The sequence below is a fragment of the Archocentrus centrarchus genome, chromosome 2 (genome assembly GCF_007364275.1).
Source record: "Archocentrus centrarchus isolate MPI-CPG fArcCen1 chromosome 2, fArcCen1, whole genome shotgun sequence".
Classification (NCBI taxonomy): Eukaryota; Metazoa; Chordata; class Actinopteri; order Cichliformes; family Cichlidae; genus Archocentrus; species Archocentrus centrarchus.
Genome location: NC_044347.1, coordinates 4,761,091 through 4,811,913, shown reverse-complemented (window position 1 = coordinate 4,811,913; position 50,823 = coordinate 4,761,091). Strand labels below are relative to the sequence as shown.

The 50,823-nt window shown below is 41.8% G+C and overlaps 2 protein-coding genes, 1 long non-coding RNA gene and 1 pseudogene across 3 annotated transcripts; 1 reads left to right on the top strand and 3 right to left on the bottom strand.

Moving 5' to 3' along the window:
- The first annotated feature begins 1,012 nt into the window (after positions 1-1,012).
- LOC115796196 (NLR family CARD domain-containing protein 3-like) lies at positions 1,013-12,148 on the top strand (annotated as a pseudogene).
- Positions 7,908-9,246, bottom strand: LOC115796841 (uncharacterized). Its single transcript, XR_004021346.1, has 3 exons — positions 9,059-9,246; positions 8,911-8,979; positions 7,908-8,274 (listed from the first exon to the last, which is right to left on the bottom strand). It is a non-coding gene; the product is annotated as an uncharacterized LOC115796841 (long non-coding RNA).
- A 17,467-nt stretch (positions 12,149-29,615) lies between the features above and the next one.
- On the bottom strand, positions 29,616-33,715 carry LOC115796610 (protein NLRC5-like). Its single transcript, XM_030752979.1, has 7 exons — positions 33,340-33,715; positions 33,008-33,256; positions 32,660-32,917; positions 31,036-31,335; positions 30,673-30,942; positions 30,471-30,554; positions 29,616-30,328 (listed from the first exon to the last, which is right to left on the bottom strand). The coding sequence occupies exons 1-7, from the start codon at positions 33,687-33,689 to the stop codon at positions 30,262-30,264; spliced, it is 1,578 nt and encodes a 525-aa protein (XP_030608839.1). The 5' UTR covers positions 33,690-33,715; the 3' UTR covers positions 29,616-30,261.
- Positions 33,716-36,518: 2,803 nt separating this feature from the next.
- Positions 36,519-50,024, bottom strand: LOC115798350 (nucleotide-binding oligomerization domain-containing protein 1-like). Its single transcript, XM_030755180.1, has 5 exons — positions 49,640-50,024; positions 47,918-49,538; positions 38,601-38,864; positions 38,027-38,455; positions 36,519-36,942 (listed from the first exon to the last, which is right to left on the bottom strand). Exons 1-5 carry the CDS (start codon positions 50,022-50,024, stop codon positions 36,519-36,521), a joined length of 3,123 nt encoding a protein of 1,040 aa, XP_030611040.1.
- Positions 50,025-50,823: the final 799 nt, after the last annotated feature.

Here is a 50,823-nt window from a genome sequence, read left to right as displayed (position 1 = left end):
ATAGCACAGGTGCAGGCATGGAGAACCTCCCCAAGTGAGACAGGGTTCTGTTTTCTGTACTTGCCTCTTTCTCCAAACCACTAAGACTTGTTTGCCCCATCTGCTGCATATAACGTGTCTAACTGTGTGATCTGTGTCACTTCTGCCCAGTAACAGTGTAGCATGATGCAGCAGGATCCTGCATAAGTAAGTGTCCTTTGTTCTGGTGAATTCCCTTCTCTCAAGAACAAAACACGTTCCTAATGTGGGGCTCACATTTGAATCAGGTGGGCAGGCTGTAGAGCAGGATGGTCCTGGTCAGTACATGTAGTGTTCAGCTTCTGAGCTCTATATTTTGCAGTTATGTACTAATTTTGTAGTTCACTGTATTTAACGGTAACATAAAATCAGAAATCCTTTGAGCTCTTCGGTCAGATGGCTGCATCTCTGGACTGTCTGCAGTGTCTGTGTTTGCTTTGGCTTGTTGACATGTTTCATCAGCTCTCGTTTAGCTGGGAGCTCCGTGACAGCCCTCGCAGTGATCTGATCCTAAATGATGTTTCTGTTATGATTCAGAGATTTCCTGCAGTAAATAGCTATTCTTGGCAACAGGTTCCTGTTACCTCACTTCTTGTGTCACTAACAGAGAGTTAAGTGCAGCCAAAGGAAGTGAAACTACTTCCTCTGGTAACGTGTAGATGCTTCTGCTTCTGCAGACACAGCAAACATGATCTGTACAACATGTTCGGGCAAAAGATATTATAGGTACCTGTTACTTAATACAACACACATGAAACTGTTTCAAAACACACCTTCAATTCATGAAGAAACGTTCAAAACTCATAAAGCAGGTACTAGTAATGAGCACACATTCAAACAATAAAATATAGGAACTCTCCCTCTCTGTGTATCCTGTTTGAATAATAAGCCACATTAGTCACATGATGCTTCAGTTGATGTGAGCATCAATGATGTGTGTTTCCTCTGCAGGTGAAGGTAGAAAGTGTGTGTGAGCTGATGTGAATTCAGCAGCATGGATCAGTGTGAGGACAGAGAGGAGGGAGTCCCTCCCTCTAAAACCACTCTGTGTGGGGAACATGAGAGCCAGACCAAAGCTCAGAGGTGAGATGACCATCTCTAACTGTCCATGACTCTTCTCCATGTCACAGCTCAGCACTCACATCACTGCTGCATCATTATTCACAGGAACCAACCTGAACCTGAACCCAGCTGTGTGTTCTTAAAGAGCAACTGGTCAATGGGGATTGGTGCTGACTTTAAAAATGGACTTTCATGTGACAAAGAGTGAGTGGTTTCTTTTTTTTTTTCTTGGTTATGGTTTGGATGATGAATTGTTCTCATTAAGATTTTTAGATAATTTATTAGTTCTAATTTGGTGCGTCATGCCTGTAAATTATTATTTTCAGTTTTTCCTTTCTGCTTCATAAAACCATCAGATTTCCAAAATGAACACGTTTTTCTTTTAGGATTCATCAGAGACCAGAATCTGCTGGACCTGGACCCAGCTGTGTGTCCTTAAAGAGTAACCAGTCAATGAGCATTTATGATAATTTTAAAGATGGAGCTTCTCCTCCTGCAGAGAGGTAATCTGTGTCTAAATGTTGTTTCTGAATAAGGGAAGCATGTATAATGTAAACAGAAGTGGTCCTAACACAGAACCCTGTGGAACTCCATAATTAACCTTAGTGTGTGAAGAAGACTCCCCATTTACATGAACAAATTGGAGTCTAATAGATAAATATGATTCAAACCACTGCAGTGCAGTACCTTTAATACCTATAGTATGCTCTAATCTCTGTAATAAAACGTTATGGTCAACAGCATTAAATGCTGCACTGGAGGGAAAGTTTGGTGTAGGGGGGTGAGAGCTATTGGGACTAAACCAAACTTAGTAAGACTTTATTTATATATAGCACTTCAAGACAGCTGCCACAAAGTGCTTTACAATAAGACAGTAGAAAGTATCATTTTAAAATGAAGGAATTTTAATTATTTTGGTTTTGGATGTCTTTCCTCATTTTTTAAACACATATTGAATATTACCATTCATGGAAACTTATGTTAAAAAAACAAAAAAATGAAACAGATAATGTACTGACATTTTACATTTATTTTAAAATTTTAATCAGCGGGAATATTACACCTTTACCACCAGAGGAAGACGGCGGATCCACTGTTCACATCCAAACATGACTTCATGGATCTTTAGCTTGTGCTTGTCTACACAAACACAATGAGATCTAATTCTTCATTATGCCTCCACAGAGTGGACCAGAAGAGGCCAGAAGTTGCCAGTGATCAGTCTACCAAACAACATCAGATACACCTGGACTCCATATTTACGGTCTGTACATGTGCAACAACTATTTTTACATCTACAGTGACTTGCAAAAGTATTCACACCCCTTGAACTTTTCCATATTTTGTCACATTACAACCACAAACAAATATATTTCACTGGAATTTAATGTGAAAGACCAACACAAAGTGGTATACAACTGTGAAGTAGAAAGAAAATTATACATGATTCAAAACATTTTTTACAAATAAAAAACTGAAAAGTGTGGTGTGCAAAAGCAGTGGTGGCCAAAGTACTGACATTCTGTACTTAAGTAGAAGTACTAGTACTTGTGTTAAAACTACTCTGGTAAAGTTAAAGTACTGGTTTAACGTCTGTACTCAAGTAAAAGTAAAAAAGTACAGGCTCTGAAATCTACTCAAAGTAAGAAAGTAAAAGTAGCTCCTTGGAGGACGTTTCTTCCTCTTTCTTACATCTTTCTCCATCTGAGTGAAGTTATCGCTCATTCTTTGCTCTCCCTTAAAATACAGAAGCTGTTCTTTTAGCTCGCAGACACACTGTGTGACAAACTGCACACACTTTTTTGTCCTTTACATTTTCTGTCACTCATTTTACTCACCGTTCCGGCGTGCAGCCTCTATGTAAAGCGCAACTTCCTCTGGCTCTTTCCGGTCTCCGAGCGAGCGCTGCAGGAGCCTCTCCCTCTACCGTGTGGGGTGTCTGCCCCCCCACCTCCCGCCCTGTTGTTGTGACTCCCAAGAAAAAACCGCTCGCAGTCAAAAGCCGGCTGCCGCACTGACCGGAAATGCAAATGTTTCTCAGACGCATTAAACCTTAAGTAACGAGCTTGTTTTGAAAATGTAAGAAGTAGAAAGTACAGATACTTCTGTAAAAATGTAGGGAGTAAAAGTAAAAAGTTGTCAGAAAAATAAATACTCAAGTAAAGTACAGATACCTGAAAAATCTACTTAAGCACAGTATTACTGTCCACCACTGTGCAAAAGTATTGAGCCCCCCTGAGTCAATACTTTGTGGAACCACCTTTTGCTGCAGTTACAGCTGCAGGTCTTTTAGGGTGTGTCTCCACCAGCTTTGCACATCTAGTGACTGAAATTTTTGCCCATTCTTCTTTGCAAAACAGCTCAAGCTCAGTCAGATTAGATGGAGAGCGTTTGTGAACAGCAGTTTTCAGATCTCGATTGGGTTTAGATCTGGACTTTGACTGGGCCGTTCTAACACATGAATGTGTTTTGTTTTAAACCGTTCCATTGTAGCCCTGGCTTTATGTTTAGGGTCGTTGTCCTGCTGGAAGGTGAACCTCCGCCCCAGTCTCAAGTCTTTTGCAGACTCCAACAGGTTTCCCTCCAAGATTGTCCTGTATTTGGCTCCATCCATCTTCCCATCAACTCTGACCAACTTCACTGTCCCTGCTGAAGAGAAGCAGCCCCAGAGCATGATGCTGCCACCACCATATTTGACAGTGGGGATGGTGTGTTCAGAGCGATGTGCAGTGTTAATTCTCTGCCACGCATAGCATTTTGCATTTTGGCCAAAAAGTTCAATTTTGGTCTCATCTGACCAAAGCACCTTGTTCCACATGTTTACTGTGTCCCCAACATGGCTTCTGGCAAACTGCAAACGAGACTTGTTATGGTTTTCTTTTAACAATGGCTTTCTTCTTGCCACATTTGTGCAGTGCACCAGTAATAGTTGTCCTGTGGACAGATTCCCCCACCTGAACTGTGGATCTCTGCATTTGGTCCAGAGTCACCATGGGCCTCTTGGCTGCATCTCTGATCAGTGCTCTCCTTGTTGGGCCTGTAAGTTAGGTGGATGGCCTTGTCTTGGTAGGATTACAGTTGTGCCGTACTCTTTCCATTTCTGGATAATGGATTGAACAGTGCTCCGTGAGATGTTCAAAGCTTGGGAATCTTTTATAGCCTAAGCCTGCTTTAAACTTCTCCACAACCTTATTCCTGACCTGTCTGCTGTGTTCGTGGTACTTCATGATGCTGTTTACTCCCCAATATTCTCTTAACCAACCTCTGAGGCCATCACGGAGCAGATGTATTAGTACTGAGATTAGATTACACACAGGTGGACTCTTTTTAGTCATTAGCAGTCATCAGGCAACTTCTGAATGCAGTTGGTTGCACTCACAGAAAAGGGGGCTGAAAACTTTTGCACACCACACTTTTCAATTTTTTATTTGTAAAAAATGTTTTGAATCATGTATAATTTTCTTTCCACTTCACAATTGTATACCACTTTGTGTTGGTCTTTCACATTAAATTCCAGTGAAATATATTTATGTTTGTGGTTGTAATGTGACAAATTATGGAAAAGTTCAAGGGGTATGAATACTTTTGCAAGCCACTGTATTCAGTTTAGTCATCTCCATGCTGCACTTTCTAGACCAATAGATTGTCAGCGTGCCCATCAAGGATTGGATGTTTGGCTCCATGGTTTCAATTTATTGAACCATTCATATGGTATTCCATTCCAGATGGTGGAGGACAACATTGTTACGTTTGTCAAGGAACAGCTGAAGGAGATCCAGAAGGTTCTGCATGCAGATTATCCAGAATACTTAGAAAGTCAGAGCAAGGATGAGGAAGTGTTGAAGTGTGAGCTTAAAGAGCAGAATAGGAGCACCAGAAAGGCTTTTGCGAAGATCACACTGTACTTCTTGAGGAGAATGGATCATGAGGAACTGGCTGATTGTCTGCAGAACAGTAAGAAGATGTTTTTAAAGATTGCAGCTGCTGGATAAATGGACTATTTACTTATGTCTGGAGACATAGACACATAAACTCGTTCTTTAGGGGGGTTGTTGAGATATTGACTGTATAAAAATGCATGCATTTAGTCTAATTATTGTGTGTTTTCAGAAATATTTGCTCAACATTATCAACATGAACTTAAATCTGCTCTGAAGAAGAAGTTCCAGTGTGTGTTTGAGGGGATCGCTAAAGCAGGAAACTCAACCCTTCTGAATCAGATCTACACAGAGCTCTACATCACAGAGGGAGGGACTGCAGAGGTCAATGATGAACATGAGGTCAGACAGATTGAAACAGCATCCAGGAAACCAGACAGACCAGAAACAACAATCAGACAAGAAGACATCTTTAAAGGCTCACCTGGAAGAGATGAACCAATCAGAACAGTGCTGACAAAGGGAGTGGCTGGCATTGGGAAAACAGTCTTAACACAGAAGTTCACTCTGGACTGGGCTGAAGACAAAGCCAACCAGGACATCCAGTTCATGTTTCCATTCACTTTCAGAGAGCTGAATGTGCTGAAAGAGAAAAAGTTCAGCTTGGTGGAACTTGTTCATCACTTCTTTCCTGAAACCAAAGAAGCAGGAATCTGCAGCTTTGAAGACTTCCAGGTTGTGTTCATCTTTGATGGTCTGGATGAGTGTCGACTTCCTCTGGACTTCCACAACACTGAGATCCTGGCTGATGTTACAGAGTCCACCTCAGTGGATGTGCTGCTGACAAACCTCATCAGGGGGAACCTGCTTCCCTCTGCTCGCCTCTGGATAACCACACGACCTGCAGCAGCCAATCTGATCCCTGCTCAGTGTGTTGACATGGTGACAGAGATCAGAGGGTTTCACTGACCCACAGAAGGAGGAGTACTTCAGGAAGAGATTCAGAGATGAGGAACAGGCCAGCAGGATCATCTCCCACATGAAGACATCACGAAGCCTCCACATCATGTGCCACATCCCAGTCTTCTGCTGGATCACTGCTACAGTTCTGGAGGATGTGCTGAAAACCAGAGAGAGAGGAGAGCTGCCCAAGACCCTGACTGAGATGTACATCCACTTTCTGGTGGTTCAGGCCAAAGTGAAGAAGGTCAAGTATGATGGAGGAGCTGAGACAGATCCACACTGGAGTCCAGAGAGCAGGACGATGATTGAGTCTCTGGGAAAACTGGCTTTTGATCAGTTGCAGAAAGGAAACCTGATCTTCTATGAATCAGACCTGACAGAGTGTGGCATCGATATCAGAGCAGCCTCAGTGTGCTCAGGAGTGTTCACACAGATCTTTAAAGAGGAGAGAGGGCTGTACCAGGACAAGGTGTTCTGCTTCATCCATCTGAGTGTTCAGGAGTTTCTGGCTGCTCTTCATGTCCATCTGACCGTCATCAACTCTGGAGTCAATCTGCTGGAAGAACAACCAACAACCTCCCAGACAGAGCAACACCTCTACCAGAGTGCTGTGAACAAGGCCTTACAGAGTCCAAATGGACACCTGGACTTGTTCCTCCGCTTCCTCCTGGGTCTTTCACTGCAGACCAATCAGACTCTCCTTCAAGGTCTGGTGAAGCAAACAGGAAGTAGCTCACAGACCAATCAGGAAACAGTCCAGTACATCAAGAAGAAGCTCAATGAGAATCTGTCTGCAGAGAAAAGCATCAACCTGTTCCACTGTCTGAATGAACTGAATGATCGTTCTCTAGTGGAGAAGATCCAACAGTCCCTGAGTTCAGGAAGTCTCTCCACAGATAAACTGTCTCCTGCTCAGTGGTCAGCTCTGGTCTTCATCTTACTGTCATCAGAAGAAGATCTGGATGTGTTTGACCTGAAGAAATATTCTGCTTCAGAGGAGGCTCTGCTGAGGCTGCTGCCAGTGGCCAAAGCTTCTCAAAAAGCTCTGTAAATTATTATAATTTTAAGCTATTTAAACATACCTCTGTTTAACAGGAATGAAAATCACATCCATCAATTCTTGATTTCATATCAATATATCTTTAGGCTGAGTAGCTGTAACCTGTCAGAAAGAAGCTGTGAAGCTCTCTCCTCCTTTCATAAAATGGGCAACTGTGAGTTGAGAGCTGTAGATCTGAGTAACAACAACCTGCAGGACTCAGGAGTGAAGCTGCTCTCAACTGGATTGAAGCATCCACACTTTACACTGGAAACCATCAGGTCAGATCAAGACTTTTTCAATTTGAGATGCCAATTAGTAGAAAAAAAAATACTCACCATAGGAATGTGTTTTTTTATATTAATGTGGCAGTCTGGCCAAATCAAGCAACTGATAAGGATCAAACAAGAATTAGTATTTTACAAGATCTGCACTTTACAGTTATGGGCACCAAAGATCAACTGCTTAACAGTGTTACCTCAAATAAAAATAACAAATTTTATTCAAACCCCAACATCCTAAATACATGTGCATGGATACACACATGCAAAAGACAAAAAAAAAAACACTAGCCAAAGAATGTTAGGTAGCTACAATGAGGCTTCCATCTGAGCTGGGTGATGCCAGTCTCTCTCACAATGGCTCTGGCACAACAATCACTCTGTAAAGGGAAGGGAAGAACAGCATTTCCTGCTGGGGTTCCCCAGAACAACTTCTGGCAAAGGCTCCACATTAAACTGCTCAAACCAAGCAACATTGCCACTCAGATCATTCAGTGACAAAGCAACAAAAAGGCTAGATATTTACTGACAGAACCAAATCTATTTGTAACCCCTGACTTATTAAGTACCTCAGAACAACTCAATTATCTTAGACCAGATGCTAGGTTCGGCAGGAGTACAATGGAATCAAGGTGAGTGCGAAATGAATTGGCTGGAGGCAGCAAATGAGCAAAAGACAGTTATTATTTTGAGCAAAAATGAAATAACAACACAACGTAATCAGAACAATAATAATAACAACAAGCCGGCATATCAAAATCAAAACACAGTCTTACTGAGCTCAGTATTTCAGCTTTGTCCTTTTGGTCGTTAGTCAAGTCAAAATATGTTTGTCTTTCAAGTTCAGCTCCTTTTTTCAGTCAGTGGTTTGTATTGTTACCACGTAGATGTTAACACAGAAGAGAAGAAGGGGACTCCTCGACCAATGTTCAGTTCTGCTCTGGGCATAGGCTCGCCATCTCCGTCCGGAGAGAATCCAAGGATGCGATCCAGCAATCCAATCCAACTTCTTAATCAGCAAATCAAACCTAGCCTACACACAATAATGATATTATTGCATACAGCTAAATAAAACCCAATTTCCTATCTTATTCTTACAGCTATAGCTTAGTCTTTTTTCTTCATTTCCCTTATTACCACAGTAATATTTTACATGCATGTTCTTCTTCAAAATCTTTGTAGTCATGAAATTATCTCCAACAACGCAAACAATAAATGAAATTATTTTTTAATCAATTAAATGATTGATTCTTAAATCATTTTTAAGCTTTTGCAAACATGAAATGCAACTAATTTCTCACTCCTTGAATGAGCATGTAGTATACCTAACTCCAATATTCTCCTTAAGTCATCCTCTGTATCAGTTAAACCCTCTCTGGGCTACTGGGTTCATCATTACAAATGTTCTGCAACTTTTTCCTTATAACTCATAAAAAGATACATTTGCAATTAACAAACATTATATCCAACTGAAGAAATAAGTGCAAATAAAAGAAAAGAAAACTTAAAGTGCGTATTGTAAACTCAAACCATACTTGGTAAAACCATATCTTAACAGAAACAACATTTCCAGGGCTCTTAAGTAGAAAGGAATCTACCCGCGACTTAGCGTTAGCACAATGCTAATTTTAGCATGACGCTAGCTCCAACAACACAGGGTCTCACTCACCAAGATGAGGTATCAATAAGGACACGGCGACGGTCAGCCACACGGCCTCTCTAGCTCGTGTTCCATCAACTTAACATAACAGATATTTCAGATTAGCTTCTGTAAATGCAATTACTTGTTGAGAATACTTTTCTCCATTAAAACTCACCAAGATGACTGATAAAGTTCAGCACAGCGGGTCTACGGCCTGCCACCTTCAGTTCAAAGTGCCGCATATAGCGAGACCGGAAGTAAGGTTAAGACGAGGGAATCACACTTCCTCTTTTCAAAATAAAGGTTTTTCAAAATAAAACAGTACAAGTGTATTGATATAAATAAAAGAAGAGAAAAGGGGACGCTTTCTCTACTGGGTTACATATTGGAATACCTTAGGTTTTTCTTTTTTATCACTTCATTTATTCAGCTGAAACCAGTAAGGACTTTTACATTAACCATGTATGGTGAAACGCTCAGACTAGATATTGTATTGCACTGTAAGATGGTGTTTGTTTACTGGTGTATCATTGTCTCCTCAGACTGAGTGGCTGTAATCTATCAAAGGGGAGCTGTGAAATTCTATCCTCAGTTCTCAGCTCCCAGTCCTGCAGCGTGAAAGAGCTGGACCTGAGTAACAACGACCTGAAGGACTCAGGAGTAGAAGTCTTGTTTTCTGGACTAGAAAGTCTTCACTGTAAACTAAAAACACTCAGGTCAGGATTCTTCAAATGTTTCACTCATAAATACTTTTATAATTTCTTTGTTTTTTCTTTACTTTTTGTGATTGTTAACCACAGAGGGTTTAAGGGTTTCCCATAAATTTTCCCCTGATTCATACATTTGCACCACAATGTATCTCATCAGAAATGATTCCAAAATTTATTTGAATTCAGCAAAAGAAGCAAAATAATATTTAAAAAACCCCAAAGAAAAATATACACAGAAGGTTTCTACCTTGGTTAAGTATTGTATAATTCGGTTTGTTTTTTAACAAATTCTTCCACATATTAAAATATTTCTAGCCTCATCAACAGTAAAGTTCAGTGTGAGGATTTTTATTTCCTTCCCACTTTGATTCAAACTGTTCAAAATATTTAAAGAAAGACTATATGAGTATTTAAAAAAAAAAGATGTTAATGTTTCCCTCTCAGTGAATTATAATAACTTAAATGATCATCTCTGTTTTGATTTAGTGTTATCTTCTGGCCAACATTATAATTTGCCCATTTCATAATATCTTGGTTACTGCTAACTTCCAGTTTGAGACATTTATTTTTTATTAATCTATCTCTTCATTTTTTAAAAATAATTTTAATTTATTCATGTATCAGCTGCTCTCTGAGATTATCTGTCATGCTTGGTGTCTGCAGATTGTCAGGCTGTCTGATTACAGAGAAAGGCTGTGATTTTCTGGTCTCAGCTCTGAGCTCGAACCCCTCTCATCTGAGAGAGCTGGACCTGAGCTACAATCATCCAGGACAGGAACATGTGAAGCAACTGTCTGCTAGACTGAAGGATCCATACTGGGGACTTCACACTCTCAGGTACAGAGAAGCCTGTACTCTTAGAGACTGGTCAAGGCCCATTCAGGTTGCACAGTTAGCCAAGCTCATCTAGGATGGCATTTATATACATAGTTTGCTGTGTCTCCCAGCTAGGCCTTCAACACTCGAATAAAGTTATGATCAAGCTGCAATACAAATTCACACAGTGTTTCTTGGTGGATTATGCAGTGTAGGAAAATTACCTCCTGCTCAGGGTGGTCCTCTTTCACCCTCTCCTGGATTCTTTTAATGGTTTTTCCTGTCAAATTTGGCTTCAATCTGTGGTTGGGAAGCATACTCCAAGGTAGCTTGTGCCTCTTGATGACCCCAACACACCGTGATACAAATATTCAAGTGGTTCTCTATTCACTGTGATGGTCAAATGAGTTGTGACCCTAATTATTGTAGGGTCTTTACAATATAATGAGCTTTGAGGTGACGGTTAGTTTAAATTGAAACTGAATGACTTGGCAAATATGCACATCACTTTAGTTTTTGAGGTGCTGACATTTAGACCTGTTTACGTGGTGAAGGTGCTGAGCTGTCAGTTTTCTTTTGCATATGTTGTGTTTTGTAGGGAAGAGCAGTGAAGTCAGAATTCAATTTTTTAACTATTAAAAAACTTAAAAGACTTCCAGAAAGAGGATTAGAGAAATAGTGCACAGCGGAAAGTGATCATCAGTCATGTGAGACCGTCAGCAGGAGATCTTTTTGAAAACAATAAGTCCAAATGTTGGACTGTTCCTTTATCAGTGTCTAACAGTGTGTGTCTGAGAGCGATGTAACATCCATGTGTGCATGCTGACAGAGACTGTGCTGCTCTGACCCCCCTCCTCCTTTCAGGGTGGAGCCTGCTGGAGTCCGATGGCTGATCCCAGGTCTGAGGAAGTGTAAGTGTGTTTTTAATGTGATTGATGAAAACAAAGCAGCACACATTCAACCATCTTCAAACTGTCACATCACTCATTCACATCTCTGATGTCAGGAGTCATCATCAAAGTGTCAATCAATGAACAGATGATGGATCAATAACTGCAGCTGGATTGTGTTTGTTCTCTCCATCAGATTCCTGTCAACTCACAATCGACACAAACACAGTGCACAGAAAACTAAATGTGTTTGACAACAGCAGCAAAGTTACCTATGTTTGGGAGGAGCAGCCATATCCTGATGATCCAAAGAGATTTGATTGCCTCTGTCCTCAGCTGCTGTGTAGAGATGGTCTGAGTGGTCGCTGTTACTGGGAGGTCGAGTGGAGAGGAGGGGTTTATATATCAGTGAGTTACAGAAGAATCAGAAGGAAAGGAAGATGTTTGTTTGGACATAATAATCAGTCCTGGAGTCTCAGCTGTTCCTCTTATTACGGTTACTCTGTCTGGCACAATAAGACAAAAATATCCATCTCCTCCTCCTCCTCCTCCTCTGTCTCTAACAGAGTAGCAGTGTATGTGGACTGTCCTGCTGGCACTCTGTCCTTCTACAGAGTCTCCTCTGACACTCTGATCCACCTCCACACCTTCAACACCACATTCACTGAACCTCTTTATCCTGGATTTACAGTCTCATGTGATTCCTTGGTGAGTCTGTGCTGAGTTGAGTGTAAAGAGTGTCCTCCTGTCAGAGAAACTCTGACTGTTGAACAGATTTTATTTTATTCTAACTTATTGTGTATTTTAATATTGTTTTTGTTTATGTATAGTGTATCTATGTCTTTTTAAATGGAAGCTGCAATGGAAATTTCGCTGAACATTCAGCGACAAAAAAGCAATCTAATCTAAGATAGTTCAGTCTGTACATGTCTGTCTCTTTCACTCACAAACACGTTTTCAGATTCATGGATTCAATCAGTTGATGTTTGAAACTGTTCTCAATGATTCCTTGTAAACTTCTTCCTCTTCAGTCCTTTAAAGATGGAAGCTGCCATTATTCCAGGATCCACATGTTGTTTTTCTGTCTTTTTCCACTCAAAGCTTCACAGTGAATATCAGGATGTTGTGTTTCTCTGAAGCTCACTTCAGCTGATAATTGTTTGTATACAGTACCTCCTCATGGAATCTAACTTTTTAATTGTTTTGTGTTTGGTCATGTCTCATTATGTAATGTGTGCATTTCAAAGTCATTAACTTTCAACACGGACAGTCATGTAGCTCAGTGTACGGGTTTATACACTACTAAAAAAAAAGGAAACACTTTTGAATCAGTATAACATGAAGTCAGTTAAACCTCTGGGATACTGATGTGGGCAGTTCAGTAGCAGAGGGTGTTGTTAATCAGTTTCAGCTGCTTTAGTGTTAATTAAATTAACAACAGGTGCACTAGAGGGGCAACAATGAGACAACCCCCAGGACAGGAATGGTTTTACAGCTGGAGGACACAGACTTTTTTACACCTCATCTTTCCTGACAGTTTTTCCACTAGTTTGGTAGCACGAGGCCACACCCGGACCCTACAGAGGTCGCACAGGTAGTTCAACTCCTCCAGTATGGCACATCAATATGTGCCATTTCCAGAAGGTTTGCTGTGTCTCCCAGCACAGTCTCAAGCAAATCGAGGAGATTCCAGGAGACAGTTACTCTAGGAGAGCTGGACAGGGCCGTAGAAGGTCCTTAACCCATGAGCAGGACCGGTATCTGCTCCTCTGAGCAAGGAGGAACAGGATGAGCAATAAAATGATGTCCAGCAGACACTGGTGTGAACATCTCTGACTAAACAATCAGAAACAGACTTCATGAGGGGGGCCTGAGGGCCTGACAGTCCTGTGCTCACTCTCCGGCACCGGGGGGCCAGACTGTCATTTGCCATAGAATACCAGAAGCACTGGTGCCCTGTGCTTTACACAGTTGAGACCAGGTTCACCCTGAGCACATGGGACAGATGTGAAAGGGTCTTGAGAAGCTGTGGAGAACATTAAGCTGCCTGTAACCTGTTTCTGCATGACCTGGTTTGGTGGTGGGTCAGTGATGGTTTGGGCATATCTATGAGGGACTCACAGACCTCTACAGGCTCGGATAGGCAACGCCACCCTGCCTGCCATCAGGGATTGATTTCCCCCCACACTCATCTGAACTACACCCAGTAGAACTCCTCTGAGACATTATGATTCAGGTTGCACTTCAGACTGTCCAGGAGCTCAGTGATACCCTGGTCCAGATCTGGGAGGAGATTGTATACCATCACATGGGGCCAATGCAAAGTACCATTTTCAGTTGTTGCATTTAAATTGTGGCAAAATGGACTAGCCTGCTGCATCATTGTTGGTTTTTCACTTTGATTTTCAGCTATCTTTGAATTCAACCTTCTGTAGGCTGATCGTTTTTATTTTCAACAGTGTGACTTCCTTTCATTCCCTACACATCACCCAGTTCAGATATCCAGTATGATTTTTTATTTATTTATTTTTGAGCAGTGTATGTTTGTTGTTGTCAAACTGAAAAAACAATCTTGGGAATTAATCAATAAATATTTTATTTACATGTAATTTTGATCCATGCCATCAGCGTGTCATTCAGTACACTGGAAAAAAAAAAGACTGAACTTCAGCATTTATCCAAACTACACCTCTGCTCCCTTTGGTTATGGTAATATAACCTGATAAATAAAAGAACCTTTCATTCTTGCTGACAGTTAAGTTTGAAAATGTCTTTTAGTTTTATAGAAAAGTACAGATTTAGTAGACTGAAGGCAGCAGAAGGACCACAGAGGTACACTATACAAAGCAAGTTCAACATAGCCAGGCTTTCTTTGTGTTAGCTGGCTTAACAAAATCTAAAATCACAACAGTGGCTGTTTGTTAACTCTAACGTCTGTGCGTGCTCCACTCTTCTTCCATACAAAATGTAACTGATTGATTTATTGATTTATCAGAGGGACGGCTGACAGCGATCTATAAAGAACATACTTTACAGTAAGATGCAAGCTTACTTTCACTGCTAATCAGACAGGAGTGTTGCTCATTTAACACATGATTTGATGATCACAAAAGCACGCAGCAGGAGGAGACATCTGTTAGCTTGACTTAATGTAATCCTTCTGCTGCTGTTTATTTTAAACATGACAGCTGCACATCAGAGCGCTGAAACCTTTCACTCTGTGCACCTAAAGGTTCCTCTGTTCAGCTCTTACACTCTCCCATAGCATAATAAAGGAAACTGGAACTTGCCTGTGACAGTGAAATTAAGTGTTCATAAATATTCCTGGTGAAATACAGTCTGATCAGCTGTCTAATCTGTGTTATAGTAGCTGTAATTCCAGCAGTGTTACAAAGGACTTTGCAGCAGATTAGGACCCAACATCATCAACTGAATGCATGTAAATTCCAGTGACAATGCCACACACAGTTTGTGCTGCTGTAACTTTGCATCTGGGCTTCAACTGGTTGTCTCAGTAAGGTACAGTTTAACAGGTTTCATATATGCAGTGATGCCAGTAACACGTTACTCTAATCCAACTACTTTTTCTCAGTAACAGTAATCTAACACGTTACTATTTGCAGTCCAGTAATCAGATTAAAGTAATTTATCCAAGTCACTGTGCGTTACTATTTTTGTCATCTTCCTCAGTACAAAGATATATATTTTGCTTTCTTCTTGCATCTCGGGGAGTGACGTCTGGCAGATGCAACAATTGCGTCCCGTTTTCATCATGAGGACAATAACAGCACAGCAACACAAACCTAAACAATGGAGGGAGGAGAGAGATGTGCGTCTTCTAGCTGAAATACAGGCACTATTGTGAGTCTGTGTCAGCTAAAGATGACAACATCAAGGTTAGTTGTGCACTCTGTGCTGGTGACAAAGTGCTATCTAGCTTCAAAAACACTACGTCAGATTTGAAGAAACATCTGGAGTGACAGCACCATCAAACCTACAGAGGAGTCCCACCAGGTGGTGAAGCAGAGCTGCGGCTAATGCAGGAGCCCCCCCGCACCCAAACAACAAAAGCTGGACTTCGGTACAAACCAGTAAGGAGGGGGGGGAGCTGGAGAAGTTGATCAGACAGTATGTAGGAGAGGAAATGCTGCCCTTAAACACGGCTGACTCGCCCTCGTTTCGCGGTTGTCAGCGGGGGGGTGCTGCCAGTGTTGTGCCAAAAAGCGATTTTCTGTGTTTGCCAAAAAATGATCTCCTGTATTTAAACGGCTGTATTTAAATGACTTGTTGACCTATAATCTGTGAAGCATATATCAAACATATCTCTCATGAATGATATCAGGTCATTCAAAGAAACAGCATTTCTATCACAAGGTAAGATAAGATAGTGTTTATTTGTCACATGCACAGTTATACACAGTACAATGCACAGTGAAGAAGCTGCACTCAGTTTTTGGCAAAGTGACTTTTAACAAGGGAAAAACTGACATTAAAAATGTCTTTTTTAAACAGAAATCTGGCTCAGAAAGCTGCAGAAATCACAAAAAATATAACATCACAGATCTATAAAGATAGTTGAAGTGGCCAAAAAGCTCTGGATTGATTATAATGTAGGTACAATAACACAGACTCCTAAAGATTGTTGAAAAACAGGTTATTTCTTCATTTTATATATAAGCCCTTCATAAATCATGCAGACTGCACTCTGTTTACCAACATAAGCAAAGATATTACACATAAACACACACAAACATCAGAGTCACTTTATGGCAGACGATCACTTTTTGACACAACACCGGCAGCTGTTGAAAGTAACTAATAAAGTAACTTGTAATCTAACTTAGTTACTTCTAAAATTAAGTAATCAGTAAAGTAACTAAGTTACTTTTTAAAGGTGTAGTCAGTAATCGGATTTCTTTTTTCAAGGTAACTATAGCATCACCATATGAAACATATTCCTCCAGCAGAGAATCTATATCACATCTAAAGCAGAGTGTAAAGAAAAAAATCAGTGAGAGCGTGGTGCATCCAGCTGATTATAGACTATAACTAAATATAACCAGCTCAGCATAAGTTACCAAAGTGATTTAGCCATTTTAAAGAGAGCCGCTTTCATGACACTGAAAACTCTGCTTGTAGACTCAGTACACCTCACTAACCCATTAGTCTTACTTTGTAGCACATCCTTCAGGGTAACAGACAGGCTTAGAGTATCATCAGTATCTCAAACATCAGTCTGTCGCTCTGACATTTGCAGGACAAGAAGCTGCAACAAGATCTCTGGTTTTTCATATAATAAAAATATAAATATACTTTAATAGCTGCAGGTGGAAGGACATACTGTCAGTCAGACGTCAGAGTGTTGGGGGGAGGTGCTGTATGTTACACAGTGTCATACATTTGTTGTGCGTATTGAGCTTAAATTTTTATTAGTTTTCCTTAAATTTCTTGCCTCACTGCTTTGTGCAGATCATGAAATCATAACAGGAGCAGGGATTTAAATCTCTGTGTTCAATGGCAGTTTCTTTTCCATATCTGAATACACAATTAAAAGCCAGTGAGAACATATTTATATTTATATAATTTCAAAAATATGTTTTGTTTTTAACAAAAAAAATGCAAAAGCAAAAACAGCTAGATGCGAGCACCTGCAACACATATACCACAACTTTGATATCATTAAAATGATGATTTTGAATCTATAAATAAATAAGGCTTCAGTGTGCATTAACTAGAAACCATTCAAACATTAGCCCTGCTACCTCTTTCTTTCTGCTGTAGCAAACTAAGCTAACATTTTTGGGTTAGTGGTGTGGATGTCATATCTTGTGACATGGCCGTGATGTTTTATTCAGTCTGAGGCTTTGAACCTGCAGCCTTTCTCCTGCTGTTTATGACATTTAATAATAAACTGTGCAGTTTAAACTGGACTGTTTATTGCCACTATACTGCTGCTTACCTCTGCTCACTGTAAATACCAGATCCTTATTTATCTTATTTGTATTTCTTATTTCTATCTTGTATTTATTATTTCGGCACCTGGAGGATGGCTGCAACAATATGTCACTGTATTTTGCGATGACAATAAAAATATCTTAAAAAAGAAGAAAACTAATTTGCCATGGAGGTGTACATCATCACCTTCATCGCCATCAGTACTGCACAGCTACATAATTCATCATCTTCATCAGTCAAGTTGTAGTACAATCTCATTGTACATCCTGTATAATGATAATAAAGGCATTCTATTCTATTCTATTCTAAATTTCGTTGTGTGCATCATCGCATAATAACACTAAATCTAAGTGTTAAGAAATTGATCGCCTGGATGTTTTTTGTTCCTCGTTGTTGAATTCGTTTACAGTAGCAGTCCTCCGGGCTGTGCAGGATGCGGGTCCAAGACTGAGTGGGGGGTCGATGCAGGTCAGACTTTGGGAGGTGCCCCTCATGTCTCTTTGAAATTAGAGGTCATTGCATTTTGTGAAGCTACTTTTAAACCTCGACAATTGCAAAGTAAACAGCAGATTTTCAGCGCTAACGGTCAGCTGTCCCAGCGTGGGCTGAGGTTACCGTGGGCTGAGGTTTCTCCTGTTTGTGAATGGAGCGCCCGATGACGCATCCACGTCTTTATAGAGTCTATAAAATACGCAAATCAAACAAGTTACACCTGGAAGAGCAGCTCCCTTTTATTTTGTAAAGACTGCTTCCTGCCTTATGTCCGCACACAAAAACAAAAACCGTGTGTTTAAGCAGTGGCGGTCCTAGCCTGTTTGGCGCCCTGGGCGAGCATCCCCGCCAGCGCCCCCCCCCCCCCCCCCCCCAATAGCGATCGCCTCAGCAGCACCTACCGCGCTACTCCACTTGGGGGGTAATGAGCGCCCTCTGCCTGCTGTGTGGTGAATTCTGCCATGGTCTGAAAGACAGTTTTTAACAGAAGGTCCCCCCACCATCACAGGCACACTCAGAATTTCTTTTAAATTTTTATTTGAAAAAACAAATGACCTTTTCCTTTCCATCTGCTGTAATTCGCACTAAAGCGGAATAGGTTATCACCGCCACCCATCCCCAGGGTTGTCAGATCTGACTGACAGTTGCCAGCCCAACACAACAAAACCTCCATTGAAACTCATGTTAATAGCACCAGGTGTGATATATATTTAAATACACACAGCTTTGGGTAAGTTGTTAAAATTTTGGCTGCTTTTCACCATATTTGGTAGGTTTTTAGGAAGTTTTTAATTGTAAAATATGATTTTATACTTATATAGATATATCTATATAATTTTCCAGCCCAATGTGTTCACAAGCTGCCCAATCTGGGAATCTGGCAACACGCCATCCACCAACATTTGTCTGAACCGTCTAGATTCGTATTTGTGTTATTTCTATCATGAGGATTCGGGTTCACACAAATACTGTGAATTAATGACCATATTTCCAGTATTATAAATGAAATGTGCTTTGTGTTCTATCAGCTGTGTGCATCTAATTTTTTTAAGATTTATTCTATACGGAACCCAAGAGACATGGGGAAAAAAAACATGGGAGGAAAAATAAAAGAGGCAGGTTTGCGAGATCTCGAAAAACTTTTCAATATTAATACGTTTCCCGTTAATCTTGATATGGCAGTGTCAGGGAGGATGAAAGGTTTGGCGAGAGACTGCCAGCAAAAGTCGCCTTTATTTATAATTCAGTTTTGTTACTGTTGGCCGTAACCACGCCAAAACTGTACAGGCATGAATGAATGAACCCAGCTGACTGTCTCGCTCTCTTTCATTCATTCATACCTGTACAGTTTTGGAGTGGTTATGGCCAACAGTAACCGCTGAATTATAAATTAAAGGCGACTTTTCCTGGCAACCTCTGGCCGATCATTTCAACGTCCTCAGGGACGCTGCCGTATCAAAATTAACATGGAAAAGCATTCGAGATCTCGCAAAAGTTTTTAATATAAGGACACGCGCTTCCACGTTAATCTTGTTACAAACACATACAGCGCTGCCCCGCCCCCTTCTCCTCTCCGCTGTCTGTCAGACCATGGCAGAAAGCTACATGCACCACACAGCAGGCAGAAGGCGCCCATTACCCCACAAGTGGAGCAGTGCGGTAGGTGCTGCTGCAGCGATCGCAATGCGTTGGGGGGAGGGGGGCGGTCATGCCGCCCTAGATGAAAAGCCGCCCTGGGCGGCTGCCCATATCAGAAACCGCCACTGTGTTTAAGTGCTGTACAGGTTACTGTGTAACGTCTGTGGCAGTCACCGAGTTTGTTGTGTGGATCAGCTTCACAAACTCGCAGTAAAGGAGTGAGTCTGAAGTTCAAACATGTTGTAACCGAACAGAGCCTCAGCTTCAGAAACTCACCTGTGCAGGTATCACAGACGGAGCCTCCGGCACATTTAAGCAGTTCACTTCGATCCGAACCTTTCACACGTCAATAAACTGACTGTCTAAGTCTCGATCCGCCAGCACAGCACGATGAGCAGTCACTGAAGCTTCACATTGCTTGAGGTGAAGCTACTTTGACTCATGAACTAGGGCTACTTCCTAGAGCAGGGATCCTCAAACCCAGGCCTCGAGGTCCGGTGTCCTGCAGGTTTTAGATGTGCCTGATCCAACACACCTGAATCAAATGGCTGAATTACCTCCTCAGTATGCAGTCAAGTTCTCCAGAGTCCTGCTAATGACTTCTATATTTGATTCAGGTGTGTTGAAGCAGAGAACCATCCAAAACCTGCAGGACACCGGACCTCGAGGCCTGGGTTTGAGGATCCCTGTCCTAGAGAATCGCGTCACCTGTCTGTATATCCAGCTGACGTCCACAAGATGGCGCCAGTTGATCATCACAAAGATGACACGAGCACTGTCACAGGCGGGGTACACCTGTACAGGTCGGCAGCCTGTCGCCGGGCTAACAGAGAGACAGACAGACAACCATTCACACTCACACCTATGAGCAATTTAGAGTGACCAATTAACCTAACCCCACTAACTGCATGTCTTTGGACTGTGGAAGGAAAACCACGCAGACACGGGGAGACCATCCACACAGAGAGGCCTGGGCCAGGGTGGAATCAAACCCAGACTTTCTCTCTGTGAGACAGCAGTGCTAACCACCATGGCACCATGCTGCCCGATTTTACACAAAATGTATAATATTAAATAAACACCATCATAAATCAGATGTAAATGAGCACTCACTCACTTTATTAGCTAACCTGTGAATGCAGTCCAACAGGTGTGTTATCTTAAGGAGCTTCTGCTGCATATGTTTAAACCCTTTGATGAGTTGTTGAATCCTGAATTGAACCTTCTTCAAGCTGAACTACAAACACACGTATGTGTCTGTAGAACAGCCAATAGGAAAGCTGCCCTCTGGTAAAGAAAGCCTGTGATTGGTCACAGTCTGGTGTGACTGCTTAGATTTTCTAAAGCCTGAAGCAGAGCTCAGATGGGGTGCAGTGGTCTGTTTCACCTCAGAGTTTCTCTCTTAGAAAGACCTAAAGTTCACCAAAGACTGAATCAAACCTCTGACTTCATGAATCTGCTGAAATACTTTCACTCACTCTGTCACTCTCAGTGTGGTTGTTTGATGGAGACTCTGTTCAGTCTGAAGGGAACTTCTAGTAACCTTAAACAGTGCTGTCTTAGATTTGCAGAAGTCTGTGTAGCTGCAGAGAGATCAGACTTAAATCAGTGAAACAGCAGCTACTGGTTTATTTCTGTGTTCACACTGAAGAAAGCAGGAAGTAGGAGCTGTGGTCTGAAGCTGTTTGAAGGGTGAGCTTTAAGTTTCTGGGCAGAGATAAATATCAGCCGTCATTCAGACACCATGAAGACTGCATCAGCCTCTCTGCTCCTCGGTGAGTCAATCACTGTGTGTGTGTGTGGGTGTGTGTGTGTGTGTGTGTGTTTGTGTGTTTGTGTGTGTGTGTGCGTGTGTGCGTGTGCGTGTGTGCGTGTGTGTGTGTGAGTTCAGCTCACATCCACCAACATCTTCAAGGTTGACTTAATGAACAAAAAGCCTTAAAGCTGAGAAACTATGACTCTTACAGTGTGATGTGTATGATCAACATGTAGAAAGTACTAATATTTAAAATCAGTGAAACCTCCTTAATAACTGTGGTTATTCTTCTTTTTCCTTTTTAGAAAACAAAATAAACTTGATATTTATTACTAAACATTTAAATCAATTTTGTAAACTTTGAAATGGATGCTGCACATGAACTGTATCCATGTAAATGAAAATAATGAAATTATTACACTCAGAATGATGACAAGTATATTAAAATTGGTTTCAACAGGTCAGATAAAAACCTGCACTTAAAGAAGACAGAAAACAAAATGAATTTATACAAAATACAAAAGTCTTCCTTAAAAGGAAGAAGTGCCCAGAGGGTGGAGGTCTGAGGGTGGAGGTCTGAGGGTGGAGGTCAGAGGGTGGAGGTCTGAGGGTGGAGGTCTGAGGGTGGAGGTCAGAGGGTGGAGGTCTGAGGGTGGAGGTCAGAGGGTGGAGGTCTGCTGTCTCTGAGTGCTTCTTGTTGGATCACAGTTATTATTTCTCCTCTCCACCTGTTTCCTGCTGCTACACACTCAGTGTGAGACCTGCAGGTGTGGACAGGTGTGTTTGTGACGCTCACCTTATTGCATCTATATTTTTGGAGTTTTTAAAACACAACGTTTTAGGAGGAGAATATCTAAATGAATCATCGTCTGATCTGATGCTGGTCGTTGCTTCAAGGAGTGTTCCTGCATCTGGAATGAGATGGACAGATGTTTTCAGGTGTGATCGGCTCAGAGCTAAAACTTTGGCTCCACCCTAAAACTCTTCTCTCAGTCCTCACACTGACTTCGAAGCCCAGCCACACAAAAGTGCTGTGCAAAAGTCTTGATCCAGCCCCCATTTCATTATGTTTTGGTTCCAAGGAGCCAAGTGGGTCTAAAATGGTTCTTGAACAAAGGTTCCTCAGACGTTCACACAAAGCTGAAAAAAGGGAACAAAGGTTGTTGACAGAATGACTGAAAAAGAAACGACTCCCACTTCTTCCCCAACCTGTTTGATTTCTCCTGAAGGCAGAAATCATCTCTGCATGATTTTAATGATTAAATGTGACTTTTGTTAAACTCAGTGTCTGTTTAAACGTGGCTCTGATGATCCTGTGAATTCTGAGGAGTTTAGTTGGAACGTTTGGTTAACCTCATGTTAGCTTGGTTGGAGGTGCTGTGATGTTCTTAAAGGTTCAGGTTTCCAGAGACCCGTCCTGGGCTCACGTTCCTCACTGTTCGGATCTCCAGAAGAGATCCAGGTTCACATGTAGCTTCAGGGCTGATGGTCTGAGTGACGGTGAAGGACATCATGGAGCTGGTTTCTTCTCTTTGGTTGTTGTTTGCTCCTTCAGAGCTGCTTGTTTGTTTTCTGTGGCTCAGGAGGTAGGGCAGGTCACCTACTAATTGGAAGATTGATGGTTTGATTCCCGGCTGCTCCGGTAACTATCCTTGGGTAAGATACTGAACCCCAAGTTACTCTCTGATGCAAGCGTGTGAATGTGTGTGAATGTTAGACAGTCAACACTTGTGTGAATGGCTGAATGTAAACATGTTGTATAAGTGCTTTGAGTGCTCAGAGTAGAAAAGTGCTAAATAAGAACTAGTCCAGTCACCATCCTCCAACACGCTGTCCTGTGTTTTACTCAAAGATCCTTCCTCAGTTTTCTCTAACACCACGATTATAAGAATGAAGTCTGAATAAAGGAAACACACAGAGTTCCTCTGGGCTCAGTTTGTTTTAGGCTCTGTGTTTATTTTAGATTACAGCAAAGAGCTTGACTCTGAGAGGAAGGTGAGCTTTACTTCCTGTTCACTCTGTTTCTTCCTTAAACAGTCGACTTATTTAAATCAACTGTTCTCAGAAACTAAACAAAAATGCAGAAATGAGCTCTCTGTTCTCTTATTTTTTCCTTCCTTAAAGCCGAGCTGCAGGAGCTCATTGATGCCTTCACTCTGATGAAGTGCAGCTTGTAATAATAGCTGTAATATTACAGTGATGATATGAATGATTCTGTGCTGCTGTTGCAGGTGTGTGTGTGCTGCTGCTGTCTGCTCGCACTGTTTCTGAAGGTGAGTCCATGGAAGACAAAAGAACCATCACAGATGCATCATTAGGACACTCAGTAGATCACATTACTCGCCCACCCCGATTTTACTACATGCAGATATTACACTGCAATAGATACCACTCAGTGTTGTCATTAGATCACAAAGACTAGAAATGTATTCTGCTGGCTTAAAATTTTGCTCAAATCACTGGAAATACACACAAATGATCACATCAAATAATCATGAGAAATCACCCAGCTTTTCAAATCACTGTTTTGTTTTTATTCCTTTAGTGTGATAAAGTGAGTACTTTAAACTTTCTTATATCAGCCATATTTTCTCTAGTCTGCCTCAACACGCTGAATATGTGTTAAAGTCTGGTAACCAGGTAGTTAGAGGGAATACGAGAAGCTAATTTCTCACTGTAGTTCCAGGTAGGCTGCACAAGTTTATTATTATTAATATTATTATTATTGTAGCTGCATGATGAGCCAGAGGTGTTCAAATGGTAAATGGACTAGTTCTTATATAGCCCTTTTCTACTCAATCAGAGCACTCAAAGCACTTATACAACCTGTTTGCATTCACCCATGCACTCCCATTCATACAAGCACTTCCATCATTAATTAAGCTAAGTGCTTTTTTAATTAGCTAACATTCACACGCATTCATACTCCGACAGAACGGTCAGAGAGCAACTTAGGGTTAAGTATCTTGCCCAAGGATACATTGGCATGTAGCCTGGAGTAGCCAGGATTTGAACCGCTGACCTTCCGATCAGTAGGTGACCTGCTCTACCTACTGAGCTACAGCCACCCAAATGATCTTCAGTATCCTGCAGTGAGGTTCTGCTCTCAGTTTCAGGAACATCACTCTGGCTTAGAGATCAAATCCTCCACTGACACATGTAAACTGAGGTTTTAGCTAACTGCTACAGCTAGCTCCTCTCTGCAGCTGATGGAGGAGTTTACTGCTGAACCATCAGCTGAGTAATCACAGCTGTTCCCAGATACAGATAACATTTTTTTTTTGGACAGAGCTACAATATGAGCTGCTGATGACAACTACTGAGCAAACAGAAACACTTACAGTAAGCATGTAGTGAATCCACTGATCTGAGCAGCCAAACGTGATGCTTGAAGGTTGAGTAATACACCACCTGGTGGTACATACTGAGCATGCAGGAAAGCCTGAGCCTGTGAGTCTGAGTTCAGGGTTAATGAATCCTCAATTAGAGACAAATCTCTCCATGAATTGCTGCACAGATTGGCTGGAAAAGTGTAACAAATGTCATGTGTGCGAAAACAAAAAGCCAACTGAAAAGCAGGGTGACTTTAATACTTCTAAACTATTAATATCTATACCTACACATTTATTTACACATTTGCAAATCTGATTACATTTTGAATGCACATTTGCAGATTGCTCTACAGAGTCACAAATCTCTGCACAGATTTACAAATTTTACAGCTTTTAATGCGCACACATGGATCTCAGTACACACACAGATCTGAATACACACATGTGGACTGAGATACACACACAAATAATTTTGATACAATTACAGCCTCATAATGTACCTGTTAGAAAGGTGGTCCCAACAAGCAATGATTAAAAAGTGTGTGTGTGTGCGCGTGTGTGTGTGTGTGTGTGTGTGTGTGTGTGTGTGTGTGTGTGTGTGTGTGTGTGTGTGTGTGTGTGTGTGTGTGTGTGTGTCCTCCAGTCTTTGTGAATGTCAGTCCAAATCGTGCTCAGTTCTTCCCCGGAGAGTCTGTAACTCTGAGGTGTGAGGAGGTTCACAGCTCTGATGTTTGGACCCTGAAGAGACAAAAACCTTACAATGATCAAATCCAGACCTGTGATGGAGACTTTGGCCAGTTTGATGGTTCCTCCTGCATCATCTCAGATCTTAACTCAGACAGTGCAGCTTACTGGTGTGAGAACAGAGCAAGACAGAAGAGTGAGAAGCTGAGCATCTTTGTATCAGGTACAGATCCCACCTCAAGCTGGTTTACACAGCCTCTTTGAGGTGATTTAGTGTCTTTTTCTGTGCCTGTTTGTGCTGCTTTGAGACTGAGATCAGCTGCAGGTGTTTTTAATGTTTGTCATTTTGTCTCATATTGTTTATGAATCTGTTACAGAGTTTGTCAGTGTTGCTGTCAGTTGGCCTACAATCACCCACTAACGTGATGTGTTTGTGTGTCCTGGTCTGTCTGTGCTTGTTTAGATCATGTGATCCTGGAAATCCCTGCTCTGCCAGTGATGGCAGGAAGTAATGTCACTTTGCGCTGCAGACCTCATAACACGTTCAAAGCGGACTCTATTCATAGAAGGGGGGAGTCTGGATGGAAGAGCTTCCCTCCAGTCCACACCATCCATAATGTCCAAAAGTCTGATGAAGGCATGTACAGCTGCACTACAGTTCACTCTGATATGATGATGGGCTCACCTGAGAGCAGGCTGACCGTTACAGGTAATTACAGCTCACAAAAAGGGCACAGCAAACCCCGCCCCCGGCAGACATTTTAGCTGATTTGAGTGTTGAAGTGACAAACATGTCAGTCTCCAAACACTGAATCTCCAAGACAACACACAGGTCCTACTGTCCATGCCCATAATTTACCTTTGACCTTTGACTTGAGGTAACTTTGAGGGTACTGACAGGTAAACAGGATGTTTGCAAAGGAAGACACCTGAAACACTTTAATTAAAAAATAAGACATTTAATATATTAAAGAGTCAGAAAAATCACACGTACATGTGGGAACTCAGAGGATGAGACGGCCTCTGTCTGTGCTCTCTAACCATAACATCTTTATGCTGCCACTTATATATATGTAAACAATCTGGATGCTTTGAGTTGGCCTTGTCTTCAGTCTTTTCATGACCCAGATTTCTCTCATCAGCGGTGGAGTCAGCACATCTTCCTCCTGAGGTTTTGTCACACAGAGCAATCTTGTCCAGATTAATGACAGAACATGGTGACATTGGTGATGTTTTAATTGCACATACTGTGGCTGAACCTCCAAGATAAGATGCACTGAGACAGAGAAGTTAGTCAGCACTTTCTATCTGTTGCTCTCTGTCTAATGTTTTATTTAATTGTTTATTATTCGGTTAATCCATTGTTTATTAATTAACTTACTAGAGTTTACCTTTAAACATTTTTCCTTTATTCATTGAATAGAAAATAATCCCTCACAGTACCTTAAGATCATCAAGATTCAAACCGATTCAAACTTCAGTAGATGTTTCTCTATGTTGTGAGTTTCAACATCCTAACTCACATCGTTCTTTAGTTATCGCATTCACAAGATTTTCAGAAAACTTGACCTCTGACCTTCACCCAATTGTGGCAAAATTGGGGAGTCACTGTCCATCGTTTGTGCAAATGTGGTATGAATCGGTTTGCTGTAATAGTTGCTGTGATATTGTTAATATTGTTAATATATTTAACAGACAGACAAACATACCAAAATAACCCCATAAAAACACGTGTTTCTGACTGAGTGACAGCATTGTGTTAAACACGGCAGAGTCTTTACCTTACAATATTAAGCACCTTTTTTATTTCAATAGCCTGTCCTGTCCAGCAGCTTAAGCAAGCAAAATTATGGTCTGCATGCTGTGCTGAGCCAGACGCATTTGCTTTGCCAAGAAGACCTTTATAAAGGTCCTCCTGTTGGTCTTTAGCCCACTGAAACGCAGAGGTGTGGTTAACATGCACACACACACACACACACACACACACACACACACACACACACACACACACACACACACACACACACACACACACATACAGAGAGAGTGAGAGAAGAGAAAGAGAGACCAACAAAAAAAGAGAAAGAATACACCAGCCTGGCTGTCTGGCGGACCATGTCAATAATACTGTTTAGCCATTAAACAGTATTAGGGCAAGAGCCCAGAGTACCAGAGGCACCAGACAGCTGACTCCACCAGAGGTCGGCCACACGGGCGCAAGCTGAGAACAGGCCACCGAGCACTCAAGAATCCCCCGGCATCAAGAAGGTGTCCCCACCCCACCAAAGAGGCCTTAGCCAACCGGACCCCCAAGGGAGCGGATACATACTGATCACATACACATAAAGACAAACATCCATCCACACTGAGTGAAGCACCTTGTCTGAAACACAAATTTACTAATTCTCCAGTGTTCTGCTCTTTCACAGCTCCTCATCCTGATCCCACAACTCGTTCACCTCCTCCAACCACTGGTACCTCGATTCCCCCGCCTCTTGACACCAGCTCTTCCTCTACTCCACCTCCTCCTCAGTCTGCGTCCATGCTCAGAGTCTTCTCCCATCTTCTAGTCTTCTGTCCATTCTGTATCAGCACCGTCCTGCTGCTGTCGCTCTGCTATAGCAGAAACAGGAACTCAGGTACAAACTCAGGTATGTTCTAATGCACACTCTAATCCACCTCTGCATTATAACATCTTATTTCTGCCTACAGGAAAAGAACCTGCTGACTCAGTGTATGATGATGTCACTGCTGATGTCACCACTGAGCATGCGTTCTGAGCTGAAAGCTGATGGAGCTGCACACAAACATTATTCCCTCAATATTTTTACATGTAGCATCAGCTGACTGTTCTCTGTCCTGCCTGCTTGTGCCAATAAAGCTTTGTTTGAATTGTCTCTGGCTCATTGGAGTTTATTTGACCCAAAGATTAACATCTCTAATCTGTGTAAAATAGCATCTACATGTGTCATGTGACATCTTGTGGGCTCTAGACCAAAGATGAAGCCTGCAGTTCTTCATGCATGAGTGTCTCCACCCAGCTAGAATAAACACTGTTATCCACTTCCTGTCTTGTTGCCTCTGGTTCAGATCCAGGACTCCCTTGAAGTCAACAAAGTTTCTCCCAAAAAGGACGTTTGGTTTGCAGCTGCCTCTTCAGCTTGTGGCACCATGTCAGCATAAGCTGACCTCTGCCAGCAGGTGAAGCAAAGGTGGAGGTAGCTTTGGTGATACTTTTCATCAGTCCAGGTACTTTAATCAGAGCCTGTGATGTCTCCTCCTCTCATGATCCCACCATCGAGCTCTGTGGTTCCCTTTGAAAGACGCTGTTATTGATGCCTTCATTATTTTAGAGGACGTGAGTATGAGCAAAGTGCTGATGCAGCAAATTATTCTTTCATGATGTGATATTTTTCTCAGAACCAGAGCAATCCAACATACATACAGTAAAGTATTTTCATAACCTCCACCTAAACCAAAAGAAGTCGTCTTAATTACAGGCCTCTGATTCTCATGGTGGAAGGAAAAAGAGACAAAAGAAATCAAGCCTGTGTAACTTGAAAGCACCAAAATGTTAACAAACGCCTGAATTTATACCTGTAACAGTTTTGTCATATTTGTGCCTGGTCATTACATAAGTGTGGATATAAAGTCTAGATAAATGCCCCACTTTAACATTTATTAGTCTGTCCGATCTGGAACCTAATGCCATCCTTTCATAAGTCACTACTTTACCTTATTCAGTCACCCAGTCTCAGGCTCCTTTTTGACTGAGTGGGTACTGGTGCCACTATTTGAACCGTTCAGCATTTTTTCTATTGCGAACTCACTGTGTGCTCGGTACCTTCAGCATCCACGCGCCCACACTCATACATAAAGGATCAATTCGCATCGTACGGTGGAAACGCAGGCCCATTCTTAAGTGTTTCGCGGGTTCATTGAAACGAGGACAAGCACCGGCACCTCGGCAGTGGAAACGTAGTATCAGAGGGTCTCTAGGTGTGTTCCAGATCTTCGGGATGAGCGGTCATCCAATCACAATAGCAGTCATTGTCCAATATCTCAATAAATAATCTCAGTTTCTTCTTTTTATATATAAGCCCTTCATAAATCATGCTGACTGCACTCTATTTACCAATAGTAACGTTCTCAATCACCCCTCATTTCCTGTCCATTGACCTGAGATGTGATTGGTTCTTTCCACAAAAGGTTACAGGTCATACAAATGAAATAAATACACAAAACTTTTGTCATTTTCTTATTAAACAAAATCAAATTATTCAATACATTTTCAACAAATACTATTTTTTAGCCATGAACATATTTATTCCATTATATTTTACATGAACATATTTTAAAAGGGTTACAATTACAAAACTCAGTCCAAACTCTAAAGTAACAATAATAAACAGATATAAAATAAATCATAATAAGCAGAAATTTCAAAATAACCCAACAAAACCCTTAAAGTATGAGAGATTCCCATCAGGAAAATGCATAGTGTGAAATTTTAGTGCATTTTTATTTCAGAAAACAGACTTTATGCTTTTAACCATTTTTATCAATATTCTCTTTATATTGTCACAGAAAAGGAACAAACTTAAATGGACCAATAAGCATGAACATACTGACATGTTAATTATTACATCATTACTCTGAGAAGTCGTTATAAATTACTCAGTTTTAGCTGAAACATGCAGACCTGCAGTTATTACAAAGCTCCATAAACTCAGTGAGGTCGGCTCACTGATGTCACTGTGATGGTCTCTCTTTGTTTCACTGTGAGGAAATAATTCAGTCACAATCACAACCAAACAATCTAATGTGTAAACATCAGGATGACAGTCAGCTGGAATCAGAGCTCCATAAAACAAAAGTCTGCAACACTTCAGATACAAAGATGGAAGATATGATCTTTGATTTGAAATAACTGTTTTCTTAATCACAATATTTAAAATATCTAATGTAGTCATCAGAACTTGTCTGATCTAATGTTGATGTCATACATTAATGTATGAGGGCAGCATCAGTGTCTGCTCTCCACCCAATACTTTAATGTAACGATGACGAGAGGAACCAACGACTCCCTGATGATGACGACGACTTCACCAGATCTCAAACTGCTCGTGTTCCTTAAAGGCTGCTCTGTGCTCGATGTTGTTGCTGAAGAGTCTAGAAAGAGACCGAAGCAGAGGGCAAAGGTCACTCAGTGACACAAAACATGAACTGATGTGAGCTCAGACTGAGAATGATTCCTCTGAGAGTCTGAGGAGAAGCTTCTTCACTGATGCTGCACTGATTCATGTTGGCTCACTGCACACAGTCAATGGAGGGGTTGATGGAGAGCAGCTGGAGTAACGCAGCAGTCGAAGCATCAGTGAGCTGATTGTGACTCAGACTGTAACACAAACACAACACGTGACACTAATTTCTCTGCACATCATATTATTGTAGTGTGTGTGAGCAGGGCTGATGTTTGTTGGTGCCTCCCAGAGAAGGATCAGTGCGACACTCACTCCAGGACTTGGACTTTGTGCAGATGTGTGATGAGAGTGAGCAGCAGCTGGTCAGTGAGCTGACAGTGACTGAGGTCCAGCTCTGTCAGCCCTTCACACGAGTCCAGCATCTGGACCAAAGCCCCACAGGCCCTCTGATCCAGGGTGGTGTGGCTGAGATCCAGCTCTCCACCCAGGGCTCTGCACAGGGACTCCGCCCGCCTCGCTGTGTCCCCCTCAGTGTTCACAGGAACCAGAGACAGCAGCTGGAGGAGGACAGTTTTACTGACTCTAAACAAGACAAACAGAGCAGAGAGAAACTGTCAGGATGCATCAGCACCAACGTGAACGAGCTTCTCTCTGGTTTAGGTTCTTCTTTCCCACCTGAGGTGGACCCTGTGGAGGACGGGAAACAGCAGGTCCAGCACGCTGTCCTCCACCTCACAGTCTCGCAGGTCGAGCTGTGTGTCCCGGCTGCTGTGTCTCAGGACGGTGGAGACGGCCCTGCAGTCATCAGCAGTCAGACTCAGAGGCTCAGTCTGACCCTCCTCTGGTAGCTCAGATCCAGAGCAGGACAGATCCAAGCTGTGCTGCAGAGTCCTCAGCAGGCCTGACGCTGCCTCCTGCTGGGCGTCACAGGCAGCACAGCAGCGGATGAACCTCAGCAGCTGATTCCTGTCAACACTGCAAGGAAACAGATGGAGAAAGAAAAACTAAATCACAGAGGCTGCAAGCAAACTGCTGGGTTAGATAAACATCACTGATCTTTGAGACTACATCTGATAACAGTATAGACTAGCAGGAGGAGCGCCCAGTAAAACAGACTACTGTAATCAGCTGGTGGATTTATGCACTGCTCTGTTAATCAGAGTCACACTGAGCCCAGGTTTACAGCTACTAAAATGAATCAGGACTCAGTTTATCTGATAACTGTGTTGTCCAGAATTTATTGCATTATAATCACATCAAAGGCATCATTGTCAGCAATGATGAAGTGTAACTCTGTCCTCAGGAAACCTACAGATACAGAGTGCTGTAGATAATGTTGATTATATGTGCTTTAAAAAGTCATAAGTAGGCACTTTGGACGATGGTGTAAATCAAAAGACATTAAACTTCTGTTTATTTTGACTCTCTTGTTGCTTTGTTCAGATTAATAAATGACTGGGAGTGAGCCTGGTCTCACTGCTGCAGTGACTCAGGACGAGTGCTAAAGAAAACCTTGTACTCTGAATAGATGAGATCACGGCTAAGATGGAAACCTGGACCCCTCAAAGCTGACTACCAAGACTACATGAAGTACCCTCTGAAAGTCTACTGTGGACAGTCCTTACTTCATCACTGAAATCAATCAGTTGATCAGCACTGATACTCAGGATCTGATAAGACGCCTCATGGAGCAGTGCCCTGCATGCAAAAGAAGACTAGAGGCTAAGCTCAGGGCAGCACGGAGGGAAGTTAGCCAGCTGTCAGAGGTGCAGAAAGGTGTGAAGAAGAAAGGAGAAACTAAGAAGTACAACAGGCTGTTGATACCTGAGGCCTTAGAGACTGCCAAGCAAAGACTCACAGCCTTGGCTGGCTGCTTGAAGAGGTATAGCAGAGACAGAACAGCTGTGAGAATAAACCAGATGTTCTCCAATGAACCATCTAAGGTGGACTCTCAGTGGCAGGAGAACAATATGAGACCAGCACCCCCACCAAGGCTGGAGACAGAGCAGTGCTGGGAGAGTATATTGGAGGAGGATGTGACACACAACACCAAAGCTCAGTGGATCTAAGAGCAGACCACAGAAACCTCCCTGAACAGGCTCCATATAAATATATAAGAACATGTCAACAATGAGCTGCAGTCATCACTGAGACAAATATGAAAATATAACCACAGTTTAAACAACTGACAGGCTGAATAAAGTCCAGTGTGTTGTACAGCACTGATTCAGGTGGAGCACTGATACAGGTGCAGCACTGATTCAGGTGCAGCTCTGAGAAACGAGCACTGATATCTGACCTGAGATCAGAAACTCTGTGCAGCATGAAGAGGATGGACTCTATTCCCTCTGCTGGTATGGAGGTCCACAGGAGGTTCAGTTTAACTCTGTCTCCATGTTTGAGGATGAAGATCAGAGCAGCACAGTCCACTGAGTCCAGCTCTCTGCAGCTCAGGTTGATCACATGATCAAATGACCTCAGTAAACTGGGTACAGCGTGACTGGCATGAGCTCTGTGGAGCTCTCTGATGGAGGTCATCACAAAGCTGGGACTGGGCCTGAAAACATAAACTGCTGATTAAAGATGAGACTCATGATTAAACAGGATAAACTGTGTATTTGGTAGAAGATCAAACTAAATTCATCACCTTCTAAACACGATCTTGTCCAGAAAAGGAAGCAGACGTGTGGTCTCCTCCTGTAAGAAGAGGTTCCTCCTCAGGTCCACAGTGATGGTCTGAGCTGACCACTGCTGCAGCAGATAGAGAAGAAGCTCCCAGTTCAGACAGCAGGAGCTCAGGTCTCCACCAACCTTACTCAAGAAGGACAAAGTCAAGTTCTTGTCCTGGACTTCATGGAGGAGGACCAGAAGCTGCTGGAAGTTCTCTTCACTCAGTCTGCAGAGATCAGAATAAAGAATAATAATCATCTCTTAAATCTATATTCTGTTTGGTTCACAGAGTTCAGGAAAGACATTTACTTGATTGTTAGAGGACCATCATGGAGCAGCAGTGTCATGAGTCTCTGAGCAGGGATGCAGGTCTCAGTCAGGTCTAACCGTCTGACTGTCCAGGATCTCAGCAGGGAGGCCAAACTACTGACAGCCCTCAGCAATACTCTCTCTGATGGTTGGACTTTCTCAGGCACCAGAGAAAGCTCTTCAACAGCCAGTGGACAGCCCACTCTGCCTCTTCTTACCCACTGACACAGCAGCAAGGACATGTCGATGGAAAGCCTGAAGATCAGAGAGAGAAGAGCAGAAATGATGAGCAGATAAAGATTCAGAGTGGACAGCAGATAAATGGTGTTATAAGAACAAGAGAGAGCCATGATTTAAACTCCTGCCTCAGACTGTGTAGTTGTGTTGTGTGTCTAAAGAGCAGAGCGGCTCCTCTGACAGACATCCTGCTGGGTGTGAGGATGAGATCCACTTTAGAGCCACACAGTTTGAGAACTGAGTCCACAGAGCAGCAGGTTCTCCTGTCTAAGTCTCCTGTTAACAGCAGCTGGAACCCCAGCAGCTGCAGCAGAGACTCCAGCTGCTGGGCCTCCTCTCTGGATCTGACAGAGATGGATGTACACACTCTCTGGAAGAACTCTGGACCAGCACTAAAACACAGAGAAGATGAAACCACAGCCTGAGATACATCATTACAGCTATTACAAACCATATTATGTTCTAAGGTAAAATTAGAAACACACAACCATTAATGATGTCACAGTTACATTTCTTAATGATCATGTGATTTACCTGAGGTGTGAGATATAAGGCAGACACTGCAGGAAACTCCTCACTTCACTCTCTTCCTGTGAGCAGCCTCTCAGCTTCACTTGTTTCTTCTCTGGTTGGAGTTTCAGCACTTCTAGGAGGATGGAGGTCTTTGTCTCTGAGAGGTTTATGAACCAGACTGCAGGAACTGAAAGAACTGACTGTAATGATGGAAGGACACTCAGACCTGTTTTAGTCTCATAGTCCTTCACATGGGAGCACAGACCCAACAGGAAATCACTATGATATTCATCATCCATGTCTGTGTCAGTAAAAGGGAATGTTTGATATGTGCACAGTGATGATAACAGCTCCAGTATCTTCTCTCCTGTCTGCTGTTCTCTCTCTGCTGCTGCACAGAACAGATTCACAAAGGACCTGATTGGTTCATGTGACCTCCAACGATCAACCCTGTAACAATAAGAAGGAAACATTTAGTGATGATTTGATCTCAGCTGCGTAAACACAACCACACACTACTGATGGACTCCATCTGGTCCATGTCCTTCCTGTACATGATGAAGCTACATGTTAAACACATCTTCCATCAGAGCAGCTCAACACTGTTTTACACTCTTACAACACAAACACTCATCCTGTTAGAACAGATCTTCTCCATCTGCAGGTGGACACACAAAGTGATGAAGACTCTGCTGTCTGAGATCTTCATCTGCTGCTCACTATAGAGCTGCTACAATCATCATCATCATCATCATCATCATCATCCTCGGTATACATTCAGTCAAAGTGCAGCTTCATGTCAATAATTAATGGAAGTAATTATTTAACTGAAAAATTCAGTAATGTAACTTTACTTTAATGTGTTTTTGAAAATTAAACTTAAATCAATGTTTGACACTTTCTCAGTGAACACAGATGTTTACAGGCTGGTTGATTTTCTCCTGAAGTTTCTGTGTTATTAAAAAAGCCAAAATTAATTTGAACTCCAAGTTCATCCTGGGATTTATATTTTATGGGGATGTATGAACAGGACTGACATGTCACTGAGCTACAGTGTTATTATTCACATCATTTCATTTTCTAATTAAGTCAGAGGCCTGCTCTGTTTCCAGTCTGTTGCAGCTGGATATCACAATCTGGTTACTGTTTGAAGACTTCAATTATTTCCATGACTTCTTTTCACAGCACGTCTTTTCTTACTGATATTTCATTCATGTGAAGAACATGTGATTTACCTGAGCTGTGAGATATAAGGCAGACACTGCAGGAAACTCCTCACTTTACTCTCTTCCTGTGAGCAGCCTCTCAGCTCCACTTGTTTCAGCTCTGGTTGGAGTTTCAGCACTTCCAGGAGGATGGAGGTCTTTGTCTCTGAGAGGTTTATGGACCAGACTGCAGGAGCTGAAAGAACTGACTGTAATGATGGAAGGACACTCAGACCTGATTTAGTCTCATAGTCCTTCACATGGGAGTACAGACCCAACAGGAAATCAGACTGATATTCATCATCCATGTCTGTGTCAGTAAAAGGGAATGTTTGATATGTGCACAGTGATGATAACAGCTCCAGTATCTTCTCTCCTGTCTGCTGTTCTCTCTCTGCTGCTGCACAGAACAGATTCACAAAGAACCTGATTTCTTCATTTAACCACCAAGGTTCAACACTGTAACAATAAGAAGGAAACATTTAGTGATGATTTGATCTTAGCTGCGTAAACACAACCACACACTACTGATGGACTCCATCTGGTCCATGTCCTTCCTGTACATGATGAAGCTACATGTTAAACACATCTTCCATCAGAGCAGCTCAACACTGTTTTACACTCTTACAACACAAACACTCATCCTGTTAGAGCAGATCTTCTCCATCTGCAGGTGGACACACAAAGTGATGAAGACTCTGCTGTCTGAGATCTTCATCTGCTGCTCACTATAGAGCTGCTACAATCATCATCATCATCCTCAGTAAAGTTCAGTCAAAGTGCAGCTTCATGTCAATAATTAATGGAAGTAATTATTTAACTGAAAAACTCAGTAATGTAACTTTACTTTAATGTGTTTTTGAAAATTAAACTTAAATCAATGTTTGACACTTTCTCAGTGAACACAGATGTTTACAGGCTGTTTGATTTTCTCCTGAAGTTTCTGTGTTATTAAAAAAGCCAAAATTAATTTGAACTCCAAGTTCATCCTGGGATTTATATTTTATGGGGATGTATGAACAGGACTGACATGTCACTGAGCTACAGTGTTATTATTCACATCATTTCATTTTCTAATTAAGTCAGAGGCCTGCTCTGTTTCCAGTCTGCTGCAGCTGGATATCACAATCTGGTTACAGTTTGAAGACTTCAGTTATTTCCATCACTTCCTTTCACAGCACGTCTTTTCTTACTGATATTTCACTCATGTGAAGAACATGTGATTTACCTGAGCTGTGAGATATAAGGCAGACACTGCAGGAAACTCCTCACTTCACTCTCTTCCTGTGAGCAGCGTCTCAGCTTCACTTGTTTCTTCTCTGATTGGAATTTCAGCACTTCCAGGAGGATGGAGGTCTTTGTTTTTGAGAGGTTTATGGACCAGACTGCAGGAGCTGAAAGAACTGACTGTAATGATGGAAGGACACTCAGACCTGTTTTAGTCTCATAGTCCTTCATATGGGAGCACAGATCCAGCAGGAAATCACACGGATCCATGTCTGTGTCAGTATAAGGGAATGTTTGATATGTGCACAGTGATGATAACAGCTCCAGTATCTTCTCTCCTGTCTGCTGTTCTCTCTCTGCTGCTGCACAGAACAGATTCACAAAGAACCTCATTTCTTCATGTGACCTCCAACGATCAACACTGTAACAATAAGAAGGAAACATTTAGTGATGATTTGATCTCAACATCAGTGCTTCACTAATTAATTAAACTGCCTGTCACAAAACAAAGAAACAAATATTTTAGAAAATTTTCAAAAACATGTTTAAAATCAAAATTATGTAGTTATCTAATCAGCAATTAAAAGTATAAAATTACATTTTTATACCCAAATTTGAGACAGCATGTGAAGTCAGAAATGAATCAAGCAAAACCATTTAACCACTAAAACTAATTTCTCTGCTCAGGAGTGTAAAAACAATAACTGTAATTTGGCTTCTTAATCAAAAATAATAAGCTTCACTATTTTTTGTACTTTTTTTGTAATTATATTTTAGCATTAAACATGTTATTTTGGGGCGCTTGGATGGCTTAGTGGTGAAGCCGGCAACCACATACACACGCCACGCTGCGTTGAGGGCGGCGTGGGTTCGCGTCCCGGCCCGTCACCTATTTGCCCGCCTGTCTTCCCTGTATCTTTCCCCCATTTCCTGTCTCTCTCCACTGTCACAAAAAGCCGCTGTGGCCAAAAATGCAAAAACATATAATTTCAATGGACGAGTTGGTGCATTAACATTACTATAAAATAAATGATTTTTTAATTACAATAATGTTGATTTATGGCAGCTGTAACAAACTTTCCATTGGGTGGTGGTCATAGACATTTAAACACTGCATATTAATATAACAATGACTGCAATGCACTTCTTCAAATGATGAGATGTGTTTAAGTGCTATGAACCATTTCACACTTAATTACAGACAGTTTTCCTGTCAGTGTTACATATTTAAAGATTCTTCATGTTTTCATTTTGTCTTTAATAGTGAAGAAATTCAGATCAGACTGTGAGAACACTTTTCACAATAGAGAGTCTAAAAGAGAAGAGCTGAGATGCTGAGAGAAACCTCAGAGACTCAGGTCACACTGTTATGTGCTGTGTGAGCACAGGTCAGTGAGGAGGAGGAACCATCATGCTCATGTGATGAAAACAAACTGCATACAGCAAATACATGTTCTCTATAAACACTGTTCACTGAGCTGCCGAATACAATATGTGTGATTTACCTGAGCTGTGAGATATAAGGCAGACACTGCAGGAAACTCCTCACTTCACTCTCTTCCTGTGAGCAGCCTCTCAGCTCCACTTGTTTCTTCTCTGGTTGGAGTTTCAGCACTTCCAGGAGGATGGAGGCCTTTCTCTCTGAGAGGTTTATGAACCAGACTGCAGGAGCTGGAAGAACTGACTGTAATGATGGAAGGACACTCAGACCTGTCTGAGTCTCATGGTCCTTTGCATGGGAGTACAGATCCAGCAGGAAATCACACTGACATTTTTTATCCCTGTTGTTACAAATTAATGTTTCATATCTGCACGCTGATGATAACAGCTCCAGTATCTTCTCTCCTGTCTGCTGTTCTCTCTCTGCTGCTCCAATGAAGAGATTCATCAAGAACTCAGCTTGATGTGAGAGAATTTCTGATGACCGACAGAAACTGGATAAAAAATATATAGTTAAAATTAGTATTTTAATTGCATTAATAATTTCTGTTAAAATGACACATTTGGAAGGTAAAGACAGATGAAACACAGATGTAGGTCTGAACTAGGCATATGTAGCTTAGTGTGTATAGATTATACCTGAGTGAGTGGATGCAGGGTAAACACTGTAAGAGGAACTCGCTCACAGTTGGGCAAACAGAACTTCTCTGATCCCAGTGGAGGTAGACTTTAAGCTTCTCAGCACTTTTCTGCAGGACTTTTGCAGCTCGTTCATAGAGTTGTGTTTTACTGTTGACTGAAAGGTGCAGCTGGTTCTCAGTGAAGTGAAGTAGGCTGATGTAATCCACCTGCTCCTCACTGAGAAGACAAATGGTCCACATCTGTCGTGACAAGACGTGACTCCTACAATTGGACATTTATTAGAGAACTTTGAATTAATTGACAAGTAATCAGCTGTTAATAACTGTGAAGTCTGTTCTGTTGATTCATACCAAAATGGATTTAACCTGTTCTTTTCATTCTAGTTCCTACATTTCAACAAGCAGTTCACTGCAATCATGCTGTTGACATGTATAGACTGAAAGGAAAAGCCCTGATCCCCTCTTTGGGAAGTATTTAAGAAGGAAATTACCCCAGTTTTGAAATGTAAATTTGCATACAAGTGATGCTGAAGCTTTAATCTATTCAGGACTTTGGGCTGCGCAATACATTACAGAAGGACAAAATTCACATAGCACAAAAAATGGTTTAGAAAATGCAGGCTATTCCTCCCCCTGAAAGTTTGTCCATCAACACCAATGTGAACACTGAGGTCTCCAAACAGAGCTATGGTTCCTGCACAGAAGTCCTTGTTTGATGCACACAGGTAAAGCTGGGAGTCTCAGCTTCTGTCCACAGAACGGTCAAACTCTTCCTCTCAGTGACTTTACAGTCCCATAGAGGCAAACCTCTTCTACTCCAGGGAGTTACACTAACTCTTAGTTTTAAATGTGAGTTTGACCATTCTTGCCTGGTGCCACTGGATTTTAATTATTTTATTAATTAATTAATTTATATAGCACCAAATTACAACAAACAGTCACCTCAAGGCACTTTATATTATAAGGTAATCACCCTACAATAATTTCAGAGAAAACCCAACAGTCAAACGACCCCCTATGAACAAGCACTTAGTGACAGTGGGAAGGAAAAACTCCCTTTTAACAGGATGAAACCTCCAGCAGAACCAGGCTCAGGGAGGGGGGGTCATCTGCTGTGACTGGTTGGGGCTGAGGGGAGAGAGACAGAGATTAATAATAAATAATGATTAAATACAGAGTGGGGTATAAGCAGAGTAAAAATGAGTGAAAGAAAAGAAACACTCCCACCATCATGGGAACCCCCCAGCATCAATAAGGAAACATTTAAGTCTAATCTTAAAAACAGTGAGGGTCCTGAGAACCACACGTAAGCCAGCAGTCTGAGAGGGAAGTGCTCTGTTGGGGTGATATGGTACTATGAGGTCTTTGAGATAACATGGGGCCTGATTATTCAAGACCTTGTATGTGAGGAGAAGGATTTTAAATTTTTTCTAGATTTAACAGGGAGCCAATGAGAGAGAGAGACAGAGAGAGAGAGAGAGAGAGAGAGAGAGACAGAGAGAGAGACAGAGCGAGAGAGACAGAGCGAGACAGAGAGACAGAGAGAGACAGAGAGAGACAGAGAGAGAGAGAGAGAGAGAGACAGAGAGAGAGAGACAGAGAGAGAGAGACAGAGAGAGAGAGACAGAGAGAGACAGAGAGAGAGAGAGAGAGACAGAGAGAGAGAGACAGAGAGAGACAGAGAGACAGAGAGAGACAGAGAGAGAGAGAGAGACAGAGAGAGACAGAGAGAGAGAGACAGAGAGAGAGAGACAGAGTGAGAGACAGAGACAGAGAGAGAGAGAGACAGAGAGACAGAGAGAGAGAGAGACAGAGAGAGACAGAGAGACAGAGAGAGACAGAGAGAGAGAGACAGAGAGAGACAGAGAGACAGAGAGACAGAGAGAGAGACAGAGAGAGAGACAGAGAGAGAGAGACAGAGAGACAGAGAGAGACAGAGAGAGAGAGACAGAGAGAGAGAGACAGAGAGAGACAGAGAGAGAGACAGAGAGAGAGACAGAGAGAGAGAGAGAGAGACAGAGAGAGACAGAGAGAGACAGAGAGAGAGAAGGCCCAAACAGAAGCCCCGGGTACACCACCAACCTGTTCACGTCTCTAACCGTTTTTCTCCACTCTGCGACACACCCGCCGAGGAACAAACTCTGGTTATTGGTGACTCTGTTTTGAGAAACGTGACGTTAGAGACACCGGCGACCATAGTCAAATGTCTTCCAGGGGCCAGAGCAGGCGACATTCATGGAAATTTGAAACTGCTGGCTAAGGCTAATCGTAGATTTGGTAAGATCCTTATCAGGGCTGGACTGGGACAAAAAAATCGTCCCTGGCATTTTTGGCTTAGACCGGCCCGCAATTATGTCTTAGAAGCATTTGACACTGTTTTACTCTTATTCAGTGTGGGCATACCTTTTGCTAATAATACTTTTATACTTTTTTTTTTTTTAAACTTACTTTAGTAATGCTTAAATTGCAAAGCTTTGATGTATCATTTAGTTTTTTAAAATCTGTTATTTCACCTGCTTGAGGGCTTTTTAAAACATGTTTAACCAGCACAGAGGCTACAAATTCAAACTACTGTGCAGCCTTTCAGGACACCTTTAACCTTAATATCTAAAATGCTATGATGCAGCCTAAAATGGACACTTGCTGCTCATCCAACACTTCTCGGCCTTGACCGTTTGCTGCCTGATTTGGGGAACTATGCAAATGTAAATAAATATTGATATTAATCAATCGCCATTGCTCATCACACTGCTGCTGTCTTCACCTACAGCAGAGTCTGCCCAAGCCTTGAAGGGGACCTAAGCAATATTTTATTTGGGGCCCCCTTCATACCACTTCACTGTCCCCTAAACTTAATTGTTATTAATGCTGGAGGGTTAAAGTTGATTTTTTTTTCTTTTTTTAAGAGATATTACAGTTTCAGCCTTTTTTAATTCAATTTTTCAATTCAATTACATTTTATTTATACATTGCCAACTCACAACAAACAGGCATCTCAAGGCACTTTATACTGTAAGGTAAAGACCCCACAATAATTACAGAGAAAACCCATCGTTCATCCTAGTCTTAAAAATAGAGAGGGTGTCTGTCTTCCAAATCCAAGCTGGGAGCTGGTTCCACAGAAGAGGCGCCTGAAAGCTGAAGGCTCTGCCTCCCATTCTACTCTTAAGTATCCTAGGAACCACAAGTAAGCCAGCAGTCTGAGAGCAAAGTGCTCTTTTGGGGTGATATGGTATTATGAGACAATGAAAAGAAGCCAATATGGGAGAAATCTGCTCTCTCTTTCTAGTCCCTGTCAGCACTCTAGCTGCAACATTTTGGATCATCTGAAGACTTTTCAGGGAGCTTTTAGGACAGCCTGATAATAATGAATTACAATAGTTCAGCCTAGAAGTAATAAATGCATGAATTAGCTTTTCAGCAGAGACAGAAATATTAGAGTGTAGCCTACTCATTAAATTAGTTTATAGTGTAAGGTAAAGACCCCACAATAATGCTGTTACTGCAGCATTGCTGTTACAGAGGACGTGGAGGCTACAGCAGCGAACATGTCTGTGATCTTTACACATTTTGTAGCATCTACAGGGACACTCTTCAATTTCTTCACACGTAACTTCTCCGCACCTCCTTTCTGGTTAATCCATATTGCCTCTCCTTTAACACACGCGCTCAACTCTGAAACTACTAGCGGGAGTAGTTTCAGTGTTCTGCACCACGCAGAGAAAGGGTGGGGCCGCTTTCATCCTATATCCTGATTGGTTCTGTCCACTGTCTATATTGAAGATGGGCCAATGGGCTGCCCCCTCTAAATTGTGGGCCAGTCTCTTAGGAAAAAAAAAAAGGGAAGAAAAAAAAAAAATCCAACGGCATCGGCCCCTGAGGACTGTCGGCCCACCGGGCAAATGCCCGGTACGCCCGATTGCCAGTCCACCCCTGATCGTTATTCATGTCGGCAGTAATGACACCCGGTTACGCCAATCGGAGGTCACTAAAATTAATATTGACTCGGTGCATAACTTTGCAAAAACAATGTCGGACTCTGTAGTTTTCTCTGGGCCCCTCCCCAATCAGACCAGGAGCGACATGTTTAGCCGCATGTTCTCCTTGAATCGCTGGCTGTCTGAGTGGTGTCCAAAAATCGACGTGGGCTTCCTATAAAATTGGCAAAGTTTCTGGAGAAAACCTGGTCTTGTTAGGAGAGACGACATCCATCCCACTTTGGATGGAGCAGCTCTCATTTCTAGAAATCTGGCCAAATTTATTAACCCTCCTAAAAACTGACTACCCAGGGTTGAGACCAGGAAGCAGAGTTGCAGTCTTACACGCCTCTCTGCAGCTTCTCTCCTCCTGCCATCCCCCCAAACCCCATCCTCATAGAGACGTTGCCTGCTCCCAGACCACCAAAAAACAAAGCTAAAATCAGCAAAAAACTATTTAGGCCTAAAGAATTCAAAAACAAATAATATAGCTTCATCAACTGTACCAAAGAATAAAACAATTAAATGTGGATTATTAAACTTTAGGTCTCTCTCTTCCAAGTCCTTATTAGTAAATGATTTACTAACTGAACAACATATTGATTTATTCTGCCTTACAGAAACCTGGTTACAGCAGGATGAATATGTTAGTTTAAATGAATCAACACCCCCGAGTCACAGTAACTGTCGACCACGAAGGTCGAGGAGGAGGAGTAGCAGCAATGTTCAATTCCAGCTTAATAATTAATCAAAGACCCAGACAAAGTTTTAATTCTTTTGAAAGCCTGACTCTTAGTCTTGTCCACCCTAATTGGGAAAATCAAAAACCTGTTTTATTTGTTATTGTCTATTGTCCACCTGGTCCCTACTCAGAGTTTCTGTCTGATTTCTCAGACTTTCATATGTGTTGTTTGTGTAATAACTAATATTTAAATGCAGAGTGGAGTATAAACAGAGTAAATAAGGTGAATGAAAAAAAAAAAACAGTGCATTATGGGAACCCCCCCCCAGCAGACAGACACCCTCTCTATTTTTAAGCCTAATCTTAAAAATAGAGAGGGTGTCTGTCTTCCAAATCCAAGCTGGGAGCTGGTTCCACAGAAGAGTAAGCCAGCAGTCTGAGAGCGAAGTGCTCTATTGGGGTGATATGGTACTATGAGGTCTTTGAGATAAGATGGAGCCTGATTATTCAAGACCTTGTATGTGAGGAGAAGGAAATTCTATTCTATTCTAGATTTAACAGGGAGCCAATGAAGATAAGCCAATATGGGAGAAATATGCTCTCTCTTTCTAATCCCTGTCAGTACTCTAGCTGCAGCATTTTGGATCAGCTGAAGGCCTTTCAGGGAAGCTTTTAGGACACCATGATAATAACGAATTACAATAATCCAGCCTAGGAGTAATAAATGCATGAATTAGCTTTCAGCATCACTCTGAGAAAGGATGTTTCTAATTTTAGAAATATTGCAAAAATGCAAAAAAGCGGTCCTACATATTTGTTTAATATGTGCATTGAAGGACAAATCCTGGTCAAAAATGACTCCAAGATTTCTCACAGTGTTACTGGAGGCCAAAGTAATGCCATCCAGAGTAAGTATCTGGTTAGACACCATGTTTCTAAGATTTGTGGGGCCGAGAACAAGAATTTCAGTTTTATCTGAATTTAGAAGCAGGAAATTAGAGGTCATCCAGGCCTTAATATCTTTAAGACATTCCTGCAGTTTAACTAATTGATGTGTGTCATCTGGCTTCATTGATAGGTAAAGCTGAGTATCATCTGCATAACAATGAAAATTGATGCAGTGCTTTCTAATAATACTGCCTAAGGGAAGCATGTATAATGTAAATAAAATTGGTCCTAGCACAGAACCCTGTGGAACTCCATAATTAACCTTAGTGTGTGAAGAAGACTCCCCATTTACATGAACAAATTGGAGTCTATGAGATAAATATGATTCAAACCACTGCAGTGCAGTACCTTTAATACCTATAGCAAGCTCTAATCTCTGTAATAAAATGTTATGGTCAACAGTATCAAAAGCTGCACTAAGGTCCAACAGGACAAGAACAGAGATGAGTCCACTGTCAGAGGCTGTAAGAAGATCATTTGTAACCTTCACTAATGCTGTTTCTGTACTGTGATGAATTCTGAAACCTGACTGAAACTCTTCAAATAAACCGTTCCTCTGCAGATGATCAGTTAGCTGTTTTACAACTACTCTTTCAAGAATCTTTGAGAGAAAAGGAAGGTTGGAGATTGGCCTATAATTAGCTAAGACAGCTGGGTCAAGTGATGGCTTTTTAAGTAGAGGTTTAATTACAGCCACCTTGAAGGTCTGTGGTACATAGCCAACTAATAAAGACTGATTGATCATTTTTAAGATTGAAGCATCAATAATTGGAAAGACTTCTTTGAACAGTCTAGTAGGAATGGGATCTAACAAACATGTTGCTGGTTTGGAGGAAGTAACTATTGAAGTTAACTCTGAAAGATCAACTGGAGCAAAAGAGTCTAAACAAATACCAGCAGTGCTGAAAGCAGCCGAACATGAAGAATAATCTTTGAGATGGTTATGAATAATTTTTTCTCTAATGTCTAAAATTTTCTTTGTAAAGAAATCCATGAAGTCACTACTAGTTAACGTGAAAGGAATACTCGGCTCTACAGAGCTCTGACTCTTTGTCAGCCTGGCTACAGTGCTGAAAAGAAACCTGGGGTTGTTCTTATTTTCTTCAATTAATGATGAATAGTAAGATGTCCTAGCTTTACGGAGGGCTTTTTTATAGAGCAACAAACTCTTTTTCCAGGCTAAATGAGCATCTTCTAATTTAGTGAGACGCCATTCCCTCTCCAGCTTTCGGGTTATCTGCTTTAAGCTGTGCGTTTGTGAATTATACCACGGAGTCAGGCACTTCTGATTTGAAGCTTTCCTTTTCAGAGGAGCCACAGTATCCAAAGTTATACGCAGTGAGGATGTAAAACTATTGACGAGATAATCAACCTCACTGGGAGCAGAGTTTAGGTAGCTGCTCTGCACTGTGTTGGCACATGGCACTGAAGAGCATAACAATGAAGGAATTAGATCCTTAAACTTAGTTACAGCACTTTCAGAAAGACTTCTACTGTAATAAAACTTATTCCCCACTGCTGTGTAATCCATTAAAGTAAATGTAAATGTTACTAAGAAATGATCAGACAGGAGGGGGCTTTCAGGGAATACTGTTAAGTCTTCAGTTTCTATGCCATATGTCAGGACAAGATCCAGAGTATGATTAAAGTGGTGGGTGGGCTCCTTTACATTTTGAGAGAAGCCAATTGAATCTAACAATAGATTAAATGCAGTGTTGAGGCTGTCATTCTCAGCATCTACATGGATGTTAAAATCACCCACTATAATTATTTTATCTGAACTGAGCACTAAATCAGATAAAAAGTCTGAGAAATCAGACAGAAACTCTGAGTAAGGACCAGGTGGACGATAGATAATAACAAATAAAACAGGTTTTTGATTTTCCCAATTAGGATAAACAAGACTAAGAGTCAGGCTTTCAAAAGAATGAAAACTTTGTCTGGGTCTTTGATTAATTAATAAGCTGGAATTGAAGATTGCAGCTAATCCTCCTCCTCGACCTGTGCTTCGAGCATTCTGACAGTTACTGTGACTCGGGGGTGTTGATTCATTTAAACTAACATATTCATCCTGCTGTAACCAGGTTTCTGTAAGGCAGAATAAATCAATACGTTGATCAATTATTAAATCATTTACTAATAAGGACTTGGAAGAGAGAGACCTAATGTTTAACAATCCACATTTAATTGTTTTATTTTTTGGTACAGTTGATGAAGCTGTATTATTTATTGTTTTTGAATTTTTATGCTTAAATAGTTTTTTGCTAATTTTAGCTTTTGTTTTTGGTGGTCTGGGAGCAGGCACCGACTCTATGGGGATGGGGTTTTGGGGGGATGGCAGGAGGAGAGAAGCTGCAGAGAGGCGTGTAAGACTGCAACTCTGCTTCCTGGTCTCAACCCTGGGTAGTCAGTTTTTAGGAGGGTTAATAAATTTGGCCAGATTTCTAGAAATGAGAGCTGCTCCATCCAAAGTGGGATGGATGCCGTCTCTCCTAACAAGACCAGGTTTTCCCCAGAAACTTTGCCAGTTATCTATGAAGCCCACGTCGTTTTTTGGACACCACTCAGACAGCCAGCGATTCAAGGAGAACATGCGGCTAAACATGTCGCTCCTGGTCTGATTGGGGAGGGGCCCAGAGAAAACTACAGAGTCCGACATCGTTTTTGCAAAGTTACACACCGAGTCAATATTAATTTTAGTGACCTCCGATTGGCGTAACCGGGTGTCATTACTGCCGACGTGAATAACGATCTTACCAAATCTACGATTAGCCTTAGCCAGCAGTTTCAAATTTCCATGAATGTCGCCTGCTCTGGCCCCTGGAAGACATTTGACTATGGTCGCCGGTGTCTCTAGCTTCACGTTTCTCAAAACAGAGTCACCAATAACCAGAGTTTGTTCCTCGGCGGGTGTGTCGCCGAGTGGAGAAAAACGGTTAGAGACGTGAACAGGTTGGTGGTGTACCCGGGGCTTCTGCTTAGGACTACGCTTCCTCCTCACCGTCACCCAGCTGGCCTGTTTTCCCTGCTGCTCGGGATCTGCTGGGGGGGAGCTAACGGCGGCTAAGCTACCATGGTCCGCACCCGCTACAGGGGCCTGGCTAGATACAGGAATTTCCAGGGTGCGGAGCCGAGTCTCCAGTTCAGAAAGCCTGGCCTCCAGAGCTACAAACAGACTACATTTATTACAAGTACCGTTACTGCTAAAGGAGGCCGAGGAGTAACTAAACATGTGACACCCAGAGCAGGAAAGTGCAGGAGAGACAGGAGAAGAAGCCATGCTGGTAGTGAGTCGGCTAAGGGCTAAGCTACTAGCTGAGCTAAGCTAGCGAATTTCTAAAAACAAATAAAGTGAGTAATGTGAATACAGGTGATTCAGCAAAGAGTATGCTATTTAAAGTAGGTGAAGATTACACTAAAATATGTTATTATCCAGATAAATCGAGTTATACAGATATAACAGCTAACAGACAGCAAAACACTGCTCCGAAACAGGAACAGGAAGTGATACAATACCGCAGTGAGAAAGTTGTGACAAAAAGGAGAAAGGTATACAGGTATTGGTGTGACCATTGAAAAAAAAGGGGAAAAAGCAAGGAGGACTTCACTTGGATGTTTAAGAGGAACAGACTTCCAGCAGTTTAATTTAAGAAAGGCTTACTGGATGTATGTAAACTTCTGATTTCAATAGTACATGTTCTCCCTTACCTTTGGAGTTTGTCGAGACATCCTAATAGCGCTCTCAGTCCTTGGTTTGATATCTTTGTGCCCTCCAGGTTTAGCTGCATTTTCCTCTCCTTATGCTGGCTGATCACATAGGAGATGGCAGAACAATGCTGAGGATCAAGAGTCTCCCCACTCAGATCAAAACCGTAGTCCAGTTTATCCAGAAGATAGAGACAGGCTTCAGGAGACTGAGATTCACAGAGGCACTGACATATGAACAGCAGGTCGATTTCACAGTCCTCAGTGTCACTACAATCTACAAAGGTGTTCACCAAGTCCTTGAACAACCAGCCAGATGTGTCTCTGAGCTGCTGAGAAGGAATCAGACTTTCTAGCAAATCAGTGTTCTTCTCATTCAACAGTCCACACAAGAAAGGGACCAAATGTTTCATGTGTTTCGTGTCCTCAGTGAGACACTGTTGGAGAACACCTCTGGTTCTTTCTGGATCCTTCAAGACCCACAGCGCTGCAAAAAACTCCTGAACTGTGTAGTGGAGAAAGGCACACGAGGCTTTCTTTACAGTTGGACCGACTTGAATTAGAAGCGTATTCAAAAAGGACAAATGAACACAGCTGTCAAGCTGGGACAGTGATGATAGGTTCACATTTTTTTCTTCTATTGCACAAAAAGCAGCCTCAGCTAAAGACAGGATTGCATTGCACTGGCTGGTTTGATTTTTCAAATTCTTGCAACCATTTCTCTGAATGCAGATGTGGAGGATATTGAGGTATATTTCTGTAACTGTGCAGGGATGTGGAGAGACATCTGAGCCCTCAAAGCTGAAGCAGGCAGCCACCATCAGAGCATACATGGGGACGTGGCAAAGAGTGAATAACTCCAAGTTACACAAAACTTGGTTCAAGTGTTCCTCACTCAGATTCTTGGATAAATATTCTCTGATGCCCTGTTCACTGAAGCCTTTCACTTCCACTCTGAGACAATCCCAATCTAACAGGAAGTCTGCTGACTCATCCTCTGGTCTGCAGGTGATGATGATCTTTGCTTCAGGTAGGAGGGTCTTCTGAATGAGCTTAAACACCACAGATGTAGAGGGCACATCTGTGACTCCATCAAAAATGAAAGTAACACTGTCAGCATTTTTCTTTATGTCCTCTAAAACCTCGTCTTTGCCTTCATCTGGTTCACTGAACACACCAAAGAGAAGATCCTCCAGTTTACGGACCTCTGTGATGGTGGGTGTTTCTCTCATGTCAAAGTAGAACATGTAATCTAGATCCTTATCTTTCTCTGACCAGAGCTTCAACATCTGATGGACCACAGCCGTCTTCCCAACTCCAGGTTTACCAACTAAAAGGATGTTTTTCTGATATGTTTTCAGCAGTTCATCAGGGGAAGTTCCTGGTTTGTCCTCAGGTATGTAGGTCTTTAGTTTTTTAGTACGAACTTTCCTGCTTTTCTTGATCTTTGACTTTTTTATTTTGGATGGTGAAGCCTGTCCTTTTGTGTCTAACACAAGTGAAGTGTAGGACAAGGAGCTCTGCTTGTTGAACACAACTGCTTTGCTTTTGGTCCATGATCTTCCTGAAATCTTTTGACCCTCTGATTTCAATTTCAGCTGGTATCTGTGGCACGGTTTAGGGCCTGAATGAAAGATGATGTAAGAGAAGAAAAAAAGAGTAATTTATTGATTTCACTGATGAACATGAAATCGTGTCACACACTTCAGTTTGTTTTAAAAATACCTTGTATTATGTCCGTGTTGATGTCCTCGTTAAAAGAAAAACAGCTGATCCAGTAGTTCAGGTCAAACGTGTCTCGTGACGAGGAAGTCAACTGTGTATTTTCATGAAAAGGTGGGGGCCTCTCTGTGGACCTCTTTCTTGTTGTGTCAATAATCCTGAGAAACTCATAGGAAGCTGCTTCCCCCTTGTTTATGACAGAGTCCACAATTCTTCTGGTTTTATCAAAGTCATCACCCTCTGTCTTTATTTTACTGACTTCTTCCTCTGAGAAAACTCCTTTCTGGTACAGGTTCTCCACAATCACAGTGAGCCCCTTCAAAGTTCTCACCAGGTGGCGTCTGGCCCTCTTGACGTACTCTACTGCTGATTGAGATGTACAAGCCATGTTTCTTTATTTCCTGGAGTATTTTCTGTTCAAACAAAATATCACAGTAAACAAATTGTTTTTCATTTCAAACAAAGATTTAGACTCTGTGGTATGGAAGATAAACCATGGAAAACTAATGAAATAGACTTGACCAGGTCACCTCCACCCAATGCTTACAGTGGGTACAGAAAGTATTCAGACCCCTTTAAATTTTCACTCTTTGTTTCATTGCAGCCATTTGCTAAAACCAAAAAAGTGCATTTTATTTCTCATTAATGTTCACTCAGCACCCCATCTTGACAGAAAAAAAAAAAAAAAAGAAATGTAGAATTTTTTACAAATTTGATGAGCAGTGCCTGGTTTTCTCCACACATACCGCTTAGAATTAATGCCAAAAAGTTCAATCTTCATCTCATCAGACACAGAATCTTATTTCTCTTAGTCTGGGAGTCCTTCATGTGTTTTTTCATGTCTTGCACTGAGAAGAGGCTTCTGTCGGGTCACTCTGCCATAAAGCCCCGACTGGTGGAGGGCTGCAGTGATAGTTGTCATTGTGGAACTTTCTCCCATCTCCCTACTGCATCCCTGGAGCTCAGCCACACTGATCTTTGGGTTCTTCTTTACCTCTCTCACCAAGGCTCTTCTCCCACCATTGCTCAGTTTGGCTGGACGGCCAGGTCTAGGAAGAGTTCTGGTCGTCCCAAACTTCTTCCATTTAAGGATTATGGAGGCCGCTGTGCTCTTAGGAACCTTGAGTGCTGCAGAAACTGTTTTGTAACCTTGGTCAGATCTGTGCTTTGCCACAATTCTGTCTCTG

Excerpts from the sequence above, each read along its gene's own strand:
- LOC115798350 (XM_030755180.1), bottom strand. The coding sequence starts at position 50,024 with ATGGCTTGTACATCTCAATCAGCAGTAGAGTACGTCAAGAGGGCCAGA. Across the intron at positions 38,865-47,917 it reads TGTCTCGACAAACTCCAAAG|GAGTCACGTCTTGTCACGAC; the intron begins GTAAGGGAGAAC and ends GTCCAATTGTAG. Across the intron at positions 38,456-38,600 it reads CCCTGCATCCACTCACTCAG|TTTCTGTCGGTCATCAGAAA; the intron begins GTATAATCTATA and ends TTTTTTATCCAG.
- LOC115796610 (XM_030752979.1), bottom strand. The coding sequence starts at position 33,689 with ATGGCTCTCTCTTGTTCTTATAACACCATTTATCTGCTGTCCACTCTG. Across the intron at positions 31,336-32,659 it reads CACAGAGTTTCTGATCTCAG|TGTTGACAGGAATCAGCTGC; the intron begins GTCAGATATCAG and ends GTTTCCTTGCAG. Across the intron at positions 30,329-30,470 it reads CCCTCCATTGACTGTGTGCA|ACTCTTCAGCAACAACATCG; the intron begins GTGAGCCAACAT and ends GTCTCTTTCTAG.